Source organism: Pelodiscus sinensis, unplaced genomic scaffold (assembly GCF_049634645.1).
Source record: "Pelodiscus sinensis isolate JC-2024 unplaced genomic scaffold, ASM4963464v1 ctg44, whole genome shotgun sequence".
In the NCBI taxonomy this organism is placed as follows: domain Eukaryota; kingdom Metazoa; phylum Chordata; order Testudines; family Trionychidae; genus Pelodiscus; species Pelodiscus sinensis.
In genome coordinates this window covers 64,187-136,275 of record NW_027465914.1, presented here as the reverse complement: position 1 = coordinate 136,275, position 72,089 = coordinate 64,187, and the positions used below count along the sequence as shown (strand labels likewise).

The 72,089-nt window shown below is 44.9% G+C and overlaps 1 protein-coding gene across 1 annotated transcript; it reads right to left on the bottom strand.

The window, feature by feature from the left end:
* Positions 1 to 28,242: 28,242 nt before the first annotated feature.
* On the bottom strand, positions 28,243 to 69,673 carry LOC142824871 (maestro heat-like repeat-containing protein family member 2B). Its single transcript, XM_075916661.1, has 24 exons — positions 68,309 to 69,673; positions 64,769 to 64,876; positions 64,312 to 64,431; positions 63,928 to 64,050; positions 62,616 to 62,768; positions 60,979 to 61,101; positions 60,485 to 60,564; positions 59,716 to 60,025; positions 58,671 to 58,775; positions 53,383 to 53,506; positions 51,832 to 51,941; positions 49,282 to 49,434; positions 47,903 to 48,057; positions 46,201 to 46,363; positions 45,561 to 45,757; positions 42,616 to 42,753; positions 42,296 to 42,407; positions 37,679 to 37,825; positions 36,496 to 36,678; positions 35,456 to 35,611; positions 34,289 to 34,423; positions 31,969 to 32,071; positions 30,930 to 30,995; positions 28,243 to 28,835 (listed from the first exon to the last, which is right to left on the bottom strand). The coding sequence occupies exons 1-24, from the start codon at positions 68,333 to 68,335 to the stop codon at positions 28,762 to 28,764; spliced, it is 3,165 nt and encodes a 1,054-aa protein (XP_075772776.1). The 5' UTR covers positions 68,336 to 69,673; the 3' UTR covers positions 28,243 to 28,761.
* Between the last annotated feature and the right edge of the window lie 2,416 nt (positions 69,674 to 72,089).

Sequence of the window (72,089 nt, the reverse complement as noted above, 5' to 3'; positions counted from 1 at the left end):
GAGTATGCAAACTGCCTGATTCGTGCTTCATCCCCTCGCCTACTCCCCCCCATTTACCAGAACTAGAATGCTGTGAACAGCTGATTCGTGATATTCCATATCTGGGAGAGAGGGGTAGGAGCGGGGATGGAACATGAATCAGATGATTCACATGCTCCAAAAGTGCTGGGAAGGAAGTGCAGGGCTCTGGTGCCCTGGTGCATCAGAGGTGTGTAGAGAAGGGCGGGGGGGGGGGGGGGGGGGAAGGGGGAGGGGCAGCCAGGAGGTTTGTGGGCTGCATGTGGAGCCCAGTAGATCCACTGCGTTAGAGTTACTAGGGTCTTAGTCCCAACTGCTGAGGGAAGCTCAAGAATTGCACTCCAGATGTTTTCCAATAGATACTTCAGTTGGAAAATGGCAGGAACTGGGCAAAGTTTTAGCCCCAAATCTTCCCTTAAACTAGTCTCTGGAGTTGGCTAGCTATAGTGTGTGTGTGTTTGGGAGGGCAGTAAGTAACACCTTGAAAAGGGCTGTTAGCAAGCCCCTTTGTCCCCGTGCACCTTGGATGCCCCCATACTCTAGTTTTTGCATAAAATACACCAGCTAGTTTTCAATCAGTAACTACGCTGAAGAATGATTACTGTTCCAAGGATATTTTTATGTTACAAATAGAGACCTTGGCATAGGCCTATTCATGATAATGTCTTTATTAATTATATGATATTCCAAACTGATAGTCTCTTCTCCCAAAGCTATAGTGAGGAAAAAGAAAGATGGAAAAAGACTTTTCAAAGAGCGCTGGGTGAGGAGTCTGCAGGGATTAGAGGCAAAAGAGATGCAGCAACAGAAGTGAGTAGATAGTATTATACACACACATATGTAACAGTCCTAACACTCATGAACATTCGTGGGAGGAAGGCATGTAAGTAATAGACCCATTGTCATTCTCTATAAACAAATGGGTATTTTTTAAATAATACTGGATGATACCTTCAGCTGGTTTGAATTTACTTAGCTCTGTAGAGAGCTACTACAGTAGATGGGTTGCATGGGACTATTATATTGCCATACTAATTTCAACCCCCAATATTTGATATTAATTTTAACTAGCCTTTTTCATATTTACTTTTTAAATGTTCTGAAATCCTCCAATTTTCTGTTGAAAAAAACCTGCAAAATGCAAGAACTGAGTTCCCAGTTAAGAAAAATTCTTAATTTTCATCATTGTTTATGGGAAATGTTAATCCTCCTTGAACACACAGAGAAAAATAAACTATTCTTCTATCCATAAATGAATTGAAGACCTTCTACATATCACATATATAGTAGGGAAGCTCCAACGCCAAAATATCAATTAAGTTCAGCTTAATGTTAGAGTACACGTAATGCAAGCAAGTGACCGGTTCACATTGAGAATAGCCTGATACTGCTCTTAGCCAAAGTACTTGCTCCATCAGCTTAAGTGGTAACGGCCAACATTTTAGAGCAGAAGGTTTTGTGTTTAATAACCATTATAAAGGTCCAATGAATAAGCAACCCCTTGTCAATAGAAGAAACCTAGCCATAAAAGTAACTAAACATTTAAAATGTCTTATCTTCAGAATGTAATTTCCAAATATAAATTTGCTTATGTAAAAATTATGAAACCAAGAGTGCAGAGTTAAAAACATGATAAACATTATTTATACTAAGACAGATAACAATAACAATGAAAGCGCATCCAATAGGTTTTTACACTTTCAAAATCGGGACTCTCTGCTCCGGCAACATCCATGGTCCGGCAGAGCCGCAGATGTTGCTGGACCAGAGAGTCCCAGAGGCAAAGAGCTGAAGCCAGCCAGGAGAATGCAGGGCTGGGAAGCTCTGGCTGGGCCAGCAGTGGCTGGGCCAGGTGGTGCCTGGGGAGCCCTGGTCCGGCCAGAGAACCCCCGGCCTCAGCAGGACCATGTGGTGAACAGGGAGCCCCCGCCCCGGGCAGGGAACCCCTGGTGTCAGCCAGGCCAAGCAGCAAATAGGGAGTCCCTGCCCCGCCTGGGGAACCCCTTGCAGCAGCAGGGCCAGGCGGCAGCACAGGCAGCCCCAGGGAAGCCAGGTCGGAGCAGGACTGGCCCCCGCAGCGGAGCTGGTGGCAGCCAGGCAGCACCAGCCAGGGAATCCCGGGAAACACCCAGTGGCAGCTGGCTGGGCAGCTGGGTGGCCCCAGCCAGAGAACTCCCCGATGTTGTCAGGGGCAGGTGGCCAGGGAGCCCCAGCCAGGGAACCCCTGGAATTCCCAGTGCAGTGAGGTTGGGGTGGCCAGGTAGCCCTGGCCAGAGAACCCCCAGCAGCAGCGAGGCAGGCAGCAGTAGGTGAGCCTTGGTCAGGGAGCCCTGGGGAATCCCAAACGGTAGCGAGGCTGTGGCATCTGAACAGGCTGGTGGTGTCTAGGTGGCCCCGGCAGCAGAACCTGGGGAACTCCGGGTAGCAGCAAGAAGGAGCCCCAGTTTTGGAAGCCTGGGAGTGGGACAGCCAACATGGGAACACTGACCTCCCCTGGTCTGGCAAGCCGCCTGGTTTGGGACTGCTCAGGTCCTGACAGTGCCGGACCAAGAAGGTCCAACCTGTAGTTGCATGTTACATTTTCAGGAGTTGTGCGTGTGTTCCAGTCAACACCAAACAAACAGACTGGCAGACCACTGTTTCCATTGGACCAGAACAAATTGTGGCAGTATCAAGAAAATGCATCTGGGAGTTATGTCTACTGACTACTGTGAAATCCTTCTTCACAACTCAATAAGAAAATGAGCTAGTGGTATTGCCGCTGGGCTTTTTAGCCTGAAGATACCAGGAGAGGCATTCTAGGAGCAGAATTGGCAGAGCTCTACTTCATCACAGCAACCCTCAACTGACCATTAAGGCCCTCGTATCAGAGGAATAAATTAAAGCTTCATGAGACGTTGTCTAAGGGTACGGCTACATTAGCAACCCTAGTTCGAACTAGGGTGGCTAGTGCAGCCATACCCTAAGTTACATCAAGGCCCATGCCTGCCCTTAGTAATTGGCTCCCTGGTGCTTCCCATCACAAGAAGAAGGTGATCAGAGAGGGTGTGCAGTCCCTAATGGATGAAGGAGGTAACCTAGTGACAGAGGATGTGGGGAAAGCTGAAGTACTCAATTCTTTCTTTGCCTCTGTATTCACGGACAAGGTCGGCTCCTGGACTTCTGTGCTAAGTGACGCAAGATGGGAAGAAGATGGACAGCCCTTGGTGGGTAAAGAACAGGTTAGGAACTATTTAGAAAAGCTAAACGTACACAAATCCATGGGTCCAGACTTAATGCACCCGAGGGTACTGAGGGAGTTGGCAAATGTCATTGAGGAGCCTTTGGCCATTATCTTTGAAAAGTCGTGGAGATCGGGAGAAATCCCAGATGACTGGAAAAAGGCAAATGTAGTGCCCATCTTCAAAAAAGGGAAGAAGGACGATCCAGGGAACTATAGGCCGGTCAGTCTTACCTCGGTTCCCGGAAAAATCATGGAAGGGATCCTAAAGGAATCCATTTTGAGACACTTGGATGAGAGGAAAGTGATCAGGAATAGTCAGCATGGATTCACAAAGGGCAAGTCGTGCCTGACCAATCTGATTAGCTTCTATGATGAGGTAACTGGCTCGGTGGACATGGGAAAGTCAGTGGATGTTATATACCTTGACTTTAGCAAGGCTTTTGATACCGTCTCCCACAATATTCTTGCCAGCAAGTTAAGAGAATGTGGATTGGATAAATGGACGGTAAGATGGATAGAAAGATGGCTAGAAGGCCGGGCCCAGCGGGTAGTGATCAACGGTTCGATGTCAGGATGGCGGTCGGTTTCTAGTGGAGTGCCCCAAGGTTCGGTTCTAGGACCAGTTTTGTTCAATATCTTTATTAATGACCTGGATGAGGGGATAGATTGCACCCTCAGCAAGTTTGCAGATGACACTAAGCTGGGGGGAGAGGTAGATACGCTTAAGGGCAGAGATAGGATCCAGAGTGACTTAGACAAATTGGAGGATTGGGCCACTAGAAATCTCATGAGATTCAACAAAGACAAATGTAGAGTCCTGCACTTGGGACGGAAGAATCCCAAGCATAGTTACAGGCTGGGGACCAGCCAGTTAAGTTGTAGTTCTGCAGAAAAGGACCTGGGGGTTACAGTGGATGAGAAGCTAGATATGAGTCAACAGTGTGCCCTTGTAGCCAAGAAGGCTAATGGCATATTAGGATGCATTAAGAGGAGCATTGCCAGCAGATCCAGAGATGTCATTATTCCCCTTTATTCGGCTTTGGTGAGGCCACATCTGGAGTATTGTGTCCAGTTCTGGGCCCCCCACTACAAAAAGGATGCGGAAGCATTGGAGAGGGTCCAGCGGAGGGCAACCAAAATGATTAGGGGGCCGGAGCATATGACCTCCGAGGAGATGCTGAGGGACTTGGGTCTGTTTAGTCTGCAGAAGCGAAGAGTGAGGGGGGATTTGATAGCAGCCTTCAACTTCCTGAAGGGAGGTTCCAAAGAGGCTGGAGAGAGGCTGTTCTCAGTAGTGACAGATGGCAGAACAAGGAGCAATGGTCTCAAGTTGTGGTGGGAGAGGTCCAGATTGGATATTAGGAAAAACTATTTTACTAGAAGGGTAGTGAAGCATTGGAATGGGTTACCTAGGGAAGTAGTGGAGTCTCCATCCCTAGAGGTATTTAAGTCTCGGCTTGACAAAGCCCTGGCCGGGTTGATTTAGATGGGATTGGTCCTGCCTACAGCGGGGGGCTGGATTTGACGACCTTCTGGGGTCTCTTCCAGTTCTAGGATTCTATAAGGGGATGGTTGGATGAAATAACATGATCTTGGTAACTAATTGACCATTCATTATCAGTTGGAAATAGGTCAATGGAGGGATGATAGGAGTTGCTCTAGGGAACTTTCTGGGTGTCTGGCTGGTGAGTCTTGCCCACATGCTCAGGGTTTAGCTGATCGCCATATTTGGGGTCGGGAAGGAATTTTCCTCCAGGGTAGTTTGGCAGAGGCCCTGGAGGTTTTTCGCCTTACTCTGTAGCATTGGGCACAGATTACAGCTGAAGGACTCTCTGCATGTTGGGTCCTTCAAAGTATTTGAATGCTTCAATATCTTTGATATAGGTGAGAGGATTATTCTAAGAGGGGTGGTTGAGATTCTGTGGCCTGCACTGTGCAGGGGGTCAGACTAGATGATCATAATGGTCCCTTCTGACCTTAAAGTCTATGAGTCTATGAGAATCCTCACCCCTTTCTTACTCATTGGCAGAGGAGACAATCACACCCTCTATATTTATATAGCCCTTAGTGCAATGGGAACCAAATCCTAAGTAGGAACTCTGGCACTATTATACAGACAAATGGAATACAGCTTGAACTTGACACTCTAAGCTTAGAGGCAGCAAAGGCCAAAGGAATCAGTAGCTGATGGATCATCATTTCATGACTACTGCTATAATTCTTCACTAAAGAAAGAGAAATACTGAATTCAGCTCTAGGGAGATTAAGTCTGCGTAATTTCTTATGCCTATGCTAATATGTAGCTCCAAAATTCTAATGGGCAATAAGAAAGAAAGAAAGACACAGAATATCTATCTGTTTTCAGCAAGCCAAACATTCTGCAAGCTCTCTGCACATGTAAATACAAAATATTGTGATAGAGCCCTTACAAGAAGTTAGTTTCTGCAATCAGCCTTTCCTCTTTTTATTTTAGGAAGCATTTTTTTCTTTCCTGGCCCTAAAAGCCCATACATTTGATAGGGATGAAAGATGTGGTTAGTGCTGTGACATCAGGTCCTTAGGTTGATTGCTAAAATGAAACTTGTATTAGATCATCAAATGCATCTGGTGAGAACTGAAAACTGGAGCACAAGGCCCAGAATACAGAATATCCCCTTTCTGTCATTTTCCCTTTCACTGGTCATTTTGCAAAGTCATTGTTATCACTCAATTCAGAAAACACAAGACTGTTAAAACACAGTCTCTAATCTGTAGTCAGAAAGAGAGGAGGGGAGAGGACAAACCATGGGCCAGAGCAGACAAACAACCGCATACAAAGGAATCCAATGCATCAGGGAAGGTCAGACAAATAAGCAGTGGCAAATTTTTAAAGTGCTTGTACACAAATGCTTGGAGTCTGATTACTAAGATGGGTGAACTAGAGTATCTCGTATTAAATGAGGAGACTGACATAATAGACATCACTGAAACCTGGTGGAATGAGGAAAATCTGTGGGACACAATCATACTGGGATATAAAATAGATAGAAAGGATAGAGCAGGCCGAGTGGGTGGCGGAGTGGTACTGTATGTGAAAGATAATGTAGAATCAAACGAAATAAAAATATTAAGTGAATCAACATGTTCAATAGAATCGCTATGGATAGTAATTCCATGCTCCAATAATAAGAAATTAGCAGTAGGGATATATTACCGACCACCTGACCAGGACAGCGATACTGACATTGAAATGCTAAGGGAGATTAGAGAGGCTACCAAAATAAAGAACTCTATAATAATGGGAGATTTTAATTACCCCCATATTGACTGGATACATGTCACCTCAGGAAGAGAGGTGGAGATAAAATTTCTCAATGGCTTAAATGACTGCTTCTTGGAGCAGCTGGTGCAGGAACACACAAGGGGAGAGGCAATTCTCAGTTTAGTCCTGAGTGGAGTGCAGGATCAGGTCCAGGATATAACCGTTACCGGACCGCTTGGGAATAGTGACCATAATATAATAACATTCAACATTCCTGTGGTGGAAAGAACACCTCAGCAGTCCAGCATCCTGGCATTTAATTTCAAAAAGGGGAATTACACAAAAATGAGGAGGTTAGTGAAACAGAAATTAAAAGGCACAGAGACTAGAGCCAAATCCCTGAAAGCTGCATGGAAACTTTTTAAAGACACCATAATAGAGGCCCAACTTAAATGTATACCCCAAATTAAAAAACATAGCAAGAGACCTAAAAAAGAGTCACTGCGGCTTAACCACCATGTAAAAGAAGCAGTGAGGGACAAAAAGGTATCTTTTAAGAAGTGGAAGTCCAGTCCTAGTGAGATAAATAGAAGAGAACATAAACACTGTCAAATCAAGTGTAAAAATGTAATAAGAAAAGCAAAAAAAGATTTTGAGGAACAGCTAGCCAAAAACTCAAAAAGAAATAACAAAATGTTTTTTAAGTACATTAGAAGCAGGAAGCCTGCTAAAAAACCTGAGGGTCCCCTACATGATCGAGCTAGAAAAGGATCAATCAAGGACGATAAAGTCATTGCGAAGAAACTAAATGATTTCTTTGCTTCAGTCTTTACAGCTGAGGACGTTGGGGAGATTCCTGAATCTGCACTGTCCTTTGTGGGTGATGAATCGGAGGAACTGTCCCGGATTGCAGTGTCTTTAGAAGAGGTTTTGGAACAAATAGAAAAACTTAATGTTAACAAATCTCCGGGACCGGATGCCATTCATCCAAGGGTTCAAAAAGAACTCAAATGGGAAATTGCTGAGCTATTATCTGTGGTTTGTAACCTATCCTTTAAATCGGCTTCCGTACCTAATGTCTGGAAGGTAGCCAACATGACACCAATATTTAAAAAGGGCTCTAGAGGCGATCCTGACAATTACAGACCGGTAAGTCTAACTTCAGTACCGGGCAAATTAGTAGAAACAATAGTAAAGAATAAAATTGAGAAGCATGTAGAAGAACATAATTTGTTGGACAAAAGTCAACATGGCTTCTGTAAAGGGAAATCCTGTCTTACTAATCTGTTAGGGTACGTCTACACTACAAGGTTAATTCAAACTAAGCTAATTCGAACTAACGGATCCAGACTAAAAAACTAGTTCGAATTAGCATTTTGCTAATTTGAACTAGCATGTCCACATCCTGAACCGGGCTTAAGGATGGCCGGAAGCAGTGCCGGCAGGGCATCAGAGGAGGAATTAGAGTGTGGAGATGCTTTCTCAGGCTAGCCGAGGGCTGTGCTTAAAGGGTCCCTACCCTCACCCCGGACAGACAGTTCTCAGGAGTGCCCCGCTTGCAGAGCAGTCCTGGCTTGGATTGCGTGGACTACCCACACTGGGCACATCACAGCACTCGGCCATCAGCCCGGCTGCACTTGCCGCAGGCTGCCATCTGGGGAGAGGGGGCAATTGGGGGGCTGCAGGAGAGCTTCTACCCCCAGAAGCCTGCAGAGCCAGCCCAGTCCTCCCCATCGGGGGCTCGTGCCCCATTCCTCCCTCACCTCCTTCCACTTACCCCTCCCTAGCCCCTCTTCTTGATGTACAAAATAAAGGACACGTGTCTTCCAAAATGGAATCTGTCTTTATTGAACAAAAGTGGGGGAGACCAGGAAAAGGAGGTGGGAGAGGGGAAGAGAGAGGGTGGGAGAGGGGAGGGCAACTACAATGATGAGGGGTTTGGAACAAGTCCCATATGAAAAGAAGCTAAAGAGACTGGGACTTTTCAGCTTAGAAAAGAGGAGAAGGAGGGGGGACAGGATAGAGGTCTCTAAAAGCAGGAGTGGGGTGGAGAGGGTGCATACAGAAAAGTTCTTCATTAGTTCCCATACTAGAAGGACTAGAGGACACCAAAGGAAAGGAATGGGTAGCAGGCTTCAAACTAGTAACACAAAGTTGTTCTTCACAAAGCAGAGTCAACCTGTGGAACTCCTTGCTCCAGGAGGCTGTGAAGGCTAGAACTAGAACAGAGTTTAAAGAGAAGTGAGATAAGTGTCTTTCTGCCTGTTCTCCAAGGCTACAAGTGAGCTCTTGTTTGTATGGATGGATGTTTTTAAGTCAGATGTTTATAACTCAGGGATTGCCTGAACACAGCCTGGTGACATCAGGTAACAGTCTGTCATGGATTACATCCATACACACAGTGATGAAAAATATATTCATTACAAATGTAAAGGAAAATTAATGTATAGGAAAACTTGAGTATTGAAATTTCTCTGGTATTTTGCCATTCATTGATCTTTCTAGTCAAACAGGGCTTGTTCCCTAATAGTTATGGAAGAATGCAAATAATGAAGTCACAGGGAAACAAAATGGGCCATGTTGCAAAGGCTGGGGAAAAGCTGGGGATGATCGGCGAATATCCTGCTTCCTGTATTAAACATTAATGCAGAGATCCAAACATAACTAAAGTGCAGTTGTTCCTGGTTTGTGGTCAGGGAAAAATAATGGTGAATCATCTTCAGAACCAACAGATGACATAAAGATGGCCCATGGTGAGTAGATTACAAGCCAGCACAGCCGCGCAGCGCGGTCTGCACATGCGCAGTGTGCCGAACCGCACAGCTGGCGAGCGGGACTCGCTGCCACTTGGTGAGTCCCTGATTATGGGCCTCACTGTAACATTCATTTTCCTCACAGACACAGTACAGGAGCAGAAGCTCAATAGAATGTGTCATATAGCAACATGCCTTACCTTACCTGGTGCCTTCTATGGGTACGTCTAAACTACATGCCTCCGTCGACGGAGGCATGTAGATTAGCCAGATCGGCAGAGGGAAATGAAGCCGCGATTAAAATAATCGCGGCTTCATTTTAATTTAAATGGCTGCCCCGCTCTGCCGATCAGCTGTTTGTCGGCAGATAGGGGCAGTCTAGACGCGCCGCGCCGACAAAGAAGCCTTTGTTAAGTCCGGTGCGGAGGGTGTCGAATTTTAGCATGAATGCCAGTTCAGAGGATTCCCTTTCAAGTGCAGATTTGAATGTCTTCTGAAGTAGGATGCAGGTTAGCAGGTCATTGAGACTGTGTCCTTTCTGGTTGAAATGACAAGAAACTGTTTTCTCTTTGTGATCTTGTCTGATATCTGTTTTGTGGGCATTAATCCTTTGGCGAAGTGTCTGAGATGTTTGTCCAATGTACATAGCAGACGGACACTTTCGGCACATGATAGCATAGATTATATTTCTGGATGCGCAGGAATATGTGTTCTTGATCTTATAACTCACTTGGTTAGGTCCAATAATGGTATCAGCAGAATGAATATGTGGACAAAGCTGGCAACGGGGTTTGTTGCAAGGGAAGGTACCAGGGTTGGTATTAGTGTGGTATGTCCTGTGGTGGTTGGTAAGAATCATCTTGAGGTTAGGTGGTTGTCTATAGGAGACTATGGGTCTGTCTCCCAGAGTCTCTTTGAGTATGGTATCCTGTTCCAATATAGGCTGTAGTTTATTGATAATGTGTTGGACAGGTTTAAGTTGGCATTCAAATCTGCACTTGAAAGGGAATCCTCTGAACTGGCATTCATGCTAAAATTCGCCACCCTCCGCACCGGACTTAACAAAGACCCCAACTATCTTACACATTACAAAGATAGCTTCCCCAATTATCACCTCTAATACTATTAACTCACAGACATTTCCCCTTCCCCACCTCTAATATCATTAACTCACTGGCATTCACCTTCCTTCCCCCCCCCCCCCACATCCCCCTTCTGTTCTGTAATGTGATTTGTCCTTTTCATGTGTGTTCATTTTCTTAAATTGTATCCTTTGGTATATATGGTTGTGACTGTTTTCTTCCATTATTTGATCTGAGGAAGTGGGTCTGGCCCACGAAAGCTCATCATCTAATAAACCATCTTGTTAGTCTTTAAAGTGCTACATTGTCCTATAAAGACTAAGAAAATGCTTGCAACTTTTAAAATATGCCAGTTACTTGCTGTTTGATGCACAAAGCTATTTTTAAAAAATTCCAGTATGTAATAGGTACTTTCCAGGCAGAAAAGAAAGAATCATCCCTGCTCCAAACAGCTAACAGTCTAAGCTTAGGTTGGTGGACAAATAGACATTGAATTATAGATTCTTTACCATTCCTGCCAATCCTTTTTTGTGTGGCTATTCTTTCTGCTTCCAAATCAAATTTAATACAACAAAAATTGCTTTCCAGAAAAAAAAAATCTTATATAACGCTGGTATGGGTCTGTCACCATGAAATAAAGAGATTAGATGTCCATGTAGATCAGGGTCTTGCCTTGATCTGGCCCCAAGGCTCAGGGTTCCCATCTTCCTTTTTTTTTTTTTTTTTTTTTTTTTTTTTTTGCTTCTCTCTTGTGTGTAGTTCCCAGCTGGCTTTTCTGTGGGTCTGGGAATGGAGATTATAACTGAAATATTCGTACTACTGAACAAAACAATATGGTTGTTCTTTCCAAAATGTACAACTGAGCACAGACCAGTGTAACTGAAAATTTACTAGACAGAAGAAAAATGCTGCTTTTAATCATCTTAATGCACATGAACAAGCACAGAAACAATTTCCTTGCCTTCTCATTTTCTTAAATTTTCCCCCTTTATTGTTTTAGTCCTAAACATTTTTCATGGCACTAGACTGTATTTTTTTTTGGGGGGGGGGTGGTTTTTTGGGGGTTTTTTTTGTCCCTTTTGCTGCCTGATTGGTCAGTTTCAGTTCCAAATGAGGTCTGGGGTTTGACTGGTAAGTTTGTAATTCTGGTGTTTGTAACTCTGAGGTTCTACTGTATTTCTAATTGTTAGATAGCTAGAAATGGGCATATCTGCTGAAAGAATGTGAGTTTGAGAAGACAGCTGTCTGAAAGCAGCAGTCCTTTCCCTCCCTGAGAATCCTTTGGTGTACAGTGAAAGTCAGTGTTAAGTTAATTTTTTTCCCCCAACATTACTATGAGGTGGTTTACACTAGAATATTAGATCAGTTTAACTTCTTCAGACAGAGGTGTGAAGAATCCACACTTCTGAGTGGAGTGAGGTGACAGAACTAGCTACTGCCTCATGGGAGGGCGGATCACCTACTTTGGCACGGTAATCCCTTTGGTTGGCATAAGTAGTATCTACACTTACCTGCTACAACGGGTCTCCTGCAGTGGTGCCACTATAGTTTAAATGTAGACAAACGATTTAAAAGTGCCTCCACACTCATCTGTTCTGTCAATCTGTCCAGTCAAAGCAATATTCACTTCCTTACTTCCCAAAATACATTTTTACCATCTTTAACACCAGTTACCACTGCAAAACCAATGCAGATATGGGAGAGTCTAATGTGGCTGCCCTGGCTCATCCACTTCTAATGGAGCAGTTAATTAAGTTTCCTGTGCATGTGCTTAGCTTTTCCTTCCCAGCTCCAATAAAGACAATGAGCTTCTGTGGGTGTAACTGAACACACATATTGAAAACAATGGTATTGAATAAGTGTAGCAGAGTTATCATCAGACCTGCAAAGTCTTTATTACTGGAGACAATGAGCAAACTAGAAAGAACATAACCTGAGTTCCTATTCCAGGATAGAATTTGTATGGATGGCAATTAGGAAATAATATATGTACTCATAATTGGCATAAAACCGAAATGAAAAACTTTTATTATTAACAACAGCATCCCAGTAATGCCTAGAGACCCCAGATAAGATCAGAGACTCATTCAAATAGGAATTGTGCAAGTATGGAAACTACACCTCGCCTGAGGAACTTTCAATCTAAATAGATCAGCGGAAGTGAGGGAGAAAAGAAGCAATCTGATCCCTATTTTACAAATGAGGAACTGAGGCAGAGTCATTTAAGTAACTTAGTCTAGGTCACACAGGAACTTTGTAGCAAACCCAGGCATCAAACCCGGAAGGCCAGGAACAATGATTTAACCACATGCTCAGACTTCTTAGGTAGATTCACCATACTGAAAAAATGACCCCTCCCACGTCATTTATTTTAAACATAGATTTTGTTCAGTTCCATAAAATCTATGTGGGTTCTTGAAAGTCATGAGCTTCCAAAGGCTACTTCTACACTGTTCGTTTTTTGCAGAAAAGGAAATGCAAGTGAAGTGCTCATTAGTAAATCTTGCACTCTCATTTGCACATTCTCTTCCGATCCTTTTTGTGGAAGAGGTTTTTGAAAAAAAAACAAAAAACCCCACAGTGAATAGGAATACGGGTTCTTGCGCAAAAGGTTTTTTTTTTCCAAAAAATGGCCCCATTTACACTGCATTTTTTCCATAAAAACCTCTTCCGCATATGCAAATGAGAGCGTAAGATTTGCTAATGCACACTTCATTTGCATTTCTACTTCTGCAAAAAACAAATAGTGTAGACGTAGCCAAAAGGAAGCTTAAAAACCTGTTAAAAAGGGAAGAATCCTATGCACTGGGGTTATAATAGTGGAGATGTTTGCAACAAAGGGAGACAGTTTACATAGAAGCTGAAGTTAACCTATGGAATTCACTCTTGCAAGAAATAAGTCTGATCACAGACTTCTCCCCACTTGCAGCAAGAAATGCAAACTCATTTATTTGACTGAGCTGCTTGTGACAGATGCAATAATCACAAACAACAAAAAACCCATAAGCCAACTAAACATTTTCTCCTAAAAAAAAGAAAGAAACATTTTGCATACTGTGATAAGGATTAGAAAAACAAACAGAGTAATGAATAAGTGGCACCCAGTGTGAAGTTAATGCATGGGAAATCTTGTGGGGGTTGCCTCTGCTGAAATAAACGTGGTTAAGAATAGTTAGAGAGCACAAAAGCAAAAGTGAGTAAAAAAATTAACAGAATAAGTTCTTCATTTCAGCCTATGGAGGAAGTTCTGAAAAGGAGTCACTTTAAACAGGACTCTTGAGTTAAACAGTACTTCAGCCTCTGCTTCAAATATTGCCAGCGCCTGCCTTTAAATATGGGACATTTGAGCCTACCGTAGGTGTTCAAGTAAAGTTCCTGCACCAGGGTTTTTCTAACTAACCTGACAGGTGTAAAAGGCGTGGTCAGGTAGAAAGTACTACCACTCCTTTCCTAAACTATCACTACACAAATCCCAACTGCAGGAATCAAATTTTCCCCCTTTAACATGGAAACTCAGGTCATTCAAGTAGCAGACTGGCAACCGTCCTCCACAGCACCTCAGAGCTATTCAGAGCACACAGGCAGGCGTAAGGGCAGGCAGCCCAGAATGAAGCACTAATAGAGCCAATAGCAGCCTCTGTCCTCCTCAGGTCTGGGGTACAGGTTGGAGGAAGTGTCTTACAATCACCTGTATGTAACTGCCTCTCTGTCCATGCCTGCGTACTAACCAGACAAGTGGATCTCTCCTGGTGGTGCAGAGGTGAGCCCTTCCTCTTCAGTTTTCACAGCCAGAGAATGCACTCTCCTGGTCAACGAGAGGACCACATGTACTTTGTCCCCGGGGGCTGTGGAGCAAGTTCTTCAGCTGTCACCTAGGACTTTGTGTGGAAATGCTGGGGGAGAAGGACCCACTAGCAGTCCTTCTGGGATTTGGCTTCACATTGTGCCTTTCACAAGGAACCCATTCTGGAAACCATTCAGCATCTAGTTTAAGGCTAGTTTTTGCCCTCCTCTTATGTGGCCGTGCAAGAGACAGTAAGACCCTGTCTACTCTCAAATGGCCATGGAAAGGGCCACACAGAATGGCAGCCTCTATGCTGAGGGAAGTGCAAGGGCTAATGCAAAGATGATTTCCCCACAAACCTCAGGGAAAAATTCAGCAGAGGTGGGATAGGGAGAAAGTGAACTCATGCTTCCCTCCTCCCTGCATGTACCAGCAAATAAAGCCTACAGTACAGGGCAAAGAGGCTGCACCCTTTAAAGGGGTACGGTGCATCAGTGCTGCGTCTGAAGTAGTGCAGCTTCATTTGGCACCTAGTGTGTATAAGACCTGCTCCAAAGCTTACTGAAGACAATGGAAGTTTTTCTGTTTACTTCAGTGAACTTTGGAGCAGGCCTATAAAATGGACGAGCCTCATTTCAGGAAAGATCATAAGCATTCAATGAGTCTACCCTACCATTACTTAATTGTACGGGGTCCTAACTTACCACTTACCAGGCCCAAAGATGGAATGAAGACCAAACTGAGGGACACAAAAATATTATTCATGTAGAACACTTACAATGTTGTGAGATTACTGTAATCAGCTCTACATCTAATCTCCCTCTTATGACTCTGCATTTGTAATCTTCGTCATCTCCAGCAATAAAAGTGGAAGGACAGAAAATTTGCCATTTGATGGGTATAAAGGCGAGATTGGAAGGTGAATGACAATTTGGCTCCGTGTAAAACTTCCAGCAGGCTCAGAATGTAGGAGCAGACTCTGAATATAATCTTCATAAATGGTCAATTTTTCATAAATAAAAATGTGAACTGTAGCTTTTCCTGGTGAATTTAATAAATGCAGATATGAAAAATATATTTGTCAGACTGAATACTCAGACAGCATAGCAAAAAGGATTGAACGTCTTAGCTATCAAAAGTCTTGTAATAACAGATGTACAGTATAATAAAGTTCACAAGTGGGTTAACAGAAATGTTTCTCATGATTTCATGACTTTTTATGGTAATTCTTTCTTCTGAGCATCAGCCAATACACTTGAGTCACTCTTGAACTCTTCATTAAGGACAGGGTCAAGTGTTGCCTAAAATACATGTATTCAGAACTTGTCTCAGTTCTCTCATCCAACACAATGACCAGTGAATATTCAACAGTGAATCACTAGATTCTACTTCACTTTTTCACATATCTGAAGAAGATTAAAAACACTGAATGACAAAATATAGAATGTATTGTATCAGAAATTATACATAGTTCCTAGTGCAATGGGGAAATGCTGATAGGCACTTTTGCCTACAGCACTAAAATTCCCTGCTCAGTCAGTGGGACTATTCAACAAGCATTGTTTCTCATAGAATGATTACTTACCAGCATAAAGATCCTAGGTATGAAGCTTTAGATGGCAAGGTCATGAGCTTTTTTTATATAGTATTAAGATGCTTCATTGTGTGGAAAATAAATATTACAAAATAAATATTACAGAACAGCTCTTAGTCTAACATGCTATCGCTTTCAATAACTTTCATCTCCGAGGTTGAAATTTCCCAATTTGGGGCCAGGCTTTCTACTGCCCTCAGTTTCCATTAAGTACAGCAGAGTGAGGGGTGCTAGTGAGCTGGTTGTGGCTCCCTGATTCTCTGGTTCAGCTTTGGCCCTTGCCCCTGTAAGAGAATCCTAGATGCTGCTCTAATTAGTGTGGGCTAGTCATGGGCTTCATTGACCTTGGCATTTTTCTGATTTGTATGAGGAACAAGATCATTTCCCTGAATGACATTTCCTCAGAATGACAGAGCACAACGTGGCTTACATCTGTCTTTTAAGTATCACCCATTTTCAGCTGTGCCAAAGCACAGCTCAGCCACAGGCATCTTTGTATTAGCTTCAGTCAGAATAAAATGGGGCCCTAGGGGCCCTCTTCTGCAGTTAAATACACGCTTAACTTTATGCATGTGAGTAGTTCCATGGTGAAATACAACAGATACCTCTTACGCAGTCACAGTGCCGGATACTGCTGGGAGGAGGGCTATTTCTCCTTGTGCTGCAGCTTAGCTCCATTGTCACTAAGCTGTGCACCCAAAATGCAACAGTACGCTGATATTTGGCTGAAGTACCCTATGAAAGAAATTCATCCATTGCTTGCTGTAGCATTCCATGGAGCGCAAATGAGGCCTGCTGCTCACTGAAATCCACCATAACTGAGTACGGCTCCTTACTCTTCCGTAGAAGCATCTGGGATTTTTTTCCACATAGGATCATTCTAGCTCCTTTATTTTATACTAAATAATCCTTTTTAAAGACTGATTCATCAGAGCTCATCAGATTTGAGGTCAAAAAACTTTAAGGGACTCCATAATCTTTCCACATATAGAAGTGGCCAGATTCAGAGCTTAGTTAAATCTGGACAAACCTTATTAGCATCACTAAGGGTGTGTCTAGACTACATGCCTCCTTCGACGGAGGCATGTAGATTAGCCAGATCGGAAGAGGGAAATGAAGCCGCGATTAAAATAATCGCGGCTTCATTTAAATTTAAATGGCTGCCCCGATCTGCCGATCAGCTGTTTGTCGGCAGATCGGGGGAGTCTGGACGCGATGCCCCGACAAAGAAGCCTTTCTTCATCGACACAGGTAAGCCTCGTGAAACCAGGCTTACCTGTGTCGATGAAGAAAGGCTTCTTTGTCGGGGCATCGCGTCCAGACTCCCCCGATCTGCCGACAAACAGCTGATCGGCAGATCGGGGCAGCCATTTAAATTTAAATGAAGCCGCGATTATTTTAATCGCGGCTTCATTTCCCTCTTCCGATCTGGCTAATCTACATGCCTCCGTCGAAGGAGGCATGTAGTCTAGACACACCCTTAATTTCCTCTGGATTTTCAGAATTTGCACTAGAATGCTTAAATAGAAACTTTCACACGGGCAGGTATTACAAAGCATGTAGTTTTAAGTGATTTCTCTCGCACGGCACTTACACTTATGTAGTCACGTCCTCTGCAGTCAATCAACACATGTAGACTAGATATCAAGCCAGAAGGGTGCTGCAATGTGCATTAATGGCACCAAGGTAATGTTGGAAAGCTGAGATTGGTCAGCAAGCAAATGTGTTGACTGAGGTTAAGAAAACTAACATCCCTCTGCCCCTGTGGTTTTTGCACCTGAATCATATGAAAGGAAGATAAAGAAAGTTGGCTGCTCTTAAATATCTCCAGAGATGGAGATTCCACAACCTCCCTAGGCAATTTATTCCAGTGTTTAACCACCCTGACAGTTAGGAAGTTTTCCTAATGTCTAACCTAAACTTTCCTTGCTGCAGTTTAAGCCCATTGTGTCTTCTCCTAGGCTACGTCTACACTGGCCCCTTTTCCGAAAGGGGCATGGTAATTTCAGAGATCATAATAGGGAAATCCGCGGGGGATTTAAATATCCCCCGCGGCATTTAAATAAAAATGTCCGCCGCTTTTTTCCGGCTTTTTTTGCCTCATTAGAGACAAACACAAATACAACAGAGCTTCTTTCCACTGTAGTCCAACGCAAGGGGGACTATTTTGGATTACAGTTTTATTTTAGGCTTCCAAGAAGTCTGAAAGGGGGAGAATGTGTGTGTATACGCACACATGCACATACTTTAGTTCCTCTCTCACTACAACTACAGGGCACCCCTCTTTCACAAAAGCCTATGCAACTGAAGCACCGATTAGCATATTGTCATGCTTCATTTGCATAATTCATTAGAGGCCATTTTTGCGCAAGAGTCTTTGTGCAAAAAAGAGCCATCTACACAGCTCCTTTTTGCACAAAAACACCCTCTTGCGCAAGAGCTATTCTTTCTGAAAAAATTGAGAAGAATGGCTCTTGTGAAAGAGAGTGTTTTTGCCCAAAAAGGAGCTGTGTAGAGGGCTACTTTTTGTGCAAAAGCCTCTTGTGCAAAAATGTCCCCTGATTAATTATGCAAATGAAGCAGGGAAATATGCTAATCTGCACTTTGTTTGCATAGGCTTTTGTGCTAAAGAGATGCAGTGTAGACATACAAGTGTTAGTCCTCCTCTTAAGTGCTGTTTACACTAGATTTTTATTTTGATAAAGCTATGTCCCTCGGTCGGTCGGCTGTGTGAAAAATCCTGACCCTTGAGAGTCATCTATACTAGCCAGTGTAGACTAGTGCTAGGTCAAGAGGAGACTTCTCCCATTGACCTAGCTACCCCTTCTTGGGGAGGTGATGTACCTCCACCAAGGAGAGAACTCCTATTACTGTGGGCACTACTTATGCTGAAGTGCTACAGTGGTGCAGCTGTAGCATTCTGAGTGTAGCCAAACCCTTAAAGATTCATCCCCAAACATCCAATAGTACAATAATGTTGTACTGTCTTCCTGGGTTATGAATTTTTGACAACTGTCCTGCAAATCCTTGAATTCCAGCAAGAAATTGTAGCCCTTCTTATAGGCAGAAGAGGAGAGTCAACCTTTTCCATCCAACCTCCAGCTGAAGATCCAGACACCTCAGCCACTCTTACGGGAGATTCTAACAGAAGACACATTAAATTAGTTTACCAAATGAGAGGCTCAGTTTTTCAAAGCAGTGGTTCCCTAAAATCAATCACTTGAAGTAGTACAGGTAGTGCAGGTAGCATAATCTATCCTTATTATTGCCCAATGCTGTCAATTCTAGGACCTTGCCTTCAGATGCTTATAACTTTGCAAAACTTAAGCCAGACATTTTCTCACTTGGTTTCAGCCTCAGGCTGAAATTTTGGAAAGTTTCAGAGAAGATGATTCAGCCATTACTGAGAAAATGCCCTCCATAAGACAGAAGTCCATGGGAAAAAATAGTTTGCAATCATGGAATTAAAAACTGGACCATAATGTGCACACACATGGGAGCTGAGTTCATTGAACAGGCAATCTTAAGTGTGACATTTCCTACCTTTTGAATGTTTGACTTTGCAACCTTAACATCATTTTAGTCTCATTTTAATATATTATTATGTACAATGAATAAAAGCAAATTCTAAACTTCAAGATATGTAACTGTGTTTAAAATGAATCATTGTGTTAATTGATGACATATTAATTTCCTTTCCTATGCAGCACACGGCGACCAGTCTCCCTTTGATGGAAGGGGGGGAGTACTGGCTCATGCCTTTGCACCAAGCCCAGGGATAGGAGGAGATACTCATTTTGATGAAGCTGAGAAATGGTCACAAAATCATATAGGTAAAGTATTTCCTGTGCCCTTCGCAACAAATTCAGCTCCTTCTACACAAAGCCCTGGCGTTTTCTTCCTATAACTGTTCGTCCCTCTCTCTTATATATAATGTAACATACTTACCTTTGCCTGCCATAGCATATATATAAGGGCTGTATTCTGTGGAGCTTAAATCACTTTACAAAAGTGGGAGAGCAATATTATCCTGGTGTTTTTGTAAGTTAGACACAACTTTAAGTGATTTGCCTATGGTCAAAAGGTGGGCCATTAACAAAAGGAGAGTCAGGAATAGATTGCAGGTTTCCTGACTTCCCATTCATGGCCTCTGAAAAATTCTTACTAAAACATGGGAGAGCAGATAAACTTAAATTAAACCTATAGGATTTCATCACAATGAAAAGATGTGAATTCTCCTGCTTGTGATTCTCTGTTCCATTGTATGTTAACAATTCTTTTCCGCTTTTTTATATATGAAAATTTTAGGAACAAATTTGTTCCTTGTTGCTGCTCATGAATTTGGCCATTCTTTGGGACTGGGTCATTCAAATGTTCAAGGTGCTCTGACGTACCCTATTTATCGCTACTGGGATCCAAACACCTTCGTCCTTCCAGATGACGACAGACAAGGAATTCAGCGATTATATGGTAATTTCAGTGTCAGATGTTAATTTTGATATAAAAAATACCAAAAAGGGATAGATTTTGTCATACTTTAAGTCCCTTACTCAGACAGCCAAACTGGTTTGAATGGTCTACTCTCTGAGCAAGGTACTACTCAGTGAGAGTACCTAAATTTAGACCAAGCCAACATGATATACTTTATCCCTTCCGCCTATTCTTTCTGGAGTCTAAGAGTAAGCTGTCCATATCGCAAAACCACCTAATGGAGTTATAGACCGGGACTGACAAAGGGTCCCCTACACACCAGTGCTTTGCAGAAATCAATGATGGCATGCTGCTAACCTAACTGCCAGTGAGTAGTACCTTGCTCTACCAAAGAGGATATTGAAAGCAGTATGGCTGCTTGCTGAATGTGAGATTGTGTAATGTGGCTGTGTCTAGACTGGCCAGTTTTTCCGCAAAATCAGCTGCTTTTGCGGAAAAACTTGCTAGCTGTCCACACTGGCTGCTTGAATTTCTGCAAGAACACTGACGATCTCATGTAAGATTGTCATTGTTCTTGCGGAAATACTATGCTGCTCCAGTTTGGGCAAAAGCCCTCTTGCGCAAATCATTTGCGCAAGAGGGCCAGTGTAGACAGCACAGTACTGTTTTGCACAAAAAAGCCCTGATGGCTAAAATGGCGATCGGGGCTTTTTTGCGCCAAAGCGCGTCTAGATTGGCACAGATGCTTTTCCGCAAAAAGTGCTTTTGCGGAAAAGCGTCCATGCCAATCTAGATGCTCTTTTCTGAAAATGCTTTTAACAGAAAACTTTTCCATTAAAAGCATTTCCAGAAATCATGCCAGTCTAGACGTAGCCTGTAAGTATGGCAGAATCTGGCCCTCACATCACTGTTCTCGGGGTCAGGACCTACTCATTCTAGGTTACAGTGGCAAAACTGTTCTCTAAAACTATGGCACTTGTGTGTGAACATTTGCTTCCATCAGACACTTCACAAAGGGACAGCAATCATGGTACATATTTCTCTGAATTTTGTCTCAAACAAATACCTTATTGTTTCCGTATTTCTATTCCACAGGCAGAAAAAGAGAAAACTTCTAAAGAACCATGGTGTTTTTAAAGAGAATGAAGAAGTCAGCAAGTGTACTTTTCTTTCACACCAGAAATGTTTCATTTTATTTCTTTAAATGGCAAATGTTTGAAGATCAATTTCTGCTCCTATACATTTAGGCTACATCTAGACAGCAGTGCTATTTTGGGATATCCAAAGTATCCACAAATAGCTATTTCGCATCTTTAAATGCACCCATGACTTCGAAATATATTCCGGTGTCCCTGTAGCCCTCGTTCCATGAAGGTTAAGGGACTTGCTGGAATAGCGCTTTATTTTGAAATTTTAAAATAATCTATTTCAAAATTAGATTGAAATAAGATATGCAATTTGCGTAGCTCAAATTGCGTAGCTTATTTTGACCTACTGGTGCAGTGGAGATGCACCTTTCCTGAGATTTGAAAACCTCTTTAAATGTATTCAGTAGTTTCTATGAAAATAAAAATTCTCCCAGCACTATTCTGCCATCCTACATTCCTGTCTGTCAAACGCTGGTGGTTTGCATTTCACTGGGGGGCTCGGTGACTACTATATGGTCAATGCATGCAGGACAAAAATTGTCAGGTGGGTGCTTGAAGTGCATCTAACATCACGATTTAGGCTCTCTGTTCCCAGCCCATCCCCTTCTCCTCCTTACTGCATATACATACCCAGACTCTGAGTACCCTCCACAAGGCCCAGAGAAAGCATGTAAGGCAGTGAGTGGTTCACAAAGTGTGGGCTGCAACCATCTTGCAGGTAAGCTGCAGGCTCTGGGTTCACACACCCCTATACTGGGGAACCTACACTGGTGCTCCAGCTCTGCAGCTCCCCTCTTGGGGGAGGATCCTCATGGGCCAGATCTAGCTCATGGGGACAGGAAGCAGCTCCATGCACTCCCACTCCTCCTCCTCTGAGCTGGGGGATTGGCAGTCCAAGAAACTGTTCACCTGAAAGCTTTCCCTGCTGCTTCCATTGGCCAGATTCATGGTGCCTGAGAGCGACAGGAGGTACAGAGCCAGGTAAGTGTCGTCCCCTCCGCCCCACCTTCATATCCAAACTTCACACTCCCATTCCCGTCAGGCACCATTACTTTTTACCCTGCAAGGTAAAGTAAGGGCTGGCAGAGCCTTGAGAAGATTGGATGGGTGGCTCACGGACTGGTGGTGTTATCGAGTTAACATCAAGTCAACTCAGGGATGGTCTAGACAGTATTTGGTCCTGCCATGAGGGCAGGGGACTGGACTCGATGACCTCTCAAGGTCCCTTCCAGTGCTAGTATTCTGTGATTCTATGATTCAAGCCTGAGAAATTCTTCCTCTTGCTGAAGGGGTAACAAGATGAGTCAGAGCCCTAGGCACTCCAAGAAAATGACATACATACCCCTGTAAGCTCCTTTTCCTCCTCCGTGTCTTGGCCAAACCCACATACGGCCGGACCTTCAAATATGTTCAAACCATGTTCATATATGTTATGGACTGTTATAAAGAGAATGTGATCAACTGTTCTCCATGTGGACTGAAAGTAGGAGAAGTAGCAATCAGCTTAATCTGCAGCAAGGGAGATTTAGGTTCAATATTAGGAGAAACTTTCTAAGTAACTATAAAAACAGTTAAGCTACGGAGTAGGCTTCAAAGGGAGGTTCTGGAATCTCCATCACTGCAGGTTTTTAAGAACCAGTTAGACAAAAGTGTGTAGGAATACTTGGTCCTGCCTCAGCACAGGGAGCTGGACTAGGGGGTCTTTCTAGGTCACTTCCACCCTGCATTTCTATGATTCTCTGTAGAGCTTAACTGGTGATCATCACAGCGAAACTGACCCTCCAGCCTTCACCCAGCTCCCGTCCAATGTGAATTATTAACAAATGAGCTGGTCCCTGATATAGAGAAGTCATAAGACCAGTGAGCCTAGCAGCCCTGTCAGTGATATCTCAGGACAGCCATTCCCTCATAGAACAGTGGGGGAAGCTAGGGGATCCAATCGTTCCTCCCTGATAAAGGTCTGCAAAGCACAAACAGGGACTTAGCTTAAAAAAGCAGAGATGCCTTCCCTCAATCACTATTACAGGCACCTATCCTAAGTCTGTAAGTAAACACATGGGCTACGTCTACATTGGCCCCTTTTCTGGAAGGGGCATGTTAATTTCAGAGGTCGTAATAGGGAAATCCGCGGGGGATTTAAATATCCCCCGCGGCATTTAAATAAAAATGTCCGCTGCTTTTTTCCAGCTTTTAGAAAAGACGGAAAAGAGCGTCTACACTGGCCCCGAACCTCCAGAAAAAACACCCTTTTCCGGAGGATCTTATTCCTACTTATTCAAAGTAGCATCTACACAGCCAAACTGCTATTTCGAAATTAATTTGAAATAGCGGAGCACTTATTCCAAATTTGGTAAACCTCATTCCATGAGGAATAAAGCCAAATTCAAAATAGCTATTTCGAAATAAGTGCTGTGTAAACACATCAAAATAGGGGGCCCTGGTGGCCACTCCAGCCTCAACCAAGATCACTCCTCTCCTTCCTCCCTCCCCGGAGCCTTTAGGGGTTGACTCTGGCCACAGTGTCTGTGCCAGTTCCAAGCCTGCCAGGCCAGAGCCAGCAGTCACTACCCCTGACCCATTGGCCCCCAAACATGAGCCAGCAAAGACTGGCAGCCAGCCCTCCACCACTCGCCAGGAGCAGTCTGCCAGCTCCCAGGAGCCTGACAGGGGCTGGAGAAGGCGGGCGCCTTCCTGGTCCAGGGTGGAGATCATGGACCTTATTCTGGTTTGGGGGGATTGCCCCCAATGTCCATGATCTCTGCGCTAGAGAGAGGAATGCGGCCATCAATGGCAGGATAGCTGCCAGCGTGGCACTAAAGGCCACATGTGAACCCAGGAGCAAGTTTGCGTGAAAATCAAGTTGGTCTGGAGAGCCCCCCCAACCCTGAGCCTTGACCTTCCCCTTCCCTTTCTTCCCCTTGCTTCCTCCCCCCAAGTTTTCACCCTCCCCTCTCCCCCCCTCTTCTCCCCTCTCCCGCCTCCTTTCCCCAGTCTCACCAGAGTTTCATTCTCCCCCCTCTCCCCCGGGGTTTTGTTAAATAAAGATAGTTTGTGTTCATGAAAATACGTGTATTTTATTTGACATCAGGAAGGGGGGTTAGGGAGAGGTCAGTGGAAGGACGTGAGGGAGGAATGAGGCACAAGCCCCCAGTGGGGCAGACCAGAGAGGCTCTGAGGGCTCCTCAGGATGGAAGCTCGCCCGCAGGGCCTCCTGGATACTGACAGCCCCCTGATGGACCTCTCAGATGGCAGCCTGCAGAAAGTTCAGACAGGTCCGCAGCAACGCGTCCATGAAAAGCACCAGAGTGCCCAGAGGCAGCTCTGGCTTCATGTTGCAGAGTGCTGTGATGTCCCGAGTGAAGGCAACCAGAGCACACAGAGACAAAATGGTTTCCTGTCCCTCATGGAGGTAGGCAAGCAAGCAGGGAAACCTGAGAACTGGCTGTCCAGGGGGGTGCCTTTAAGCACAGGCCTCAGACAGCCTCAGGCAGCAGCCACACGAAGTAACTCCTGACCTGATGCCCTGCCGGACCTGGTTCTGTCCGGCCTTAAATGCGATTCACCGTCCACTCAGTGTGGACGCTCTATTTCAAAATAGCAAAAGGCTATTTCACAATGCATTTCGAAATAAGATATTTTGAAATAATGCTGTAGTGTAGACATACTCTGAAAGAAGAAATCAGGCCCCTGAGTAATTGAAACAGATACTTCAAAGAGTTTAATTGGAAACATGTGCACAGTAAATACAAACACTATATTATTTACAGGGGAGGGTTATTTACAGGTGACTGTTTGTGACACACAGCATGGCCAACACCTGAGAAATAAACTTAAAGAGTCATCAGCATTTGTACAATGCCCCTTAATAAATATAATAACATGGGTTGGGATTAAGCTGCTGGATATGGAATGGAAAACAATCTCCAAAACAGGAAACACCACAAGATTAGGGGAACTCCTATTACCTAATATAGTGAATTATCAGAAAGTGTCAATTCAACAGGGGAAAACACTGATCCCCTTCCCATATTCAGCCATCACAGGAAGATTCTCTCCCCACTGAGAACCACAGACAATGATATCCCAGACCCCCTCAGCCTTTTACCCTCCTTTGCTAACTGTTGTCTGGTGACTCCTCATAGGCCCAGAACCCAGGAGGGCAAGAGTAAAGTGCTGAGAGAGACTAGAAACCTAACTATTGAGGAAACTTTTTCTATAAGGTGGAGGATCATAGCCTCTAAATTTGGAGGACGAATGATATGTGCACAGTAAAAACAAACACTATATTATTTACAGGGGAGGGTTATTTACAGGTGACTGTTTGTGAGACACAGCATGGCCAGCACCTGAGAAATAAACTTAAAGAGTCATCAGCATTTGTACAATGCCCCTTAATAAATATAATAACATGGGTTGGGATTAAGCTGCTGGATATGGAATGGAAAACAATCTCCAAAACAGGAAACACCACAAGATTAGGGGAACTCCTATTACCTAATATAGTGAATTATCAGAAAGTGTCAATTCAACAGGGGAAAACACTGATCCCCTTCCCATATTCAGCCATCACAGGAAGATTCTCTCCCCATTGAGAACCACAGACAATGATATCCCAGACCCCCTCAGCCTTTTACCCTCCTTTGCTTACTGTTGTCTGGTGACTCCTCATAGGCCCAGAACCCAGGAGGGCAAGAGTAAAGTGCTGAGAGAGACTAGAAACCTAACTATTCAGGAAACTTTTGCTATGAGGTGGAGGATCATAGCCTCTAAATTTGGAGGACGAATGATATCTGCTGAGTACCTTCTTTGAAGGGCAGAGTGTTCTGAACTCCCAATAACATCAGAGGGAGTTTGAGGACACTCAGCAACTTATGGGACTGGACAATACAAGCACAGTTAAAGGCCCTGGATATCTAAAGGAAATCACCAAAATCCACAGTTAGATGTTTAAATGCCAATTAAAGCCACCCTTAGTGAATTCCTCCCGCATGTGTAATCCCCTAAGTAGTATAAGGGCCCTACCATCAATCAAACGTTAGCCCTGCCCCCTGCCCCCGGAAGTCCCGCCCCCTGACCGCCAGAATTCCCTTCTCCCCTGTCACCGGAAGTCCGGCCACTGGATGGTAGTACATCCGGGTCAAGAGGGACAGCTGACCGGGTGTCATGTGACCCCCGTTAGGCCCGTCCCCTGTCACCGGAAGTCCCGCCCTTGGGGGTAATACATCCGGGGTCAAGAGGGGCAGGTGAGCGGAAGTAAGGAGTGTCATGTGACCCCTCTAAGGACTTGCCCCACCTCCCTCTACCAATCAGGAAGGGTTTTTCCCCTGTAGGACCGCCCCGCGAACTGCTTTGACCAATCGGGGGGGCAGTTCTGGGATCCGATGACTCGCCGAGCAGTGGGTCGTGTGACCCCTCTAAGAACTTGCCCCGCCGCCCTCTACCAATCAGGAGGGGGTTTTTCCCTGTAGGACCGCCCTGCGAACTCCTTTGACCAATTGGGGGGCAGTTTTGGGACCAGATGACCCGCCCAGCAGTGGGTTGTGTGACCCCTCTAAGAACTCGCCCCGCCTCCCTCTACCAATCAGGAGGGTTTTTTCCCTGTAGGACCGCCCCACGAATTGCTTTGACCAATCCGGAGAGTGCAGTTCCGGGACCCGTTGACCAGACCGGAGGCGGGTCGTGTGACCCCTCTAAGAGCTTCCCGTGACACCCTTTGCCAATCAGAGCATAGAACTTCCCCGTAAGTTCTAGCACCACACAAAAGAGGCCCTCTTGTTCCAAGAGCGTGTGTTTCAGAGAGCGTGCAAACGCTGAGCGGAAACATGGCTTCTTTCACCAACTTTGTTTTGGTGCCGAGAAGAAAGCGCTACATCAGCGACAGTTCCGAGGAGGAAGGAGAAGTTGAAGGGAGCCCTTTGGCCCAGCCGCTGATGGATACACCAATATCTGACGCCGAAACCCAACCGCTCACGATGCAGCCAGACAAGCTAGATGGCCTGGAGGAAGAAGGTGCCCATGGCTCCCAGGAGTCGGACAAGACGCATGGAAAAGAAGCCAAATAGGTAAATGAAAGATCGAAGTTGGGGCATCATGGGGTTAGGAAACCGGGATTTTGAAAACTTAAAAAAAAAAATGACCAGAGCGTCTTACATTATTTCTTTCTGGCAATCTTTTGACAGCTTGATGATGCCTTTCTAGCTGACCTTCAGACCCGGGACAGCATTGCATCGGACGAGGAAGACGAACCGGGCCCACCTTGTTTTTGCTCAATACTGATACAAAGCATTGACGAGAACGCCAAGGATGATACTGGTGTATCCAATAGCAGAGGGGGCAAAGGGCCCCTTTTCGCCTCTCCCTTGTCCTCGGAACTGTTGCTGATATGGCGCTTTCTTCTCATGTGGTGGAAGGCCCTCGTCACCAAAACAAACTCCAAACTTCTGGTGGGGGTGGTGAAGGAGTCCATGTTTCTGCTCAGCGTTTGCACGCTCTCTGAAACACGCGCTCTTGGAACAAGATGGCCTCTTTTGTGTGGCGCTAGAACTTATGGGGAAGTGCTCTGATTGACAGAGGGTGTCACGGGAAGCTCTTAGAGGGGTCACACGACCAGCTTCCGGTCTGGTCAACGGGTCCCAGAACTGCACCCCCCGAATGGTGAAAGCGATTTGTGGGGCGGTCCTACAGGGAAAAAAACCTTCCTGATTGGTAGAGGGAGGGAGGGTGAGTTCTTAGAGGGGTCACACAACCCACTGCTGGGCGGGTCATCCGGTCCCGGAACTGCCCCCCGATTGGTCAAAGCAGTTCACGAGGCGGTCCTACAGGGAAAAAACCCCTCCTGATTGGTGGAGGGAGGTGGGGCGAGTTCTTAGAGGGGTCACATGACCCACTTCTGGGCGGGTCATCCGGTCCCGGAATTGCCCCCCCATTGGTCAAAGCGGTTCGCGGGGCGGTCCTACGGGGAAAGCCCTTCCTGATTGGTAGAGGGAGGTGGGGCAAGTCCTTAGAGGGGTCACATGACACCCCTTACTTCCGGTCACCTGCCCCTCTTGACCCCGGATGTATTACCCCCAAGGGCGGGACTTCCGGTGACAGGGGACGGGCCTAACGGGGGTCACATGACATCCTTTTTACTTCCGGTCACCTGTCCCTCTCGACCCGGATGTACTACCCTCCAGGGGCGGGACTGCCGGTGACAAGGGAGAAGGGACTTCCGGGGAGTCGGGGGGGGGGGACTTCCGGATTCAGGGGGCGGAGCTAATGTTTGATTGATGGTAGGGCCCTTATACTACTCCCTTACCCCATAGAGAGCTAGCAGATATATCGTTCAGTCGCTGTAGCTGGCCGCATACCACCAAGCTGAAACAGAAGCTGGCACAGACAGAGCACATTGTTCTCCAGAAATCCCCACTGAAGCAATGGATGTGACAAGGTAGCAGGAGCTCTTCGTTCTATTTGTCTGTGCTTCATTCCCCGAGCACTCATCCAGGTCAGATGTCTCTTAGGACCTGAGTTGCCACCAGCTGGACAATGGGACTTGGGTCATTCTGTAGGACCTGGAGAGCTGGAATTACAGAGAATATGACTCACTTTTCATATAGTCACCTATGCCTGCAGTAGCTGGAGATTTAGTACCAGTGAGTACCAAGCTACAGCAGCTCTCTGTACAAACAAAGCTTTAGGTTCCTCCATTGGGATCCTTCCAAGCTCCAAACTGAGATGGAGGAGGGGGGAGAGGGGAGACCCTGACCCTACCAGAAACTCATCCAATTGGAAGGTGCTCCATTGACTCAATAGCTTCTGCTTTTAAGTTATTTTACATCTCCTGACAGAAATAAATCTGATGGTGTGGAGTTTGGGGTAGCAAAAAGTGGCTCCCAGGGAGCCGATGGAGCCCAAAGAGTGGATCACACAGGTTGGGAAGAGGCATTGCCAGGATAGCCAGGAGATGCACTGACTTATATCACACTGGCTGCAGTTTCCTCCAGGTACGTCTACACCACAAAGTTAATTCAAAATAACAGCTGTTATTTTGAATTAACTTTAATAGCATCTATACATGCAAACCGCTATTTCGAAATTAATTCGAAATAGCAGAGCGCTTAATTCAAATTTGGTAAACCTCATTCTACAAGGAGTAACACCAAATTTGAAATAGCTATTTCAAATTAAGTGCTGTGTAGACAATTAATTCAAAATAGGGGGCCTCCAGCCCTTCCCAGGGAGCCCTGGTGGCCACTCTGGGCACAACCAGGAAAACTTCCTCTCCTCTCCCCCTGGCCCCAGAGCCATTAAAGGAATAGACCCTGGCCCGTGCCAGATCCAAGCCTACCAGCCAAGAGCCAGCAGTGGCCACCGGGGCCCCTGAGCCAGTAGCCACAAAACGTGAGCCAGCAAGGCACTGGCAGCCAACCCTCCACTGCTCCTCAGGAGCAGTCTGCCAGCACCCAGGAGCCTGACAGGGGCTGGAGAAGGCGGGTGCCTTCCTGGTCCAGGGTGGAGATCATGGACCTTATTCAGGTTTGGGAGGGATGCCCCAGCATCCATGATCTCCGCACTAGACAGAGGAACACGGCCGTCAATGGCAGGATAGCTGCCAGCCTGGCCACCAAAGGCCACATGCGAACCCAGGAGCAGGTTTGCATGACAATCAAGTTGGTGCGGTGAGACCCCCAACCTTGGGCCCTGATCTTCCCTTCTCCTTTCTTCCCTTTGCTTCTCCCTTCCAACTTCCTCCTCCCAGGTTTCACCCTCCCCTCTCCCACCCACTCTATTCCTCTCTCCCACCTCCTTTTTCCAGTCTCCCCAGAGGTTCACCCTCTTGTTCAATAAACCCAGTTTCTATTTTTGAACATACATGTCTTTTATTTGACATCAGGAAGGGAGGCTAGGGAGGAGTAAGTAGATGGACGTGAGGGAGGAATGGGGCACGAGCCCACGGTGGGGAGGACCGGGGTGGCTCTGAGGGCTCCTCGGGGTGGACACTCTCCTGCAGGGCCTCCTGGATCCTGACAGCCCCCCAATGGACTCCCCGGACGGTAGCCTGCAGCAAGTGCAGCTGGGCTGATGGCAACAACCCTACGAGACGCACCGGTGTGCCCAGGGGCAGCTCTGGCTCCATGTGGCCGAGCGCTGTGGTGTCCCGAGTGCAGGCACTCAGGGCACTCCAAGACAGGACTGCTTTGCTGTCCCTCATCGGGGTAGACAAGCGAGCGGGGAACCCAAGAACTGTCTGTTCGGGGTGGGGGTAGGGTCCCGTGAAGCACGGAGCTCAGTTAGCCTGAGGCAGCAGCCCCACACACTATGTCCTAACCTGATGCCCTGCCAGCACTGGTTCCGGCCAGCCTGAACTTCGGTTCAGGGTCCACTCAGTGTGGACGCGCTATTTCAAAATAACAAAATGCTATTTTGAAATAGGTTTTGTGTATAGATGCATAATTCGAATTAGCTTATTTCAAATTAACTATTTCGAATTAAGTTAACTTGAATTAACGCTGTAGTGTAGACGTACCTCTTTCAGAGCAGACTAAAGCTGAATCTGTCCTTTGATGTGTGGCTGATGCACTTCACACCTGTGGTATCAGTTACTGCTTGCTTGTCAGCTAAATTTCTTTATAACTCACTAATGAATAGGATTTCACCTGTATTTGTTACTTACAGGTCAACAGATGTTCCATGTCCAGCCATTTCATATTCTTGGTGTCCGTATGTTCCAGGATGATGCCTAAATAAGCAGTGTAAAATAAACATCAATAAAAAACCTTCTCTTGTTAAGTGCAAGGTGATAACATTGGCCCTTTGGCTTCTATTGTGAGTCTAAGGTGAGCTGTAGGCAAGACAATACTAGAAAAGTTTAGCGTCCACACTGAAGAGAATAAGAGAAAAAAATTAAGAATGTTTACATAAAACCTCATTTGCTTTAAACAATCTATGTTCCTCTTGCCACTGCTGTCAGTTATTGGAGATATACTAGGATAGTGTATTAATCTAGTGGTGTGAACAAAGGGGCTGGGGCCAGGAATAAGTGCGTACTAAGCAAGGATCTCACCTGGATAAATTAATTAGGCCACAATGCTTGCCTGGCTTGCATGGGTGTGCTAAGGAAAGGATGGCACAGGGCCAAAGGGGAGGAATCTAGTGCTTCCTGGGCAAGGCAATCAGGAACCTGCAACAGCAGGCACTGTGTGGCGGTGGCCTGCCTACCTCCCAGTGATGAAGCACCAGTAAGGAACAGTGAACAACACTGAGCTTAGGTCTATAGTTTGAGTCCACACTAACTCTGACTACTAAAAATAGAGTGCAGGTAAGATGACAGAAGCAGTCGGAGGAGCTAGCCACCTTGAGAACAGACTTTTGGGTTTGGATGGGCTCATCCTTGGAATAGTTAAGCCCTCCTGCTACTCCTGCCACAGCTACTCTATTTTTAGCACACTAGTTTGATCGGAGAATAAACATACCCTACGTGACAGTGTGCCAGCCTCTGCTACTAAATGACTGCGCCATCTCAAAGCATTCTATTGCAAATTACAAATTCCTCCTAACACCACACTGGAGAAGTAGGAGAACATTAACATCTCCATTTATGCATGAGAAGTCACAGCACGGAGAGATTAATGGTAGCTCAGTGCTGCACACAGGGACTTTTTCTGTCTACCTCAAAGGGAATACCAAAAGGGACACGGCACACTTTCTCTCACCAGCTAACTTGGCTGCAGCTGCCCGGATCTCTTCCCAGCTGCTGCGGAAGTATCTGATGGTGCTTTTGTAAAAGTTCTCCAGTAGCTCAGCCTTCTCTTTGGCCTAGAGAAAATCAGGGACACATGAGCTCTCTCTGGCTAGAAATGCCCTTTGACTGCCAACACATGCCTTTACAAACCACAAGTAAACAGTCTGTGTTCCTCTTGCCACTGCTGTCAGTTATTGGATTCACTCAGACTTTTTTTTTAATTTAAACAAGTAAATAGAAGAAAGGACAGGAGGCTGTGTAGAAGTGGGGAAAGTGGGAATCTATGGCAGATTTACATTCCTCTCACCCTCAGTCCTGTATCCCACTCTAATAGGGTACGTCTACACTCCAACGTTAATTCGAACTAACTTAGTTCGAATTACTTAATTCGAACTAAGCTAATTCAAACTAACGGATCTAGACTAAAAAACTAGTTCGAATTAGCATTTTACTAATTCGAACTAGCATGTCCACATTAAGTGGACCCTGAACCGGGCTTAAGGATGGCCGGAAGCACTGCCGGCAGGGCATCAGAGGAGGACTTAGAGCGTGGAGATGCTCTCTCAGGCTAGCCGAGGGCTGTGTTTAAAGGGTCCCAACCCCCACCCCGGACAGACAGTTCTCAGGGGTGCCCCGCTTGCAAAGCAGTCTTGCCTTGGAGTGCCCGGAGTACCCACACTGGGCACATCACAGCACTTGGCCATCAGACCGGCTGCACTTGCCGCAGCCTGCCATCTGGGGAGATGGGGCAATTGGGGGGCTGCAGGAGAGCTTCCACCCCAAAAGCCCGCAGAGCCAGCCCAGTCCTCCCCATCGGGGGCGCGTACCCCATTCCTCCCTCAACTCCTTCCCCTTACCCTTCCCTAGCCCCTCTTCTTGATGTACAAAATAAAGGACAATTGTGTTCAAAAATGGAATCTGTCTTTATTGAACAAAACTGGGGGAGACTGGGAAAAGCGGGTGGGAGAGGGGAAGAGAGAGGGTGGCAGAGGGGAGGGCAACTAAAATGATCAGGGGTTGGGAACAGGTCTCATATGAAGAGAGGCTAAAGAGACTGGGACTGTTCAGCTTAGAAAAGAGGAGACGGAGGGGGGACAGGATAGAGGTCTCTAAAACCAGGAGTTGGGTGGAGAGGGTGCATACAGAAAAGTTCTTCATTAGTTCCCATAAAGAAGGACTAGAGGACACCAAAGGAAAGGAATGGGTAACAGGCTTCAAACTAGTAACAGAAAGTTGTTCTTCACAAAGCACAGAGTCAACCTGTGGAACTCCTTGCTGCAGGAGGCTGTGAAGGCTACAACTAGAACAGAGTTTAAAGGGAAGTGAGATCAAGCCATGGAGGTTGGGTCCATGGAGTGGTATTAGCCAGGGGGTAGGAGAGGTGTCCCTGCCCAAAGTTTGTGGAAGGCTGGAGAGGGATGGCACGAGACAAATGGCTTGGTCACTGTCTTCGGTCCATCCCCTCCAGGGTCCCTAGGGTTGGCCGCTGTCGGCAGACAGGCTACGGGATAGATGAACCTTTGGTCTGACCCAGGATGGCCATTGTATGCTCAGGGCTCAGGGTCGTGGGGTCTCAGTGGACCACCTTGATTTTCATGCACTCCTGCTCCTGGGTGGCCAGGCTGGCAGCTCTCCTGCCCTAGCTGGCCACCTTCCTGTGCCTAGTGCGGAGATCGTGGACGAGGTCCACGATGTCCGCACTAGCCCAGGAGGGAGCCCGCCTTTTGCGGTCCCGGGCAAGCTCCCAGGACCCGCCAGCCTGGTCCCGGGAAGAGGGGGAGGGCTGGGGGGCATCGGGTGGGTGGCTCGATCCGCACCAGGTGCAGGGTCTGCTGGCTGGGTGCTGGCAGGCTTGCACCTGGCACGGGCACCGTAGCCATCCCGTGCCCCTTTAAGGGGTCCGGGGCCGGGAGGGGGGCATAGAGTTTCCCTGGTGTTGGCCGGAGTGGCCACCAGGGAAACCTGGGGAGGGCTAGCCTCCCACTAGTTCGCATTAAGGGGCTACACAGCCCTTAATTCGAACTAGTAAGTTTGAATTAGGCTTAATCCTCGTGGAATGAGGATTACCTAGTTCGAACTAAGCGCTCCGCTAGTTCGAATTAAATTCAAACTAACGGAGCGCTAGTGTAGCGCCTATGAAAGTTAGTTCGAACTAACGTCCGTTAGTTCAAACTAACTTTGTAGCGTAGACATACCCATAGATACTTACATTGCCCATCACACATTCCCCCTGCTTCTACATCACAAGCCTATGCTGTCAATAATCTCATATAATTCTATAGGTCACTCACAAGGTGTCTGCAGATATCCATCTGGAGCTCCTCAGGGTTCAGCTCGGTTCTCCAACTAAGATGCTCATTAAGTATAGTTTGGAGCCTCTTCAGTCCCAAAAATGGGGCACAGAGATGAAATGTAGCTCTGCACTCCTGAAAAAGAGGGTTGCACCAGTGAATTGTTCCATAACACGTATTGTGCTCATTCAAATGGAACTCATGTCCTTGACTGCTCATCTACCCCAAGAATAAAAGGGATTCCCCTGAAGTAATAGACAGAAAATATGCCAGCATGACTTTAATAGGGGGAAAGGGATTCTACTTCTGGAGTATTGCATCCAATTCTGGGCACCCCATTACTTAAAAAATGTTGATACATTGGAGAAAGTCCAATGGAGGGCAACAAAAATGATTAGGAGGCTGGAACACATGATTTACAAGGAGAGGCTGAGGGATTTGGGATTATTTAGTCTTCAGAAGAGAAGAGTGAGGGGAGCTTTGATAGAAGGCTTTAACTACCTGAAGGGGGATTTCAAAGAGGATGGAGAGAGGTTGTTCTCAGTGGTACTAGATGACTGAATGAGGAGCAATGGTCTCAAGTTACAGTGGGGGAGGTCTAGGTTGGATATTCGGAAAAACTATTTTACTAGGAAGGTGGTGAAGCACTGGAATGGGTTACCTAGGGAGGCAACGGAACCTCTAAATCTAGAGTTTTCAAGTCCTAGCTTGACAAAGCGCTGGCTGGGATTGTTTAGTTGTGGCTGGTCCTGTTTTGGGCAGGAGGTTGGACTCAGTGACCTCCTGAGGTCTCCTCCAAACCTATGGTTCTATGATTTTATAATACTGAAAACTGGAGATAGCAGCAATGTTTTTTCAGAACAGATGTAGCTATGAAAGCTGCTTCACTAGGCATAGCTGTGATCTTTCCTCTGTTGTGGGGAGGCAGGAACGTGGGGTGCAGAGATAGGCAGGAATGAACTCTTGGGATCAGACCCATGACCTATCCTGAACTCCAGTGAGACAACCCTGGCTGCTAAGGACCAGCCTGTCTGGGATTGACTCAAAAGGAGGGCAATGAACTGAGGGAAGAATTTAGGTCTCCACTGCAGGAAGGAATAGCAGAGCTCCCCTGGCAACAGGAGGAAGATTCTTTTTGCTTAGTATTTAAGTCACTGTCATTCTTACCATTGAAACTTCAGGGCTTGGATCTTGCAGGTGCAGCAGAAGTGTGACCCAGCTCTGTCTAACCTGCTTGGCAAAATAGTCCTTCCATTTTCTCTTTGCAGAGCCGGCCAGGATACCAAACAGGACAAAGGCCAATGCACGAAGAGTGTTGTCCTTCTATAGCCAAGAAAGCCACACAGGTTGGTAACGAAGAGATAACCACATCATGTATCTAGCACAGCTGTCTCTTCTACATTAGAGTAGAGTGATTCCAACTACAGAAGTTTAGAAGAACTGGAATTAATCAAGTTTGGGCCAAATGTGTTGATTCTTCAAAATACTTTGAAGACAGTTCAATTTTGACAAAATTCTTCCAGAAGCCAAGTAGGGGTACTTGGTCAGCTTCTTGGTGACCCATCTAGCAGGCTAACTGAGATCTTGGGCTTCCTGGCCCTCACCTTCAGAACAGCCTGTTTGGCAGGCTGACAAGGAGCCAGGAAATGTGTACCCTGGCACCTCTAATTCCCAGTGCTTCCAGGTTCCCTGTCTCCAGCATAGTCTGCCAGTAGACTGCCCTCAGGCAAGGCTCCCAGTAGAGCTGGGTTGAGAATAGTATTACTGTTTCACAAAGAGATTTGAAATTTGGGCTGGGGGGTGTGTCCCTCAAATAGGAACAAAACCAAAATTTGAAATCTCAAACTTCTCTGCAAAATGGAATAATTTCAACCAGGTGACATAAAAATCGTATGGAGCAGGCCCAAAACAGTCCATTACACCCTGTATGCCCATTTTCCTTGTTATGCAGCTACCTAATCTAGTATTCATACTTCCTTTGCCATTCTCATTGGAAATAAAGATGAACAGAAGGGTGAGACTGAAGGAGCAGGGATGGCATCCTCATTTTCTTAATTCTCTGCTCCGCCATAAAACACATCTCTTCCCTAAGGCCTAAAATCACTTCATTCTGACATGAACAATGCCCAGTGAGGACACATCATGCATTGTAAATGGAGCCTCATCAATGTCAGCTGAACTGGGGTTGAAGGCTTCTGTTCACGTACATTATCGAAGTACTTCCGGATCTGTATGGTGAGGTCTCTGAAGGAAGAACCTATGTCCTTCCCTTTCAGCTCCTTCAGGACTTTGGCCAGTGCCTTCATGCATTCGATAATGATTTCAAAACTGAAAGTCTCTTCTAAAGTCCTGATCAGTGTCTCCAGAAGAAACTTCTTGTACTTTTTCACCTGTTCAGACATATGACATTAAAAAACACTTTCCACTAACCACATTTCTAATATGTTTTTTTAGCAATTATGAAGCAGTGGGAATTTCATCTGCCCCCTAGTGACCTATAGCTATATTTTACATCAGGTACTAGCTACAATAAGCCAAACTCTGTGCCATATTACACCTATGTAATCCTATTAGATTTCTAATTACTTAGATTTGAAGGCCAAAAGGGACCATTGTGACCTCCTTCACAACACAGAACCTCCCCAAAATAATGTCTGTTTGACTAGAGCACCTCTTTTAGAAAAACAGCCCATCTTGTTTTTAAAGTTGCTACTGATAGAGAACCCACCACAACCCTTGGTAAATGGTTCCAATGATTAAAATTACCATTAAAATGTATGCCTTACTATCAGTCTGAATTAGTTTAGCTTCATTCCTCCCCCCCCCCCCCCCCCATTGAATCTAAAGGCACATTTTCTAGCCCTTTGAAAATTCTTGTGACTCTTCTCCAATTTATCAGCATCCTTCTTGAATTGCAGGCATGATCCTGACATAGTATTCTAACAGTTCTCACACCAGTGCCATAAGCAGAGGTAAAATAACTTCTTTATTCTTATTCAGAATCCCTCTGTCTATGCCTCCGAGGATCACCTCAGCTCTTTTGGTCACAGCTTTGTACTGGGCGCTTACGTTCAGCTGATTATCTATCATGATTTGAGTTTTTTAGTGTCTCTGTTTCCTGGAATAGAATCTCTCATCTTGGAAGTATGGCCTACACTCTTCATTCCTAGGAGTATACATTTACATATGATCATATTAAGTACATATTGTTTCCTTATGCCCAGCTTACCAAGGGAACCAACCTGCTGTGTATTGACTGCAAAGAGGTTACAGGGGTATGAGAGAGCAGAAGTTGGCCTAGTGCATTGTGCATGGCCTCTGTAAATCCTGAGCAATTGTTTCCTTTAGTTTCTCTAGTTATGCTGCATTGTATTCAGTATTCTATCTTACCTTCTCAGGTGCCCCATAGACTACATTTCCCAGGCCTCTTACAGCCATTCGACGGACAATCCAGTAGTTGTCCTCTAACCTTTCTTCTAAGATGTGTAAGACACACTTAAGCAACTTCTTCTCCCTGAGTATGGGATCAGTCATTAGCTGAAATAAAATCAACATGTCCATTAGCTCTAATATGTTCATTAAGATAGCGAATATAATTTGAGGAGACACGTAATACACTGTAATTTATTATTCTATATGAATGAGTACTGTGTTAAAAACATGGATTTTTCCTTTTAGGCACTATAATGGGTGATTGCTCATCCCTTGAGAGCCTCTCAGTGACTGCATTTGATACCACAGTCCTTTTCTCGCCCAGGTGCATCCTGCCAGTCGATCTTAGTGAGTCTTCCATGGCTCAGCCCTCTGGCCAAGTCCCAAAGTCCAAACAAATGCCTTTTAGGTCCTGTTGCCCTCACTAGGGTCTTCAGCCCCAACTCTGGACCCTTTATATTCTGTTCTTTGTTCAACCTCTCCATAAGCCCTGTCCCCTTCATCGGGTTTATGCCACTGGGGAACCTGGGCCTGCCCACTACTCTTGGTTCCAACCTAGAAATAGCAGCGAGTCATTGCTTCATTTCAGTTCATTGCTACTTTTTCCTTGGGTTCTTCCTATGGGGCCACTTTCAGTTTCTCCCTCAAATTATATGTTTAAGGCTCGTAAGGACTCTCTCGCTGCAAATTCAGCTTCAGAAAATGCTGCCTGAAATAAACCCCTGTGAATTGGTTTGGCCAGAGAATAGCATCCTTTCTTGGCCCTCCACTTCCTGAAAGAAACTGACCTAATAAAGCCCTGTAGCTCCATATATCTGAGCCAGCTGGCAGCTTTCATGAGGCCTCTCTAGGCAGACCTTGAAAACCCACGTTTGTGACTCCTTTCCTAGGTGGGGTGTAGAAAGATTTTGGGGCACAAACAGATTCCTAGAACCACCAGATGAGCCTCTAAAATAGCGACTTAGCGTAAATGTGAAATATGACACAGACGTTATAGCAAGGCTGTGGAGAGGGAGGATGCTCCAGTAGTTAGCAGCCTAGGACTTAGGAGGTTCCAGTTCAATTTCCTGCACCCTCAAAGACTTCCTAGATGATGTTGGGCAAGTCACTTAGGCCTTCTGTGCATCAGTTTCCTCTTTGCAAAATGGGACTAATAGTGTTTCCCTGCCTCACAGGGGTATTGTAGGGATACATACTTTTAAAGAGTTTTGAGGCACTCAGATACTACATTATCATTTTGAAGTACTCAGATAATACAAGTTTCTAAAAGGATGTTTTAAGGAAGATGGAGAAAAATTGTTCTCCTTGGCCTCTAAGGATAGGATAAGAAGCAATGAGCTTAAATTACATCAAGGGAGGTTTAGGTTGGACAGCAGGAAAAACGTCCTGCCTGTCAGGGTGGTTAAACCCTGCAATAAATTGCCTCAGGAGGTTGTGGAATCTGCATCACTAGAAATATTTAAGAGCAGGTTAGACAAACACCTGTCAGGGATGATCTAGACTGTGCTTGGTCCTGCCGTGATGGCTGGGGATTGGACTCGAAGACCTCTCAAGATCCCTTCCAGTTCGAATGTTCTATGAATCTATTATTCTACATTAATGAGAATCTAAGATAGATGTTAATGTATTTGTATGTTGCTTATTTTATAGTATTAGGACACTAGATTCATTTAGAAGATTTGCTGAGCTAGACCAAAATCAGGAGCTGTTGGTTAGTATTAGCCCTAGGAATTGTCAGAAAAGGTCTAGTAACTCAAATTCTATGGCTACATCTACATTGGCATGATTTTGCGCAAAAGCAGCTGCCTGTCTACACTGGCGGGGAGTTCTTGCGCAAGAACACTGACATTCTAATGTCTAAAATCAGTGCTTCTTGCACAAAAACTATGATGCTCCCGCTCAGGAAAAAGCCCTCCTGTGCAACTGTTCTTGCGCAAGAGGCCAGTGTAGACAGGCCACATTAATTTCTTGTGCAAGAAAGCCCAATGGCTAAAATGGCCATCGGAGCTTTCTTGCGCAAGAGAGCGTCTACACTGGCACGGATGATTTTGCACAAAAGCGCCTCTTAGCGCAACAGCACATGCCAGTGTAGACGCTCTGTTGCGCAAATATTCTAACGCAAAAACTCTCACGTTAAAAGTATGGGTATGTCTACACTACAAAGTTAATTCGAACTAACAGCCGTTAGTTCGAATTAACTTTAATAGCGGCTATACATACAAACTGCTAGTTCGAATTTCAATCGAACTAGCGGAGCGCTTAATTCGAACTAGGTAAACCTCATTCTACGAGGAGTAACGCCTCGTTCGAATTAAGTAGTTCAAATTAAGGGCTGTGTAGCCACTTAATTCGAACTAGTTGGAGGCTAACCCTAATCAGGTTGCCCTGATGGCCACTCTGGGCCAAACCAGGGAAACTTTTCTGCCCCTCTCTCAGCCCCAGAGCCCTTAAAGGGGCACGGTTTGGCTACAGTGCCTGTGCCAGTTGCAAGCCTGCCAGCACCCAGCCAGCAGACCCTGCACCTGGCATGGCATGAGCCAGCCACCCGCTGCCACCCAGCCCTCCGCCTCTTCCCAGGACCAGGTTGGCGGCTCCTAGGAGCCTGCCCAGGGCCACAAGAGGCAGGCGCCCGCGTGGTCTAGTGCGGAGATCGTGGACATTATCGAGGTTTGGGGGGGAGGCCTCCAGCGTCCACGACCTCCACACTAGGCACAGGAATGCAGCCGTCTAGGGCAGGATAGCTGCCAGCCTGGCCACCAAAGGCCACATCCAAATCCAGGAGCAGGTTTGCATGAAAATCAAGTTGTTCCAGTGAGACCCCCGACCCTGAGCCCTGCGCTTAGAACATAAGAACATAAGAATGGCCGTACTGAGTCAGACCAAAGGTCCATCTAGTCCAGTAGCCTGTCTGCCGACAGCGGCCAACACCAGGTACCCCAGAGGGGATGGACCGAAGACAATGACCAAGCGATTTGTCTCGTGCCATCCATCTTCAGCCTTCCACAAACAGAGGCCAGGGACACCATTCCTACCCCCTGGCTAATAGCACTACACGGACCCAACCTCCATGAATTTATCTAACTTCTCTTTAAACTCTGTTATAGTTCTAGGCTTCACAGCCTCCTGTGGCAAGGAGTTCCACAGGTTGACTATAAGAAGAACTTTGTGTGAAGAAGAACTTTCTTTTATTAGTTTTAAACCTGATGTCCATTCATTTCATTTGGTGTCCTCTAGTCCTTATATTATGGGAACTAATGAAGAACTTTTCTTTATGCACCCTCTCCACACCACTCATGATTTTATAGACCTCTATCATATCCCCCCTCAGTCTCCTCTTTTCTAAGCTGAAAAGTCCCAGTCTCTTTAGCCTCTCTTCATATGGGACCTGTTCCAAACCCCTAATCATTGTACTTGCCCTTTTCTGAACCCTTTCCAAGGCCATATCTTTTTTGAGGTGAGAAGACCACATCTGTACACAGTTCTGAAGATATGGCGTACCATAGTTTTATACTTCCCCTCCTCCTTCTTCCCCTGGCTTCCCCCTTCCAGCTCCCTCCTCCCAGGTTTCCACCTCCCCTCTCCCACCCTCTTTCTTCCCCTCTCCCACCTCCTTTTCCCAGTCCCCCAGAGGTTAACTCACCCCCCCCCCCCGCCCCCAGTTTTGTTAAATAAAGAGAGTTTCTATTTTTGAACACGTGTCCTTTATTTTTTACATCAGGAAGAGGGGGCTCGGGAAGGGTAAGTGGAAGGAGGTGAGGGAGGAATGGGGCACGAGCCCCCGATGGGGAGGACTGGGGTGGCTCTGCGGGCTCCTCGGGGTGGAAGCTTTCCTGTAGGGCCTCCTGGATCCTGACAGCCCCCTGATTGACCTCCCCCAGATGGCAGCCTGCGGCAAGTGCAGCCGGGCTGATGGTCGAGTGCTGTAATGTGCCGAGGGCATTCAGGGCACTCCAAGACAGGACTGCTTTGCTGTCCCCATCGAGTTAGAAAAGCAAGCGGGGAATCCTGAGAACTGTCTGTCCGGGGTGGGGGTCGGGTCCTTTTAAGCACAGCCCTCGGCTAGCCTGAGGAAGCAGCTCCACACCTTAAGTCCTAACCTGATGCCCTGACGGCACTGGTTCTGGCCAGCCTTAACTTCGGTTCAGGGTCCACTCAATGTGGACATGCTATTTCGAATTAGCAAAATGCTAATTCGAATTAGTTTTTAGGTCTAGATGCACTCATTTGAATTAGCTTATTTCGAATTAACTAATTCGAATTAAGTTAAATTGAATTAGTGCTGTAGGTTAGACATACCTTATGTGTGCAAAATCTTGCCAATGTAGACGTAGCCTATCTATATCTTTCTCACTCTCTCTTAACCAGCAACTAGAATAGGCAGCTAGGCCAGGCTAGTATAGACCCCAAAAATAACAAAGAGAAAATGATTAAGAAAGGTGTAATGAAGTTCCTTGTGAGATTTCCTTACAAAGGACACATTCTACTATCTAAAATGAATTCCTATGAAGTGAACTGTACAACTCCTCAGAGAAAGGTAAACAACAGATAACAGCCTAATGGTGGAACTGCTCATACCTGAGCAAAGAAAGCTGTGCTGGTGCCTCGCTGATTTTCTGATGGGGAATTTACCCAGGGGAGGAGGCTCTGTATGATCTCCACTGTTATTAGTCCAGATCTTTGCAGAACACTGGAAGACAAAAGGAACCACTTATGGGGCAGACTGTGCACTTCAAAAGCTTAGCTGCTATGACCATACAACTCTAAAACCTACGCATGGAAGCTCTGTGTTTCTCACCCAGGACACCCCACACAAAGCTATACCTGAAAGTTCCCTGTCAGTCACTCTATTTGTTGCCGATCCCTGAGGATGAAATGCTGTCTCCTAGATCTCTTACCTCACCAGCAAACACACCCCCTCGTGGTGAGTCTGCGGATTTTCAAGAAGCATCCAAGTTCTCTGCTTCCAGAGTGTTCTTATCAGCTTCTCATTCACAGCCTTGAAAAGCACAGCCTCTAATGCTTCAATAGAAAGCCTGGGGGAAAAGAGGCACAGAACTGTAGTAACCAATAGAAAGGCACAGCCTAAGCAGTCAGGAAACCCCAGTTACTTGTCAGGGCTGTTGTTCATTGACAGTTCATCCATTGACAGTATCCTGGGGACCACTGTTTTTGGAAGGACTTAATTCCAGGAGGTATTTCAGTCTCATACATCTCATATTACTAGTGTTGCTATGGACAACATTTTGCAGTCACTTTCTCCTATCTGCAAGGCGTATGGGCACTAGCACAGTACAGTAATATGGAAAAAATTCACAATCAGACCCCAAAAGCTGGGACACAGAGAGATTAGTGATCACTAATGGATATTTTGGGGCCCTATGTCCAGCGAGATGTGACAGGGTGCTGAGAGCTTGTCCTTGGGGTCAGCACTCTGGTAACTACTAGTACTAATTAGCTTCCCCAGAGAAAGCCTAATTGGATAGAAATGTACCTGATTGCCTGGCTAGAGTGGGGCTATAGAATCAACAAACCTATTATCCCATTAATAAGGAATCTGCCTAAAGGGACACACAGAGGAGTGTTTGAGGGAAACAGAGAGCAAAAGAGACAAATGCTAGGAGAGCCTTTCAAAGGGAGTTCTCTGAATGGAAACACTTTCCCTCCATCTGGAGGAGGGACTAGAAAGCTGAGATATAATGTAACGGTGCTATGCATGGACAGGCGGATTAAAACACTGCACATAGTCTACACATCGGTATGTACAGACAAGAAAGTCTCAACACGGGCAACGACTCCTCCGAAGTTTGGAGAGTTTATGACAGGAAATGGAAACCAGCCACAGAAGGTAGCGTTCTGCAAAGTGGGGCCTGAAAATAACCCTGATGTAGTTTTGGCTACCCTTAAAAGAGCAGCAGGTGGACCTGCGAGACACAGAGCAATGTGTGCCCTTCAACTGACACCACACAGCAGTGCGGATGGGAGGAGCTGCTGGTGCAGGACACTGGTTCCCAGGCATGACAGGGCCATGCGCCTCTCTGTTGGTCACAATGGCTCTTGGGAGCAGAGCCCTGTGGATGTGCAGAACCCAATGTCTATCTGCAGATCTCCGTGTCCAGGGGTAGATGTTTGTATTCGCGCAGGGCTCTAACCATTTTTTGCCTGTATTCTAACTCATTATCACTGACATCTCTGTTCTTTGATAATATACCAGTTCTTGTTTTCCCTATAAATACATCTAAGTGTTGTATGTTTTCCAGAGCTGAGTTCTAAAGTATAAGTGTAAGCAGGGCAGTGTGTGCTGAGCTTGTGTTTCTCTGTTTGGTTTAGTTTGGTGTTTGTTTGTTTGTTTGTTTGTTTGTTTGAAGGAGCTTCTAAAAGGTTTGAAATCTAGAAGCCTATGTTAATTGGCTGAGCCTCAGTCGGGGGAGGGGCTACCAGAGCTATATAAGCCTGTGAGTCCGCGAACAGGGAGCTTGGAGAGGGACTTTGGAGTGGGAGTTTAGAGGGCACTAGTGACTTCTGATCTTCTTTAAACCTAACTTTTATAATAATCTATATTCCAGAGATTTAATAAGCCCAGTTTTTACTTAAATTTATTCATAAAAAAATGGAGACAGAAGCCCAGCAGCAGAGTGGGGGCTATCCTGTTTATTACGTCGAGTGTAACATGTATGATTACCTGCCCTGTGGGCGAGTGGCGTATGTGTGCACCTGTTGCAAGGAGCTCCTGGCCCTCAGAGACCGAGTTCGGGCTTTGGAGGCCAGGGTGGCTGAACTGGAGGAGCTAACAGAGGTAGAGAGCTATGTTGATGAGACTTTCCAGGACACTGTAGTACTGTCCCACCTCCAGTCTGAGAGTCCCAGTGCTCTTAAGGAGGATGAAAGTCTCAAGGGAACAGAGAATTCAATGGGAGCAGAGGGAAACCATCCCGTAGTTGGGACCCTCCTTCCCGAGGATGTTGCGGTATCCTCTCGCACCAACGATACCTCTGAGGGGGAGGGAATGCCAGATGTTAGGAAGAGGCAGGTGTTAGTAGTGGGTGATTCGATCGTTAGAAACATAGATAGTTGGGTTTGTGATGACCAGGAGAACTGTATGGTCACTTGACTGCCTGGTGCAAAGGTTGCGGATCTCTCGAGGTATCTAGATAGACTTATGTCTAGTGCTGGGGAGGAGCCGGTGGTCGTGGTACATGTAGGTATCAATGACATAGGGAAGGGTAGGAGAGATGTCTTGGAGGCCAAATTTAGGTTGCTAGGAAAGAGACTGAAATTCAGGACCTCTATGGTGGCATTCTTGGAAATGCTTCCAGTTCCATGCGCAGGACCAGGTAGGCAGGCAAAGCTTCAGAGTCTCAATGCGTGGATGAGAAGAGGGGTTTGGATTTATCAGGAACTGGGGACACTTTTGGGAGAGGGGGAGCCTATACAGGAAGGATGGGCTCCACCTAAACCAGGGTGGAACCAGACTACTGGCACTAAACATTAAAAGGCCGTAGAGCAGTTTTTAAACTAAGAGATGGGGGAACGCTGATTGGTGCGGAGATGCACGTACATCGCAGGGAGACTTCTCTTAGAGGAGAATCCGTTGATAGAGATTCTCTAAGCTGTAGTCAGAAAGAGAGGACAAAGAGACTGAGGCCTGAGGAGGCCTAGATAGTAGTGTTTGTATTGCCAGAGGTTGGTGGTTTCAGGGAACTGACCTATAGCAAGCACAAACAAGACTTTCTCATATTAAAAGCAGGTGATGGTAAGGTGCCTCATAACCCTGAGAACTCCTGGGGAGTGTCACACAAATGGACTGGGATTCTCTTTGTTTTGCTCCCTTTCTTCTAATTACCTGCAAGGGTTGCCCTCACATAGTTGTTGTCCTTTTCTGAATAACCTCCTTCGGCTGCTCATCCTGGGCAAAGGCATCTTTTGTCTTAGGGTTTGGCTGATCTGCTGCAGGAGAACAGTAAACAACTCCGGGAACAGCTCCTGCACAGTTTTGCTCAGCTGCAATGCTGACACCACTTCAAAGATGGCACATGTTGCCTGAAAGGAGAGCATGGTAAAAGAAGAGGTCTCTTCCTAACACTATCACACTCTCTCCCCTTCTGATACCTGCTGGACTAAATTCTCACTCCTGTCACTAACTTGATGAATGACCGAGAGCAATTCACTCCATGTGTGCCTTAGCGTCCCATAGCTGTAAAAATGTGTACGACCTATCAAAGCATGTTGTGAGTTGTACAAAACATCTGCAAAGCACTGTAAGAAATCTGATTCAAAGACTTTCTAATTGCCAGATAGTATTAAGTGAATCAGCCACATACTCTAAATCTGCCATCTGTTGTTCCACAGAAAGCACAGCTGGAATCCAGGAAACAGTACTTCAGAAAAGAAGTGCCCATATGACAATATTATACCACTCATCTAGCTTTCCATCAGCATGTTTGTCACAAGGCAGAGAAATACATGTCTGTCGTCTAACTTACTGTGAGAGGTACAGCAGCTGCTAAATGCAGGTCAGTTTTTGTCTCTGAGGTCATCCTTCCTTCTTGGCTTGTTGGAGTCTTTATTTTTTCTATTAGGACCTTTAGGACTTGAGGGGCGAGCAAGGGATCTGTCCCCAGAGATCTCCACAGCTCAGTGGTGTCACTGCAATTTAACATAAGTTATATGTGACCCCCTGGAGACTTTTGTGGCTCTGACTATATGCATCATATTCAAGTAAAGAACACATTTTCTCCTTGACTATGATCAGGGCTCACCAACCGCGCTGTCCGGCGAACTGTGCATGCACAGATCGTTCTGCGCATGCACAGGTCGCCCGAACCCGGCTCTTCCAGGTTACAATCTACACGCCATGGGTGAGTAGATTGTATTATTTGTCAAGCCCTGCCTATGATGAGCAAGTTCAGAGTGCTGTCCTCCTTATATGGTCCTCATGTTTTACATATTGAGTTTCTAGTTACAGAACTAAGTTAAGTTACATTTCAGGTTACATTTCTACAGTGCATGACTATTTTGGGATCCTGGAGGTATCCCGAAATAGCTACCCCACATTTACACAAGCAGCCCGTTATTTTGAAATATTTTTCAAAATAATGGGCACACTATTTTGCCATCCCAAGAAACTTTGTTGCATGAGGGATAAGGGATGGCTTGAAATAGCGCATTATTTCGACATTTGGTGCTGTGTAGAAGCGCCACATTACAAAATAGGCTATGCAAAATATGATACGCAATTTGCGGAGTGCAAATTGTGCATCTTATTTCAAGTTTAGGGTGCTGTATAGACACAAGCCTAGTCTTACTGCACCATAACCATTAATGCTAGACTTCAGAAGGAAAGGACACAGAGCTCTAATCACAGTTCCTGTTTTCCTACTTCTCAGTAGATATGGAATCATGAGCATATGATGCCCAAAGATCTGGGGCCTGGGAGACAAGTTGAAGAAAGAAAAATGATCTTCCTACTAACTGGATGTACAACTACGAGAACAAATATTTGTGGCTAGCCCATGACCTCTTCACAAATGGCATTCCCTGGCCTCTATTTGCCAGAATGGGCATGTTCTGTTCACTCCCTATGGGGCACCTGGCATTGGCCACTGTCTGAAGACAGGATCCTGGGCTAGATGGACATTTGGTCTGACCCACTACAGCCGTTCTTATGTTCTTAGATTCCAGCACTGATGACTGATAATTCAGCTAGGGATGTTTGAATAAAATGATAGATATGCTTACCGCCCTGTCTTTAAGTACCAAGAATGACAACTCCATTCCAGCAGCCATACCCTTGCTGATACCAAAAGCCTGGTACCCTATCCTGGCTAATCAGCCAGGAATTTGGATTTGAAGCTTTCATGCTACCAGAAAACGAACAGTCACTGGCAATTTCCAGGGTGATGTTAGTTCAGGGGTCTGGAGAGGCAAAAATCCACTCCAGTGATGCCAGTAAAGGGAAGTCTTTAGGATGCCAAAGCAACTATTAATTAATGGAAACAGAATGACACTTAATTTCTCCCTGCACCCACCTTGACATGGTCTTGGACCTTTCTGCAGAAAGACCCAAGCTATTAACCTTTAGGAATGATCTCAAACTGTCTGTGGCTTAAATGAAGCCTTACATCTTCCAGTGAAGCCGTGGGATCCATGGTTACCAAAATGAACACTGTAAGGAGCAGTATATACCTGTCCATCGGCAGATGTTTGATGAGGAGGCTGAAGATCACTGCCTCTAGGTGATGGTGAGCAAGAATGGACACTGACTCCACCAGGAACTGCCTCAAGCTACCCTGCTTGATGGTAGGCATATAAATATATATTCTACTCAGGATATCTGACACCTGGACAGAATAAAACCAGAAAAAATGTCCCTTTTCCATTCTCTCCATTCATTCTGCAGAAGCAAAACGTTTATTTAGTCGTTTAGCAATTTGCTGTTCTTGTAGAAAATCCTCCCTTCAAAAAACAAGTATTTAGACATGGCTGCATAGATTTAACCCACAAAAATTATACATATCTCTGCGCATACCTGGCTGCAACACCAGGTTAAGACATGCTGAGGCCCGAAGCTATGTCAAGTTAAAGAGGCCTCATTGCATTTCCAAAAAAAACATGTATTATTCTAACAGAAAGGAAAATGAAAATAGAAATAATAAAGTTATCTATCTATCTATCTATCTATCTATCTATCTATCTATCTATCTATCTATCTATCTATCTATCTATCTATCTGTACATAGGCAAAGAGGCAAGTAAAAACTAGCAATTTTGGGGTATTTTTAGAGACCCCTCATTATCTGAGGCCCTAAGATGTAGTTCACTTAGCTTGTCTCTTGGGGCCGGATATTCTCTTTTTGCATTTTACTCGGAGTCTAATTTTTCCAAGCCTTTCATGGCTGGAAACTGTGACAACAAGATAGACAAATAATCAAGCATCTTCCTTTTCACTTGGGGTACGGTTACACTAGCTCGTTAGTTCGAGCTAGGTAGGGTAATGAGGGCAAGCAGAGTTGCAAATGAAGCCCAGGATTTAAATATCCCAGGCTTCATTTGCATGTTCCCGGGTGCTGCCATTTTAAAATCCCCCTTAATCCGAACACCGTGCCCGCGGCTACATGCGGCACGGAGTAGGTAGTTCTAATTAAAGATCCTAATTCCATGAGGAGTAACGGTAGTTCGAATTAGGATCTTTAATTTGAACTACCTAGTCCATGCCGCATGTAGCCGCGGGCACAGAGTTCGGACTAAGGGGGATTTAAAAATGGTGGTGCCAGGGAACATGCAAATGAAGCCCGGGATATTTAAATCTCGGGCTTCATTTGCAACTGCGCTTGCCCTCATTACCCTACCTAGCTCGAACTAACGAGCTAGTGCAGATGTACCGTTAGATTATCTCTGTCTTCTGCTGTTGATTCCCCCATTGCCTGACTCAGGATAGGAACACAGATGGAATTAACTTCCAATCGCAGGGGGAGAAACAGCAAGACTTGTGTTCACTGCAAATGATGGCAAAGACCTGAAAGCCTGCAGGTTAGCCAGAAAAACCTCTCCAGCTTCTATTTTACCTCATCCAGCATGGCACCTCCACACTCCTTCAGGATGATCTTCATCCACAGACCGGCTGCTGTGGCACAGGAGGGACTAGCAGACAGCATACCATCCAGTATGGCCTCAATAAAATCTGTGGCTTGGTCAGAGGGAAAGTACTTACTAACCACCTGTGGACAGATCAAAACCAGGAAAGATTGCAATGATAGTCGGCTCTAGTACTTTTAAGAAAGGAGGCCTAAGAGCTGTATAGGAAAATATGTATTCATCAGCAAATTGCTAATTGGGCTCATATCTGGCAAGGCAGTTGCAATTAAAATTTTCTCTGTAATCTTTCTAGCTACCACATCTCTATTCTACACTAATAATATCAGGTTAGATCTTAGGTTGTACAGTTAGCACAACATTGTATGGGACAAACAGGATGTAAATTTCCAGTTTATATTCTATGATGTACATGACATCTTTTCACAAAATATAAAAATATGCAAAGAGATGCATGCACACAAATATAGGTTCAGGTAAACACACAAGGTGCCAAGACTGGTTTCTCAGCTTGATGTCCCGCTCACATATTTCCCCCCTGGATGGATGGATGGATGGATGGATGTGCGCACGCACATGCATGGGCATGTTCATGCAACTGTCTGGAATCTGTTTTTTACATGGCATTCATAGCATATACCTATGAAAAGCATGTTACTGATTACACATGAATGCCTCACTCCCATAGCTCGCTCCAAGTGTGGAAAGACATCACGAAAGCATAAAACAATCATGGAAACATAGAATACTAGGACTGGAAGGGACCTTGAGAGGTCATCGAGTCCAATCCCCTGCCCTCATGGCAGGACCAAATACTGTCTAGACCATCCCTGATAGACATTTATTTAACCTACTCTTAAATATCTCCAGAGACGGAGATTCCACAACCTCCCTGGGCAATTTATTCCAGTGTTTGACTACCCTGACAATTAGGAACTTTTTCCTAATGTCCAATCTAAATCTCCCTTGCTGCAGTTTAAGCCCATTGCTTCTTGTTCTATCCCCATAGGCCAAGATGAACAAGTTTTCTCCCTCCTCCTTATGGCACCCTTTTAGATATCTGAAAACTGCTATCATGTTCCCCCTCGATCTTCTCTTTTCTAAACTAAACAAACCTAATTCCTTCAGCCTTCCCTCATAGGTCATGTTCTCTAGACCTTTCATCATTCTCGTTGCTCTTCTCTGGACCCTCTACAATTTCTCCACATCTTTCTTGAAATGCGGTGCTCAGAACTGAACACAATACTCCAATTGAGGCCTAACCAGTGCAGAGTAGAGCAGAAGAATGACTTCTCATGTCTTGCTCACAACACCCCTGTTAATGCATCCCAGAATCATGTTTGCTTTCTTTGCAACGGCATCACACTGCTGACTCATATTCAACTTGTGGTCCACTATAACCCCTAGATCCCTTTCTGCCGTACTCCTTCCCAGACAGTCGCTTCCCATTCTGTATGTATGAATCTGATTGTTCCTTCCTAAGTGGAGAACTTGGCATTTGTCTTAAACTTCATCATATTTACCTCAGACCATTTCTCCAAGTCATTTTGAATTATGACCCTATCCTGCAGATTAGTCGCAACCCCTCCCAGCTTGGTATCATCTGCAAACTTAATAAGCGTACTTTCTATACCAATATCTAAATTGTTGATGAAGATATTGAACAAAGCCGGTCCCAAAACAGACCCCTGTGGAACCCCACTTGTTTGCCTTTCCAGCAGGATTGTGACCCATTAATAACTACTCTCTGAGTATGGTTATCCAGCCAGTTATGCACCCACCTTTTAGTAGCCCCATCTAAGTTGTAAATACCTAGTTTATTGATAAGAATATCATGCGAGACTGTATCAAATGCCTTACTAAAGTCTAGGTATACTATATCCACCACTTCTCCCTTATCCACAAGACTCGTTATCCTATCAAAGAAAACTATCAGATTGGTTTGACATGATTTGTTCTTTACAAATCCAGGCTGGCTGTTCCCTAGCACCTTGCCACTTTCCAAGTGTTTACAGACGATTTCCTTAATTACTTGCTCCATTATCTTCCCAGGCACAGAAGTTAAACTAACTGGTCTGTAGTTTCCTGGGTTGTTCTTATTTCCCTTTTTATAGATGGGCACTATATTTGCCCTTTTCCAGTCCTCTGGACAAGGGAAAATGAATGGTGCACAGCCACTAGAACAGTCACTTAGGGTACGTCTAGACTACAGGCTTCTGTCGACAAAGAGCGTCTAGACTACATTGAGTTCTGTCGACAAAGCAAGCTGCTTTGTCGACATGGCAGTGTAGTCTAGACGCAACCCTACAGGCAATAACACCATCTGTCGACAGAACTCTGTCGACAGAAGGTGTTATGCCTCGTAAAATGAGGTTTACCAGCGTCAAGAAAACTGCTGAGTTCTGTCGACGTTATGTTGACAGAACTCAGCGGCAGTGTGGACGCAGGTATAGTTTTGTCGACAAAAGTCCACTTTTGTCGACAAAACCCTGTAGTCTAGACACACCCCTAGTGTCTGTTACCTTAGCCATTTTGCAAGATGCTTGAAACAGAGCCTCAGGGTCTGGAGTTGTTAGTGCCTCACGGAGACATCTCAGCTCCTCCTCTGCTGACCCCAGGTTTCTGCACTGACCTAGGATAGAGAAAAGGAGAAAAAGTATGGCAACATTTAATAAAACTGAACCTCTGATCCATAGATAATCATACAGGCGGATCTATGGGGGTATGTTATTACCAGCTGTGTGTGAAATTTTGGCCCCACTAAAGCCAATGACGAAATTCTTGTTGACTTTAATGGAGTTAGAATTTTACCATCAGGCTATGTGTGGACTATATCCCTTTTTCGGAAAAGGGATGTAAATTAGACGTATCGCAATTGCTAATGAAGTGGGGATTTAAATCTCCCCCACTTCATTAGCATAAAAATGGCTGCAGCTTTTTTCGGCACGGAGCTTTGCTGGAGAAAAGCGCCAGTCTAGATGCTGATCTTGTGGAAAATTAAGCCTTTCCCGAAAGATCCCTTATCCCTCCGAAAAAGGGATGTAGTCTAGACGTAGCCCCTATGTCTGAAAGTTAACAGTAATGGCATATGATTCATTGTGATTCATACAGGATTAAACAGGCACTGTATTCTGTGTGGAGCATCTTTCTCTGTATATCTGGTTTCAGTAGCCACTCTGCTCTCAGTATTTAAATCTAATCTCTTAGTCAAGCACAACTCATGTAGATTGTTCTGAGGTTCTGATTTGGAGGAGAATCCCTCTACTGAACTCTCATTGTAAAAGAGATGGGGCTGACCAAAAGCTTAGGTAGGAAACCCAGGCTCTTCGCTCACTTCTAAATCATGAACTGTCTCTTTAAGGGAAAGCTGTCCTGCTCTGTCATCTCCCTCTCCCCACCCCACTCTGCAGAGGGGGGGACATATGGGCATATGGCAGGGGAGAGAGTGTGTGTGAAACCATGTGTGTGTGTGTGTGTGTGTGTGTGTGTGTGTGTGTGTGTGTGTGTGTGTGAGAGAGAGAGAGAGAGAGAGAGAGAGAGAGGGACATGCTGGCTGCCAGAGAAATCTTAGAAACAGTGCACTGCCTCTTTAGATAGGCACTCCGTTACTCACCATACTTCAGACTGGAGCAGCACTATTGTATGTGTCCCTCTCCCCAAACTCTGCTCTGCAGAGATGATGACAGGGGCAAAGGGGTCACCCTGACTTCTGCACGCCTCCCTGCTCACCTCCCCTCCACACACCACTAGCAGCAGATAGGATGGAGCAAGGTCGGAGAGGGGCAGCTGAACACATGCTGCTGGCATGCTTGCTAATCAGCTGAGCGCTCCAGACAGAAATTCTGGGGAGAAGGGCAGATCTGGCCTGTGTGCTATATTTTGCCCACCCTCTAATATTTGCAGATTATTTATTATTTGTGCAGTTCTCTTCCAGCAATGTACTTACAAGGCCCCAATCATTCTGTTATATAAGTGTCGCTAACAAGACAGAAAGAATTACAGATGGAAAAAAGGGTCATTACAACAATGAAAGAAAGTGAAGAGTTACTTACACCTGCTCATGGTCTCCTCACCTTGTATATTGAGAATACAGTTGATACAGTCAACCACCCACTGACGCGATGAGGTAATTGAAGCACAGGTATATGGTGCTAATAGCCCAATCAGATATCCAAAGTGATCAAAAGTTTCCTGAGGCTAATTAAAAAAGAATGAAGAATGAAAGTTCTCCGGCTATACTGGACATTATTTGCCTTCCTTATTGTGAACTCCATTACTGTACCTGGGTACGGCACATTGGAAAACATAATCCTTGTTGTACATGCAAATTGATGGGGTCTAAATTAGCTGTAGCACTCAAGAAAAATCTCAGAGTCATTGTGGATAGTCCTCTAAAAACATCTGTTCAACACGCAGCTGCAGTTAAAAATGCTAATGGTATGTTAGGAACCACTAGGAAAAGGGATGAATAATAATATGATAAATAATAATAAATTAGCAATAGGGATATATTACCGACCACCTGACCAGGACAGCGATACTGACATTGAAATGCTGAGGGAGATTAGAGAGGCTACCAAAATAAAGAACTCTATAATAATGGGGGACTTTAATTACCCCCATATTGACTGGATACATGTCACCTCAGGAAGAGAAGCGGAGATAAAATTTCTCAATGGCTTAAATGACTGCTTCTTGGAGCAGCTGGTGCAGGAACCCACAAGGGGAGAGGCAATTCTCGATTTAGTCCTGAGTGGAGTGCAGGATCAGGTCCAGGATATAACCGTTACCGGACCGCTTGGGAATAGTGACCATAATATAATAACATTCAACATTCCTGTGGTGGGAAGAACACCTCAGCAGTCCAGCACCCTGGCATTTAATTTCAAAAAGGGGAATTACACCAAAAATGAGGAGGTTAGTTAAACAGAAATTAAAAGGCACAGTGACTAGAGCAAAGTCCCTGAAAGCTACATGGAAACTTTTTAAAGACACCATAACAGGGGCCCAACTTAAATGTATACCCCAAATTAAAAAACATAGCAAGAGACCTAAAAAAGAGTCACCGTGGCTTAACCACCATGTAAAAGAAGCAGTGAGGGACAAAAAGGTATCTTTTCAGAAGTGGAAGTCCAATCCTAGTGAGATAAATAGAAAGGAACATAAACACTGTCAAATCAAGTGTAAAAATGTAATAAGAAAAGCAAAAAAAGATTTTGAGGAACAGCTAGCCAAAAACTCAAAAAGAAATAACAAAATGTTTTTTTAAGTACATTAGAAGCAGGAAGCCTGCTAAAAAACCTGAGGGTCCCTTAGATGATTGAGCTATAAAAGGAGCAATCAAGGACTATAAAGCCATTGCTGAGAAACTAAATGATTTCTTTGCTTCAGTCTTCACGGCTGAGGACGTTGGGGAGATTCCTGAATCTGCACCGTCCTTTGTGGGTGATGAATCTGAGGAACTGTCCCGGATTGAAGTGTCATTAGAGGAGGTTTTGGAACAAATAGAAAAACTTAATGTTAACAAATCTCCGGGACCGGATGGCATTCATCCAAGGGTTCTAAAAGAACTCAAATGGGAAATTGGTGAGCTATTATCTGTAGTTTGTAACCTATCCTTTAAATCGGCTTCCGTACCTAATGACTGGAAGGTAGCTAACGTGACACCAATATTTAAAAAGGGCTCTAGAGGCGATCCTGACAATTACAGACCGGTAAGTCTAACTTCAGTATCGGGCAAATTAGTAGAAACAATAGTAAAGAATAAAATTGTGAAGCATGCAGAAAAGCATAATTTATTGGACAAAAGTCAACATGGTTTCTGTAAAAGGAAATCCTGTCTTACTAATCTGTTAGAGTTCTTTGAAGGGGTTAACAAACATGCAGACAAGGGGGATCCAGTAGTTATAGTATACTTGGATTTTCAGAAAGCCTTTGACAAGGTCCCTCACCAAAGGCTCTTGTGTAAATTACATGGCCATGGGATAAGAGGGAAGGTCCTTTCTTGGATTGAGAACTGGTTAAAAGACAGGAAACAAAGGGTAGGAATAAATGGTAAATTTTCAGATTGGAGAGGGGTAACTAGTGGTGTACCCCAAGGGTCAGTCCTGGGACCAATCCTTTTCAACTTATTCATAAATTATCTGGAGAAAGGGGTAAGCAGTGAGGTGGTAAAGTTTGCAGATGATACAAAACTGTTTAGGATAGTCAAGACAGAAGCAGACTGTGAGGGACTCCAAAAAGATCTCACCAAACTGAGTGATTGGGCAACAAAATGGCAAATGAAATTTAATGTGGATAAATGTAAAGTAATGCACATCGGGAAAAATAACCCCAACTATACGTACAGTATGATGGGGGCTAATTTGGCTACGACAAATCAGGAAAGGGATCTTGGAGTTATTGTGGACAGTTCTCTGAAAACTTCCACGCAGTGTGCAGCGGCGGTCAAAAAGGCAAATAGGATGCTGGGAATTATTAAGAAAGGGATAGAAAATAAGACCCAGAATATCTTATTACCCCTGTATAAAACTATGGTCCGCCCACATCTTGAATACTGTGTACAGATGTGGTCTCTTCACCTCAAAAAAGATATTTTGGCCTTTGAAAGGGTTCAGAAAAGGGCAACTAAAATGATTAGGGGTTTGGAACGGGTCCCATATGAGGAGAGGTTAAAGCGACTGGGACTTTTCAGTTTAGAAAAGAGGAGACTGAGGGGGGATATGATAGAGGTCTATAAAATCAAGAGTGGTGTGGAGAGGGCTGATAAAGAAAAGTTATTTATTAGTTCCCATAATAGAAGAACTAGAGGACACCAAATGAAATTAATGGGTAGCAGGTTTAAAACTAATAAAAGAAAGTTCTTCTTCACACAGCGTGTAGTCAACCTGTGGAACTCCTTGCCAGATCAGGCTGTGAAGGCTAGGACTATAATAGAGTTTAAAGAGAAGCTAGATAATTTCATGGAGGCTAGGTGCATGAAAGGCTATTAGCCAAGGGATAAAATGGTGTCCTTGGCCTCTGTTTGTCAGAGGCTGGAGAGGGATGGCAGGAGACAAATCGCTTGATCATTGTCTTCGGTCCAGCCTCTCTGGGGCACCTGGTGCTGGCCACTGTCGGTAGACAGGATACTGGGTTAGATGGACATTTGGTCTGACCCAGTACGGCCGTTTTTATGTTTTTATGTTCTTATGTTCTTATGTTCTTATCATGCCACTGTTTCAAATCCATGGTACACCCACACCTTGAATACTGCAAGCAATTGTAGTCCTACAACTTAAATAAAGTTAGGTTATAATTGGAAAAAGTTCAGAGAAAAGCAACAAAAATGATATGGGATATGGGACAACTCATACAAGGAGAAGTTAAAAGGACTGGGACCATTCATCTTAGAAAAGAGATGCTTACAGGGGGGTATGATAGAGCCATATAAGATGATCAGAGATGCATGATATGGGTGTCCCTATATCTCTGACTGCCTGGGGCTGGGACTGGACAACAGGGGAGAGATCACTCAACAATTGCCTTGTTCTGTTTGTTCCCTCTGATGCATATAACACCCACCACTGTCAGAAGACAGGATACATGAACCATTTGTCTGGGGGATCCAGAATGGCCATTCATGTTTTATGTTCTTATCTGATTAAATAGAAATAGAAATTCAACTTTAACAGCCTGAGAGTATAAGAATGCATCTATGACACTGACACAGCCAACCTATGTGTGACCCACAATAACTTAACAAGCGGCACTGCAATTGTATCAAGACAAGTCACTTATATGTTATTTCAAAGGGTGTGTCTAGACTACTGAGTTTTGTCGACAAAAGTGGACTTTTGTCGACACAACTATACCTGCATCTACACTACCGCTGAGTTCTGTCGACATAACGTCGACAGAACTCAGCAGTTTTGTCGACGCTGGTAAACCTCATTTTACGAGGCATAACACCTTCTGTCGACAGATTTCTGTCGACAGAAGGTGTTATTGCATGTAGGGTTGTGTCTAGACTACAGGGTTTTGTTGACAAAGCAGCTTGCTTTGTCAACAGAACTGAATGTGTCCAGACCCTCTTTGTCGACAGAAGTTTTGTCGACAGATACTGTCGACAAAACTTCTGTCGACAAAACCCTGTAGTCTAGACGAACCCAAAGAAAAGTCCTAGACTAGCGATCACCAACATCATGAATTTTGGTAATAGATATGAAAGGTAGATGTTATGTATTATTGTCTGTATTTATATCTTGCTAGAAGTTTAACATAACCAAATTAGCTTGTAGATTCCAATTCCTTTTCATGTCTTAATTGCCTTAATGATATGTAACTGTCTTCAGTTAACCTTAAGATCAAAGATATAAGACAGTACAAGAAAATATTTTTTACATTGCCTTCAGCTTAACTATCTGTGTTGTAATGGAAGACCACGATCGGCTAATTACCTTATGTGAATGACTATCACCCATTTACCAGTGTATGCATAGGAAATAGAAAATTAACTTCAAAACAAAGCACGACAGGAGATCTGCATGACCTATTCTTTCTCAGGGAGAGATCCTGCTTCGACAATTTCTGTGAGGAGGCTTGCCAACCGGCTAGAATAACTATAAAAGACAAGTTATGGGACTGATCTTCTCTCTCCAGTCTGCTTAAACTTTGAACAGGGGACGTGTAAGCCATAGGACATAGATCTTCCAAATAATTATTTGGAATAGTCTGGGAAATGCATGGAAAAACTAACAGCCTTTGCATCTAAACTGATTCTGGATGTTGACCGGTTAGCATGATTCCAGAGAGACTTTTACAAGCCAGCCGTTTATTCCACCATGGTTGTGATCCTGAACTATGAAAAGTGAAAGTCATTTTAACAAATATCTATCACTTAACCATTTGTAACTCTCTTCTTTTTCCTTTTAACAACAAATCTGATATTCGGTTATTAAGGATTGGCTGATATTTAGGGAAGACCTGTGATTCATATTAACCTAAGGATAAGTGTCTAGTCCTTTGTGATTGGTGATTATATTAGACTTAGTTGTCTAGATGGGAACCAAGGTCTGGAATGCCTAAAGGGTACTATTGTTTGGTATTTTGTTAACCAGAGTAGAAGCTCTTTTCTTACTGGTTTGGTGAATCTAATTATAAAATCACTCGTCTGGGGAACTGCCTGCCCTGTTTCTTATAGTCTGGCCTGAGTGCTGTCACAGCACTCTTATGGAAACCTTTCTCTTATGGAAGCAGAGGGATCTTAGTCACTTTGAGGCCCCAGCTGCAGGCCTAGTAGAATTTCTCATGCATTCACGTTGAATGTCAGATTTGATTTAAGTGGGGAAGTCAGCTCAAGGAAGAGTAGAACTATACTCACTGTGCTATTAACTATCTCCTGATAGGCAGTTAGCAGCCAGACACTGGCCTGCAAGGCCCTTCCTCTCTCCCACTCCTTCTCTGAACTGAGCCAGGTTTCTAGTAGCTGTTGGCAAAGCAGGAGAATGGACAAAGTTAGTACCAGAAAATCCCTCCCAAACGTTTCTTTTAAATAGGTTTGATTGTCACTAAAATCCCTCTCCAAAGCATTTAACTTCCATATAGCAAAAGATTTATATGTCTCCAAAAAGAGACCCTTGTATATACAAGTCCCAGGGACCAGATTCACCTCTGGTGTACATAACTCCATCAAAGCCAAAGGAGTTACATGAGAGATGAGTCTGGCTCTGTGTATGTGAGGGCTTCTGTAGACTGTCTGATGGCAGCTGTCTAGCACATTGCATGCAGTTTGGGGTCCGGTGCTGTGTTCTCTTTCCTGGACAGCTTCTCCCATGCTGAGTGGCAAATGACAGAGAGGAGCAGAGAAGTCTCCCCAGCCCAGCTCCTTTTATAACTTTATTTTCATACCAACGTTGCACCTAACTCCCCTCCCCTCAGCTCTTCAAACTATTCTGTTTATGTCTGAAGAGCAGGAAGTCTTTGGTGAATGAGTTTCCATACACAGAGCTTAACTCAATACTAATTCATTCCTTTTACAAGAGGTGATCAGTTCTCACTGGTCCTCTTGAATTTGGTTACTGCACTGATGATTTTCTTTCCTGTCCATGTAGTGTTAACTATACTGGAAAAACTAGATCTCAGTCCACCACTGGCATAAAATGGAACAGCTCCCATGGATTTCAATGGGACACATTCCCACTTACTTCAGGAAAAAATTGATGCTTTCTCCCTAAAATTCACCCGCTGCGGAAAATTCCTCCACAACAGAAGCTTGAGCATCATCCCTGCTATAACACAAGAAACAATTATCACCCTGGTCCTATGGGCTACTCACATGAAACATTTCCTGGAACCAGTCTGGGGTTGGTTCTTCCTCAAGCAGGATCTTCATTAGCTCACTAAGGGCTTCGAAGGAGCACTCATACATCAACTGAAACCAGAAGAGAAGGAGTGAGGCTCAACACCAGATAATTTCTGCAGGAGGTGGAGGTGAAGTTAGCCATGACTTTGCAGGGAGGCCATGTGTGGCTGCTATCACCCAGTGCTTGCTGGGCAGAGATCTCAGTGGAGTCTGCCAGAGGGGAATTGGTGTCATATACCTCTATGTGCAGAGTATCCTCTAGTTTCTTGCCTTCCTCTTTCATCTTCTCCAAGGGAGGAAGGGGAAATACACTTTTAAAACACAGATCAAGGATCTCACGGTTTTCCTCCAGGGTCAGAGATGGTTTGAGTTTGCTGTCAGAAGACAGAAAGAGAAGTCACGTGTTAGATTCAATACCATAGCCAAGTAAAACATGGGTTAAATGAATAAAGATTATCCCAATCTAGAACCCCAAATGCAAACAGCCCTTCACTTTGCAGCTGTGCACCTCTTTGTACCTCTGTTAATTATTTGCTCATCTAGAAGTAAAGCTAAAACTTCAATTCCCTTTTTAGAGGAATCCACCAGCTTCCTTCCCCCTGCCAGCTAGCCAGACACCTCCATCCCCACCTGAACTCTTCTCCGTAGTATGGCATGCCCCACAACCTCCACTCTTGTGCCTTTCAAGCACAAATCTCCAAACAGACATGACGCATTCAAACCCTCAAAACAAAAACACCATGTGAGCATCAGCCTGCTCCCAACCCGACACTCATGAATTAACAAATGAGAAGACATCACAGTGCCAAGAAATATGGCATAGAATATCCTACCACAGCTGTCCAATCGCAAACATTGCCTCGTAACGAACTGGAGACACCAGGGAATCCAATGGTTCCTTTTTAATGAAGTCCTGAAATGCATGAACAGAGACATAAAAATAGGAAGTGGGTTTGAAAGGCAGAGAAGCCTCCCCCTCACCTTCTGAAACAGGGCTTTATGCCAGACCTGTAAGAAACAGACACTGTTTCAGTGGCTCTCTGCCTCAGAAATGGACCGTAGAGACATCTGCTATACACAGGTCAGCAAGCTGTATCCTGGCAACTCATCAGACACTATCCATTCCTTCCAGTTACAGCCCACAATATGCCAGCATCCCGGCCAAGCACAGTGGACCCAGCATTCTGGGTGCCAGGCAGGTAAATCATGACACTGCAGTAGTATAGCTACAGCCAATGGAAAGAATAACATCTACCCGGACAATCAGTCTCATTACATAATAACAAAATCCCTGGTAGCTCAGGCTTCAAAGTTCCTAATCACTCACCATCATGTAATCAAGGAGCTCCAGTTTGTAAGAGAATTCAAATGCCTGGGAGTCTCCAGTCTTCAAAACTGCACAGCTAATCTCTGTTGCATTCTGGATGAGGGTTGATTTCAGGTCCATGTCCTACATTTCCAGGAAAAACAAGAGGATGTGGGTGAGAAACTGAGAGAATCAGATTCCAGAAGAGTAGAAATTAGATCTAGTCTCAGGAGAAGTGTCTGCAGACCCCAGAAGACAGAGAACCCCAGCTCTACACCCATCTGAGAAAAAGAAAAGGCCCAGGTTGATCAAGTAAACCCAGGTCCATTTACACAGAGTAGTCATGACTCCTGCTTGATGTGGGAGGGAAAACAAATTTTATGCAATTTAAACAAGAAACTTGTGCATAGTAAATGCACAAGATACGAGGGCAGATTATTTAGAATTTAACTTGTTCGCAACATTGATCCCCAACACCTGAAAAACAAAATGTAAAACCGCTACTAGCAATTTCTATTGTGCCACATTATGCACATTCTACAAATATCCTGGTTAATGAACATGAAGTAGAGAGATATCACTATTACTGACTCTTCCAAATAAGCAGGAAATGTGCCCAGTCTGGGTGTGTTGCAGTGGACAATATCAGGGGCCATAGTTCTTAATATTTGTATTTGTGAACTACTGGAAAATGTCAACTTGGTTCATTTGTGATCAACTTTTTTTGACAATGAGAGTCTCAGTTAGGCTAAGTCTAGACTGCAAAGTCTGAAAAAGATACGCAAAGTATGAATCTTTCTCTGCTTTTCTTTCAAAAAAGGCTTTTTCGAAATTTGGAAAAACCTGCTCTTTCAAGCCATCCCTTCCTTCCTCATAAATCAAGGTTTACAGGGATGGTGAAAGAACGCATCCACTTTTCCAAAAAGTGGATGCGGTATTGCTTTTCTGGGATACCTCTGGGATCCCGGAAAAGTACTGCAGCCTAGACATAGCCTTAGACAGAGTAGAATGGAATGGCAAAGTGATGTGGAGAGATTAGAACTATGCACTGAGACCAGAATCAGGGCTGGCAAGTGGACAGCCATATATCTAAGGAGCAGAAATAATGAGCAGGCAGACAAATAGGAAGACAGATATGGGGAAAGGGAAGTAGATAGTCCAAGAAACAGTGATAGCAAATAAACTAAATACAAGCACTATTCCAAAAAGTCCCTTAACCCTCGTGGAACAAGGTTTACAGGGATGTTGGGATAGTGAGCCCGTTGGATTTCAAAATAACGGGCGCACTCAAAAGATGCGGAATAGCTATTTCGGGATACTTCTGATACCCTGAAATAGGTTCACAGTGTAAACATAGCCTTAGAGTGTTATACTGCACAGCCTGAGTGTGACTGCATCTGAAATACTATGTAACTGTGACCTAGAGAATTTCAGAAGAACACAGAAAAACTAGAGAAAATACAAACAACAGCAACAAATAAGATATTTGTTACAGCTCACACTCCATCCACGAAGGTTTTAGATTTGATGCACATGACAAACGGTTGTTCAAAGGAGATTTTTAGAAAAATAAGCCCTCTCTTAGAAAACTCAGGTCCAGTGGAGGCACTGATCTAACTTCAGAGTAATATCCCCAACACTTATGCAAAAACTCTTACTTGGCAACCGGTTCTATAATGGTGTAGGATGTTCTCTGTGATGTCTGCCTCCACCCGAGACAGAAGTTGCTCTTTTGGAGCATGCATAGCCACTTTGCTGTATGTCAGCATCAGCGTGCTGCGGGTCTTGGCTCTTTTCCCATGATGGTAGTCCTGGACAATTGGAAATGTCACAAGAGACAATTACTTCTGATTCATTTTGCCTTGAAATTCTGATCTGTTGCTGACTGAGGAATTGCTTTTGGCAGCGATAATAGCTTGTACTTGAAAAATGTATTTAAGCCAAACCATAACTGCGTGAGGCACAGAGGTATTGGTGTCTCAAACATACTGATTGGATAATTCTGACACAGAGAGCCCAAAGTTTTGACCCTACCCCAGTGACATAAATGGGAGATTTGTCATTGACACTGATAGGCACAGAATTAGGTGCTAAATGATATGCCTAGATCTGCACAGTGAGTAAACAGCAAATCTGGCAATGGTGGCCAAGAGACCTAATATGCTGTTTTATCCTCTGGATAAATGGTTCTCAACCAACGGTACGCAGAAGTTTTCGAGGAGGACAGATCAGATCATTTCGATATTTGCCTAGTTTTAGAGCAGGCTACCTAAAAAGCACTAGCAAAGTTACAAACTAAAATTTCATACACACAATGACCTATTTACACTGCTCTATATACTGCACATTGAAATGTAAGGAACATATTTATATTTAAATTAATTTATTTATGAAATGGCGTATGGCATATGAAAATGGGAAATTAAGCAATTTTTCAGTAATAGTGTGTTGTGACACTTTTTTGTATTTTTATGCCTGATTTTCTAAGAAAGAAGGTTTAAAATGAGGTGAAACTTGGGGCACACTAGACAACTCAGATTTCTAAAATGGGTATATTAGTGCGGAAAGTTTTAGAACCGCTGCTCTAGAGCACAGGGTCCATAACAGTTGTCCAGAGAGCAGGTTGGTTAGTCACATGTTACTTGCAACACCTCCTCCTTTACAGCTACTAACCTGGATTTAAAAAACAGCTACAAATACATTCAACACTTTTCCATATAATTAACTGGTATAGTTCCTACACACTGTGCATAGGAGAGGCATTCAAGCCATGAAACATCAGATGCTAAAAATCAGTTGAGAGAGCCACGGATCCAGACTGTGCTCCTCTCTGCTTAAATGTAAGCATCACACAGAGCACATCCATTGGGGGACAGGGTTAGCTGACCAATGAGACTCTACCGGGGGCAGGAGATACTGTCTCTAGTTTAGAGGGAGAGGAAGTTTGAGAGAACCCCCTGGCTCCTTTACCTTCAGGTGACCAATAAACCCAGAAATCGTAAGTTTATCCATTGCTGCCCCAAACTCCTGCAGTGTGTTCAAGATGAGGTCCAAGTGGCTCTCGGCAGAGAATGAAAGGATGGAAATGACTCCCTGTTACTCAAGAAAAATATTGGTTAGTGAATCTGACCAGGTGCCCAATAGACCCCCACAAGTCAATTCCTTTCACCCAAAGTAGTGTAAAGTGCCAATTAGGCCTGAGACCTATGGGAGGGGGGAGCAAAGGGTGAGTGAAATAGCAACAAAGAGGACATGAAGCAAAATGGCATCTGTCCCAGGACAACTGAGAGCTGAGTTGCCCAGGGGACATTCAGAGGGTACATGATAAGGTAGGGAGAGGGACAGGGTCCTTACCAGTCTATCAGGGGCTTCCATGTAATCTGTTGTCTTCAGAAACTTCTGAATCTGTGATTTAATATGGACCGGGTCCTGACAAACTGCCAAGCAAATTCCTAGTGCCTTATACAGGAAACACTGAAAGAAAGAGGCCAGCATTGAGATATCAAGAACACCACATGCTTGTCAGTATAGAACCAACCCAGCAACACACACTGACACAGGAAAAAACAACCGAGCCAAGACCAAGCACCCCTGCTGCAGACACATCCCATCATCTTCCGCCACCCAGTTAGGGAACAATTCAGTACCAATAGCTGCTCCAAGCAAATGCCAGCAGGGGAAGAGCAGGGAACAAGCAAACACAAATTTTATACACAAAAAAACCAATGAAGCAGAGAGAAGTCTCATGCAGCCCTCCAACAAGAATTCCAAGAGCAATTAACTAGAAACTAAACCTTAACAGAGAACAAACCTTCTCTTTGGAGGGGCTGGCATAGCCGGCCATCTGCTGGCTCAACTCAGAGCTTAGCTGGCTGCTCCAGGCATTGTCATTTATCTGCTCCAGAGATGTTCTGAGGAACTGTGTGTAAAACAAGAGCTGGTTTATTGAAAGAATTTTTGGTTGGGGCTTGAGAGTTTTTTCCCTTCCTTGTTCTCTGTTGTAACCATTCCAATATTCAGGTGTCATAGGAAGATTATTTCCCTATTGAGAACTATGAGCATTGACAACCCAGACTTCCTCTGCCGGTTGTTCTTTAACCTTTGCCTTATGATTCTGCTCAGTCCCCAAACTCAGATGCACAGCAAATTGGAGAATGAGATCTGACCATTGATTTTATAGCAGACAGAGGATAGGTCTAGTGAACTTTGATCAATGGGCCATCATTAACAAAGAGCCAAGCACCTTCTCTGAAGTGCTACAGACTCTTCATAACACTTTCTGCGGGTATGCAGGGTTGTGAGGTATCTCACTACCACCTGCCCTTGGCATGAGGAAGCATTCTCTATGCCTGCCAGGTGTCAGCTCCTGACTCTGCCAGACACAGGAAATGCAAGCACACCCTTCTCACCCGGACCCAGCTTTGCTGTCCTGCAGATAAGCAATAGGCATGCTTCAATCATCACACCCTCTACATATTCCCAGAAGGTCCAGCCCCTGTTCCACTGGACACTCCCAGAATTCACAGGTTTACTACTTACCACCTTACTATTTTCACCTCAGCATCACTGATCCATTTAACACACCGCTCTTAGGTGCATATACAGTGAAAATAAGTAGAGTTTCATTCACAAAGAATGGAAATTTGAGAAGCAGCAAGCAGAATTAATGTAAACAAAGATTACGTAAAAGTAAAATCACCACACACTTCCTAAAGGTTAAACTTAGATAACCAAACAGTCCTCTGTCTCACAAAGGATAGCTCTCCCAGCTTGAAGCACCCAGACCAAATGTGATCCTCCTAAGTCAAGCAAGTTGGCAGCTTATTCCCTAGATGAAGGATAACTGGTACAGGATACCTCTGGACCTCCCAAAATAGTTTCAAGCATCTCACTAGTAAACAGGTATCCCCTATTGTTTGGTTTTCTTGGATAGAGTCGCCTCTGGAGACTTTGCAATCACTTAATTAGAATTTTCTCAGTCAATTAACATCCATTGTGAATAATTACTCAGTCTACATACAGCCAGACAAAGTTGCTTTTCACCTTCTGGTGACCAGCCTCAACTCATAGACCTCAAAAGCATAAATTTTCAGTATACATCCAGAAGTAGTATTCCCTCTAAGGCTACGTCTAGACTGCAAGCCTCTTTCGAAAGAGAACATCTAGACTGCAACCACTTATTTCAAAAAAGCGAGCCGTTTTTTTGAAAGAGAGCACCCAGGCAATCTGGATGCTCTCTTTCGAAAAAGCTCCATTTGCATTCAATAAAGCCTTTTTTCAAAAAAGCCCCATTTGCATTCAATAACACCTCTTTTCAAAAAAAGTCTTTATTCCTTTTAAAATGAGGTTTACCGCGGTCGAAAAAACGGCTGCATTCTTTCAATTTAATTTCAAAAGAATGCAGTGGCAGTCTATATGCAGAGGAAGTTTTTCAAAAAAAAGGCCACTTTTTTCGAAAAAACCCGGTAGTCTAGACACACCCTGAGATTTCCGATCCATGAACGGAATGAGTTTTGTCTTGTGCGCTGCTGTGGCACCTACCAGTTATTAACATACATATATATACTGTATATATATATGCAGTCTTTTTCTTTCTTCAGACTGCCATCATATTCTCTCAAATCATAACTTTTTAAAAAGTGTGCAGAAAAGAAATGTCTGTTCTTTTTAAAGTTTGCAAAACATTATGGTGATACTTAAAATAGTGTGCATTCTAACCTACTTGAAAAAGCACATTTGTACAATTTAAAAAAAACCTCTTAAAACCCCCAAAGCAGTTGACATTTTAAAAATTCAGGTTTTTTCAGAGAGCTGTAGTTGTGAAGACTCTTTAAAATGTGAAGCAAGTGCAACTAAGAGACATGGTGATAGCTGCACGTATTTTCAGAAAATCATAAAAAATAGCTCTGCTACACATGAATTGCCTTATTTGGGTCCATCATGAATTAAGTTGGATGCCCAATGATGATATTTAAATGTATTCATTGGTTATTGTGTTGCTCATACAAAGCATGTAATATAGTGAGGACATCAGTCAGTCTATTCTGAAAGGCACTTCACTTTGGTCTTAGGAGTGAGTGGCAGCTGGTTACCGTAATTTATGTCTTCAATTTGACCTGTAAAGCCATCAAACCAGAAAGAAGGAACAGAGCCTGAGGGACTCTTGATCCCTACCAAGAGAAGCCAATCCCTCAGGGCCCAACAGAACTGACGAAACTGGGTTTCTGTGCCCAAAGTATCCAGTACAAGCCAATTCAGGAGCCAAGCTTGAGTAGCTCAGCAGAGCCCATACGTCGCAACACGAGGAAATTAAACCCAAGATGCTTGCCAGATCCCACTGCAGTATCCAAACTCCACTGAAGGGATAGCAGAGGACTGAGGTATTTGTGATGTTACTTGTTTGTGATGAAGGTGATTGGTCCTGCCTCAGCTTATTACTGGAAAGTTAGGAGAAAGCCACCCAAACAGCCGCTGCTGGCAGCCAAAGCCACCCAAACAGCCACTGCTGGCAGCCTCCACTGGCCACGCGGCTCGAGCCCCGGCCGTCCAAGCAGCTACCCCTGGCCACCTGGCCCCACCAACGGGGCCATGGTGGCCTGTCCACTCCAGCTGGAACTGGAGCAGCGAAAGCCTCACCATGCCCTGGCTCCAGCCGGAGCAAACAGGGGCAGGGCAGCCTGCTTGCCATCATGCAGCCCTGCTAAACTGCCTCTGTCACCACTCACCTTCCGATCCAGCAGGACAGTGAGAGGAGAGTGCTGCTGCGTGGCTCTGCAGGCGAGGTGTGTGGGCTTAAAATTTGTTGTGCGTGGCCATGCAGACACGCAGCTTGTAAGGCCTGTCCAGAAGGCCTTATATATTATCCATCCAGACATTTTGCAATGATTATGATGATCAGTGTGGCCAGCAGAGGCTTTACATGATACTCTTTGATGAACTGAAATGTAGAGATCAGCTCTAGAGGATCCTGGCAATTCTATGCACCCTGCAACCTCTGTCAGTTTCCAAAGTCATACCCTCAACTCCCATTGAAGTCAGCAGGAGATCCAAATTTTGAACAGCAGCCAGGTTATACTGGAAACCTCACAAGAGAGCCTTCATGGAGACATATATAGGTCCCTGCTGACCTACCGTCCATCCAGTTCCTTCATGCCAGCCTACTCTGACAGTGGGGAGGGGTGGGATTTGGAAAGGACATGACCACACATCTCGAACAGCAGTTACAAAAAGGTAGGTAACTGGTTTGTTTCTTTTTCGAGGGCTTGCTCATGTCTATTCCGATAGATGACACCCAAGCAGTTCCCATGGAGGAGGGAGCCAGAATTAATTGAAACATCACATCACCCCTTACCTGTTGGGTGATGGTGTGGTGTGACATGACGGTGCAAATAGAGGAACACGTTGCTGCCCTGCAAATATCCTCAATGGGAATCTGTAGGAGGAACGCTGCCAAAGATGCCTGTGCTCTGGTGGAGTGAGCTGATGGCGCTGGAATTTTGGCAAAGTAATAACAGGAAATATCCACAATGAAATATACTGGGATGAGATGAGAAGTCCCTTCATTCCTTCAGCCATGACAATAAAGAGCTGTGGTGATTTACAAAATGGCTTTGTGCATTCAGCGTAGAAGGCTAGGGTAGGGTCTGTCTGACACATGGTTGGCATGATGTTTTGGGAAGAAAACCAAGAGGAAAATGTCCTGGTTTAGATGGAAGAGGGAGACAACCTTGGGTAGGAACACCAGATGCGGACAGAGCTGCACTTTGTCCTTACAAATGACAGTGTATGGAAACTCATAGGTAAAGGCCCGGAGCTCTGAGACCTAACTAGCCAAGGTTATAGCCACCACAAAGACCACCTTCCAAGAGAGGCAAGCTAGAGGGCAGATTGCTAGGAGCTCAGACAGCAGTCCCATAAGTCTAGAGAGGACCAGGTTAAGGTCCCACTGTGAAATGGGGATGTCTGACCTGGGGATACAGCCTCTCCAAACCCTTAAGGAAACATCCCAGCATAGCATTGCTGAACAGAGATCTTTCCCCAGCCCCAGGATGGAAGGCAAATAACCACTACGTGGACGTTAATGGATGACAGTGTCAGTCCCTGGCACTGGTTAAGGTATAAAAAGTAGTCAAGCACAAGGGAGATGGAGGTTTCTTGTAGGGGGATGTACTTTTCGAGGGACCAAACTGAAAATCACTTCCAGATTGTTAGGTATGTTGCCCAAGGGGAGGGTTGCCTCCTGCCCAACAGAACCTTTCTAATGGAGTCTGAGCACTGTAGCTCGAGTTGGTTTAACCATGGAGTTTCTGCACCATGAAATGGAGGTGCCCCGGGTGAGGGTGCTGTAACTGGTGATGGTCCTCGGTGATGAAATCAGGATATGGAGCAGAAGGATTATCGGTCTGTCTACAAATTGGTTCACCAGGCTGCTGAGCCTATGCTGCTGCAGCTACACTGCTGCTATGAGGATGAGTTCCGCCTTGTCCTGCCAGATCTTGAGGAGAACCTTGTGTACTAGAGGAAAGAGCAGAGACATGTACACCAGGTGACTGGACCACGATATCTTGATTGCATCTGCTACCGATCCACAACTGTGGGTCTGGAAGGAACAGAACTGGATGCACTTATTGTTGCTCCTTGTGGCAACCAGGCCCATTTAGGGATAACACCAACTTTGGAAGACAGAAAGGACAATATCTGTCCTGAGGAACCATTCACGGGTGTTGACTGAGCAGCTGAAATGGTCTTGTAGGTTGTTTTGCATCCCTGACGGTAAGAGGCGAACAGGTAGATGTGGTGATCTACACCGAAGTCCCACAGGTGAAGGGGTTCCAGGCATAGAAGAGAGAAGCAAGCACCGCCTTGTTGGTTTATGCAGGGCATCACTGTGGTGTTGTCTGTCAGTAATGAGACACACCTGCCCTGCAGTTGGGGAAGGAAGGCGAGGTGAACTGCCCTGAGCCCTCTGACACCAATGTGCAGCAGTAGTTCTGATTGTGACCACAGGCCCTTAGTTCTGAGCTGCCCAGGTATGTCCCCGCAGCCTGTATCCAATGCGTCCAGGACCAGAGAAAGAGAGTTGGGATTGGCAAAGGGCACTCCCTCACAGACCCCTGAGGTTGAAGCCACCAGTTGAGATATTCTAGATTAGAACTAAGGTGAGAAGGGTGACCAAATTATGCAACAAATCCTTGTTGGGCTTGTACACTAACCAGGCCTTTAAAAGGCAAAGCCACAGCGTGGCATGCTATAGGACAAATTTGCAGGCCTCCATGTGCCCAAGAAGCCTCATGTAGCTCCTTTCTGCAGTGGTGGTGAACCACTGGAGGCTGCCAATGAGGTCTATGATGGTGTGAAACTGGGATTTGGGCAGGAAGACTCTTGCCCACGTGGAGTCTAGAACTCTGTCTCTTGTGTCGGGAGGGACCAGTGTGGACTTAGGTACATTCAGAATGAGACCTAGGTCACTAGAAGTGGCTTACATCAACACCCCAGGATCGAGAGCCTGTTTCTAAACTTGGCCATTGATGAGTCAGTCACCCAAGTACGGGAAGATCTGTACCCAATTTTTGTTCAGGAAGGCTGCCACTGCACTCCTATGCACTTTGTGAATAGAGGTGGGGTCATGGAGAGACTGAATGGGAGCAGAATGAATTGGTAATGCAGGGCTGTTGAGTACAAATCTCAGGAATTTGCTGTGTGCGGAGATGATTGAAATATGGAAGTACGTATCCTTCAAATCGAGGGTGGCATTCCAGTCCCCCGGGTCTAGGTAGGGGATAATGGTGGCCAGAGAGGCCATATGAAACTTGAACCTTCTTATGAATGTGTTGATGTTTCGAAGGTCCAGAATGGACCTGAGCCCACTGTTGCCCTTGGGGATAAGGAAATATCAGGAGTAGAAACTCCTGTCCCTGAACTCCTGAGGAACCCCCTCTATCGCCGCCAGTGTAAGGAGCCATTGCACCTCCTCGACAAAGAGTTACTTGTTAAAGAGTCCCTGAAGAGGGATGTGACAGGTGGGTGGGAGGGTAGGCGGGTAACGAACTAGACAGAATATCCCACTTCTACTGTGCTCAGCATCCAGAAATCTGTGGTGATCTGATCCGATGCCAGCTCCAGAACTGGAGGTAGAAGTGCAGACTCTATAAGCAGGAGTTTCAAGTGCCAGTCTCTTTCTTCCTTTGTTCTGGGCATAAAGCCTTTGCAAATGATGCACTTATTTAGCAGATGGCCTCCACCAAAGCACGTGAAGCAAGCAGCATGCAAGTCCTCTCTGGACCTAGTCTAGCCTCAGGAGTCACAGTGCTTAAATCCCTAGGGTTGCTACATGCCCCATGAATGGGGAGAATGGAAAACAAAAAGAGGAAACCCCCCCCCCCAAGGAAATTTACTATTGACTACTAAAAATGCTAATTATTACACTGAAATGACAATTAAGTCAGAACAACGTACAATAACTACAGCAAGAGATGCCTTGCAAAACATGAAATCAAATTCTCCAAAGACCATCACTGGCGGTAGGAAGGACCTGGACGGCTGATCAGCTCAGGAGGGATCAACATACATTGCTCACCCTGAAAGCGCCACTCCAGAAGTTTCCAAATCTGATCCAACAGTACTGCTAGTAAAAAAGCTACGTCTATATTGGCATGATTTTCCGGAAATGCTTTTAACAGAAAAGTTTTCCGTTAAAAGCATTTTCGGAAAAGAGCTTCTAGATTGGCACGGACGCTTTTCCGCAAAAGCACTTTTTGTGGAAAAGTGTCTGTGGCAAATCTAGACGTGCTTTTCCGCAAAAAAGCCCCAATCGCCATTTTCGCGATCGGGGCTTTTTTGCGGAAAACAAATCTCTGCTGTCTACACTGGCCCTTTTGAGCAAAAGGTTTTCGGAAAAAGACATTTGCCCGAACGGGAGCAGCACAGTATTTCGGCAAAAGACCTGACAATCTTACATGAGATCGTCAGTGCTTTTGCGGCAATTCAAGTGGCCAGTTTAGACAGCTGGCAAGTTTTTCCCCAAAAGCAGATGATTTTGCGGAAAAACCTGCCAGTCTAGACACAGCCCTAGTGATTGTGTGCATGGAAAATGCACACACGTATTGGAATGGACAGGAGCAAGCACTTGAAGA

What these genes read in the sequence shown, in the direction of transcription:
- LOC142824871 (XM_075916661.1), bottom strand. Translation starts at nt 68,335, where the DNA reads ATGTCACACCACACCATCACCCAACAG. An exon ending in CCAGCCCCTCCAAAGAGAAG is followed by an intron (nt 64,432 to 64,768) that starts GTTTGTTCTCTG and finishes TCTTTCTTTCAG; the next exon opens with TGTTTCCTGTATAAGGCACT. An exon ending in AGGAGATAGTTAATAGCACA is followed by an intron (nt 53,507 to 58,670) that starts GTGAGTATAGTT and finishes TTTTTTAATTAG; the next exon opens with CCTCAGGAAACTTTTGATCA.